At 57.9% G+C, this 66242-nt stretch overlaps 5 protein-coding genes and 5 pseudogenes across 9 annotated transcripts in view; 3 read left to right on the top strand and 7 right to left on the bottom strand.

Moving 5' to 3' along the window:
- Positions 1–2623, bottom strand: part of UBL5 (ubiquitin like 5) — a 2795-nt gene extending 172 nt beyond the window's left edge. The window contains exons 1-5 of one of the 2 annotated variants that reach the window (XM_029585683.1): positions 2492–2623; positions 1582–1656; positions 953–1036; positions 414–451; positions 1–110 (exon numbers count right to left, since the gene is read on the bottom strand). The exon at positions 1–110 is cut by the window's left edge and continues 172 nt beyond it. In XM_029585683.1, coding sequence (XP_029441543.1) covers positions 67–110; positions 414–451; positions 953–1036; positions 1582–1637 — 222 coding nt within the window. In that variant the 5' untranslated portion in view covers positions 1638–1656; positions 2492–2623 and the 3' untranslated portion in view covers positions 1–66. Of the gene's footprint in view, positions 111–413; positions 452–952; positions 1037–1581; positions 1657–2338; positions 2454–2491 lie in introns of those variants that run through there. The other variant, XM_029585684.1, reaches the window with a different exon arrangement.
- A 48-nt stretch (positions 2624–2671) lies between these two features.
- Positions 2672–6787, top strand: FBXL12 (F-box and leucine rich repeat protein 12). The gene is made up of 3 exons (XM_029585677.1): positions 2672–2827; positions 4819–4891; positions 5362–6787. The coding sequence occupies exons 1-3, from the start codon at positions 2697–2699 to the stop codon at positions 6184–6186; spliced, it is 1029 nt and encodes a 342-aa protein (XP_029441537.1). The 5' UTR covers positions 2672–2696; the 3' UTR covers positions 6187–6787.
- Positions 6788–11263: 4476 nt separating this feature from the next.
- LOC115081168 (hepatic lectin-like) lies at positions 11264–20259 on the top strand. 3 transcript variants are annotated; one of them, XM_029585678.1, is made up of 8 exons: positions 11265–11582; positions 12615–12722; positions 13058–13132; positions 13613–13675; positions 14236–14295; positions 14642–14793; positions 16004–16116; positions 19140–20259. In XM_029585678.1, the coding sequence occupies exons 1-8, from the start codon at positions 11522–11524 to the stop codon at positions 19312–19314; spliced, it is 807 nt and encodes a 268-aa protein (XP_029441538.1). In that variant the 5' UTR covers positions 11265–11521; the 3' UTR covers positions 19315–20259. The 3 variants fall into 3 exon arrangements, with proteins under 3 accessions (XP_029441540.1, XP_029441538.1, XP_029441539.1); XM_029585680.1 differs by lacking the exon at positions 12615–12722 and having other exon boundaries at positions 11264–11582; XM_029585679.1 differs by lacking the exon at positions 13613–13675 and having other exon boundaries at positions 11266–11582.
- A 10285-nt stretch (positions 20260–30544) lies between these two features.
- Positions 30545–32800, top strand: LOC115081169 (ferritin heavy chain B-like). 2 transcript variants are annotated; one of them, XM_029585682.1, is made up of 4 exons: positions 30545–30785; positions 31899–32045; positions 32220–32334; positions 32471–32800. In XM_029585682.1, the coding sequence occupies exons 1-4, from the start codon at positions 30684–30686 to the stop codon at positions 32656–32658; spliced, it is 552 nt and encodes a 183-aa protein (XP_029441542.1). In that variant the 5' UTR covers positions 30545–30683; the 3' UTR covers positions 32659–32800. The 2 variants fall into 2 exon arrangements, with proteins under 2 accessions (XP_029441542.1, XP_029441541.1); XM_029585681.1 differs by having other exon boundaries at positions 30547–30785; positions 32220–32346; positions 32503–32724.
- Positions 32801–34256: 1456 nt separating this feature from the next.
- LOC115080395 (ferritin light chain, oocyte isoform-like) lies at positions 34257–36047 on the bottom strand. The gene is made up of 4 exons (XM_029584538.1): positions 36032–36047; positions 34727–34809; positions 34624–34628; positions 34257–34401 (listed from the first exon to the last, which is right to left on the bottom strand). Exons 1-4 carry the CDS (start codon positions 36045–36047, stop codon positions 34257–34259), a joined length of 249 nt encoding a protein of 82 aa, XP_029440398.1.
- A 6674-nt stretch (positions 36048–42721) lies between these two features.
- Positions 42722–42792, bottom strand: LOC115081244 (annotated as a pseudogene).
- Positions 42793–45544: 2752 nt separating this feature from the next.
- Positions 45545–45615, bottom strand: LOC115081237 (annotated as a pseudogene).
- Positions 45616–49444: 3829 nt separating this feature from the next.
- Positions 49445–49515, bottom strand: LOC115081235 (annotated as a pseudogene).
- Positions 49516–60628: 11113 nt separating this feature from the next.
- Positions 60629–60699, bottom strand: LOC115081256 (annotated as a pseudogene).
- A 4867-nt stretch (positions 60700–65566) lies between these two features.
- Positions 65567–65637, bottom strand: LOC115081255 (annotated as a pseudogene).
- Positions 65638–66242: the final 605 nt, after the last annotated feature.

Raw genomic sequence — 66242 nt, 5'->3', positions numbered from 1 at the left:
TTCTACTACTTTTTCACAGAGTAACTGAAAAAGGTGGGAGGTTTGAGAACGTGGCGGGACGCCAGATTACTGGTAATAAAGCTCCAGGTTCATGCCGTCGTGGATCTCGTCTGCAAGGAAGGAGTTAAGGGTCGTTTCACATCTGATCCACCACCGTCTGCTGCTATTCCCATCGGAACCAGCAAGCTGCAAAGCTTTCATGTTGGGCCAAGCCACGGGGGAGTCCAAGGAGAGAGCCCGCTTCACACAGCCCCGAGCAGGGGGACCAGTTAGTCAATTAAAAGTTAAACCAAAAGGTTTTAGGCAGGGGAGAGACACACACAGACCCATATCCTACCTAATCAGGAACTGCTCCTTTTCCCACACCCCCAGCGACAGCTCTTACACAACATTTTCACACCTTAAAAGGATACAGTCACATAGAGACACGTGGTCCTTAAAGATTGTGTACCTGTAACCAAAAGAAATAAGGAAAAAGTAAAAAATGAGACCGGTTCTATTCTCCTTCCTTCCGAAGCTAGATAGAGAGGGTTCAATTTCTCCCTAAATTTTCCCCACCTCCTCCAAACCCAATCCATAGTCTGTCCCTCTGACACAGATTCATGGGATGCAAGCAGAGTCACTTTATCCACCCCCACCCCCCAATTGATGGCATGCAACTTTTACAAAGTCAAATTATCTCCCCATGAATCCAATTTAAAAAAATAAAAAGCTTTTGTCATATTCTGATCAACAAATTAATCACACCAAAAATGGATGACAGTTAACAAGAAAGTGTGTGCTTTGTGCTAGGCCATTCTCTCACTTTTCCTACTTCAATACAAACACTCCTATTAAACCTGTCTATTCAAAACCCACCCATCTGAGTGTTCAATGAATTGTTTGTGGGGATCCAGGAAAAAGGCCTGAAAACCCCTGAAACTTTTTCCACCCTGCACACACACACACTCACCATTTCTTCAGGACAATTTTGTCCCAGCGGGTGCCTGTCTGAGCGGCGATCAGCTTCTTCAAGTCACCTATTGTGTCCTCCGAGCTGCAAAGAGCATCTTGTTAAGGGAAAGATCCTTAAGAAACAAAGAATGAGCACTTGTACTCTTGTTTTACAGTGGGATATCCACAGTCTAATGATCAGTACAGTAGCACTTTCAATTTACTGGACCCATCAACTCCGAGGAATTAAAAAAAAATAAAGCCTCCTCTGGAATGAAATGATAAATCAGAGCAAACACATAAAACCATTAATCCCTTTTTTAGCAGCCAACCTAACAAAAAATATTTCTGCTAGGTCAGATTACAATATATACTTTTTTTTAAAGACCCAGGGCTTTGAGGCTGCAGCACATGGCTTCTGGAGCTGCCCAGAGCACAGACCTTAGGAGAAGTGCTGAAAAAAAAAATGCAGAGCTCAAGGTCCTGTGCATATAATACTGTCTCAGCTTCCTGAACATCTGCTCCACTGGCTCCCTGTAATGTGTGTTCTAAACAGATCCATACAGCAATGGATCTGAGGGTTTTTAATACAAATGCCACACCTTTCTTACCAATGAGCAGGAGTGCCACCAAGGGAGTAAAGGATACTTGCATTTCACTCGGACCTTCTTACCCAAACGGTCGTTACACACCACTTCAATCATGGCTGCGGAGAGAAGAGAGCTGAAATAAAAAAAAAAAAAGTAACAAGAATACACATCCAGCCCAGTGATAGCAGCACAGTCGGTTATGTAGAGGAAGTACAGAAACACAAATTATTATAAAGAAAGACTCAGATGGTCCTCCCAGTCTGCCCAGCCAGGTGTCCAGTGCTGCACCTTCTGTTTTGGGTTGTAACTGCTACTCCGCAGCAGAGTCACTACCGGTTACCTTGGTTCATCATTCCCCTCCTTTGATCCCTAGGCATCCCACGCCCCTTTTGAGTTAAATTTACTGTCTTTCCCCCTCACCACCTCTTCCGGGAGGGCAGTCCGGGCATCCACCACCCTTCTCGGTGAAGAAGTATTTCCCGATCTTCCCCCATGGAATTTCGTTTCCTGAACCCTTGCACCGGAAAAGGTTTGACTCCCAGGCCTCATTACCTTGCAGGTACAGTATTTAAGAGTCCGTATCCTGCCTCTCCTCCAGGGCCTACTTATTTACGTCCATCACTCTCAACCCGTAGGGCTTTCCACGCAGACCCCACACCACTGGGGCTCATGATCGCTTCCACCTTCTGGGTGGGGGGGACGGACCTCGACAAGGACCTATGCAGGGGCACCGTCGCCTCCTCCTGCCTCTCTCCCCCCCTCTGGCCAGCACCTTTCCCGGACCTTTTCCACTAATTAATGAGAAACCCGCTTACACTGCGAGGTTAAGAATTAGGCCAAACAAAGGAACATCAACGGAAAGAGGCAACGCGTTAACAGTTACCGCATCCACCCAAACAACGAACGCTACTACCGCGCACAAGAGGAAACAGCTCCACGGCGATAAACGCAGCGCCCCGCACACTCACCTCCGCCGAGAACGGACCCAGCGCTCGCCACTTCCGCTCGGCAGCCTCGCGATGACGTCACGTCCGGCGGTCGGCCAATCGAGTGCGGCTCCGGAGCTTGACCCGCGCGCCACAATGTGAGAGGCGGGGCCTGGCGAGCGTCGCCTCGTCACGTGCAGGGGGCGGCTTCCTGGTCTCGCCGGCCGCGCTGCTTGCTGGCGAGACTATGGCGGCGGCGGCGGCGGCGGAGTCGCCGCTGATCTACCCCGAGGCAGCGGGGCTCTCCTGCTTCCCGGACAGCGTGCTGCTGCACATCCTCTCCTTCCTGCCCGTCAAGGACCTCGTGCGGAGCAGACGGTGAGGGGCGCCCTCGCTGCTCTTACTCCTCCTTCTCCTCCCACTTCCGGACCTGTGTTTTCGCTTTATTTCCGGCCGATACAGATATTAAGTCGGACGGTGTGCAGAAAAGCAGTTTTTTTCTGCTTTTCTGTACACTTTCCCGGTGCCTGCCTTAATTTGCCCCTTTGGGCAGGCATTAATTTCTGAAAGTAAAATCAGGCCGATACAGTACAGTGCGCTTCACCGTAGCGCACAAACGCGCGTCCAAACCCCCCCCCTACCCCCGTAACTTATAGCGCCAGCAACATGCAAATGCATGTTGCTGGCGCTATAAGTTACTCCTGCGTGATTCTGTGCGGCCAAGCTGCACATTTTACTTTCAGAAATGAGTGCCTGCCCTCTCGGGGATATTAAGTCGAAGGCCCCAAAAGTAAAAAATAATTAATTAAAAAAAAATTTAAAATCAGCTCGTGGGTTGAAAACTGGACCTTCAATTTTGCCGGCGTCCGGTTTCCGAACCCGTGGCTGTCAGCGGGTTTGAGAACCGATGCCGGCAAAATTGAGCATCAGCTGTCAAACTCACTGACAGCCGCTGCTCCTGTCAAAAAAAAAAAAAAAATCCAGTGACTTTTACTTTATTGGCCCGATTTTACTTTCTGTATCGCGCCAGAATAACTAATAGGGCCATCAACATGCATTTGCATGTTAATGGCCCTACTGTATAAGGGGTAAATCTAGCGAGAGGTGAAGAGCAGATCTTCATCAGAGCCCCGTGCAGAAGTTACACTCGCACATATTGCCGATACAGTACAGTGCGCTGTGCTGTATTCATGCTTTATGTGTATCAGTGTGATGCCTGCATGGGGCTCTGATGAAGATCTGCTCTTCACCTCTCTGTGCTGTATTCATGCTTTACGTGTATCAGTGTGACACCTGCATGGGGCTCTGATGAAGATCCGCTCTGCAGCTGTCTGTGCTGTATTCATGCTTTACGTGTATCAGGGTGATGCCTGCATGGGGCTCTGATGAGGATCTGCTCTTCAGCTGTCTGTGCTGTATTCATGCTTTATGTGTATCAGTGTGATGCCTGCATGGGGCTCTGATGAAGATCTGCTCTTCACCTCTCTGTGCTGTATTCATGCTTTATGTGTATCGGTGTAGAAGTGGGAGCTCTGATACACAGAGTTGTAAGTGCAAAGAATGACAGGTTCTTATGCGCAGAGCCTGGCCAGCTCTGTTTCACTGAACAGAAAGACATTGATGGACAGAACATACAGGTATAAAAAATTCATAGAACATCTGAGACACTGAGCAAGCCTGGAGGAAAATGTGCCTTGAGCTGGTAGCCAGGAGGGAGGGGCTAAATAGATAATGTCTGCTCTGCAGCTCTCTGTGCCGTGTTCATGCATTAAACAGCAGAGCAATCCCGCTTTTCTTCACTAGCGTGGCTGCTCTCCTTCCTCTCTCTTCCTGAGTGCCTCCTGTCTAGCTGCATTCCCTCACACCCCCCCCCCCCCCCCCCCCCGCTCGCCACAGAAAGAGATAAGTAAAAAGTATTTGTTTTCAAAGCTGTGAACGGGCGTAAATACCCGTGCAAAAGCTGCTGTGAGGGGCCAGTCCTCCTAAAAGTGTCCCCCGTCCCCCTCATCCTGCTTCTGGGTGCCCGAGACTGTGCACCCGTTAGGCCCCCGCTTGGAGTAAGTGTATCTTTCTGCCAGATAATTTGTGCACCTGCTCTTCCAGTTATCCAAGGATTTTTTTTTGCTTGGAAATTCCTAGATAAAGCCTGCGTATGGAGCATACGCGTGCAGCCTTTACCCCCGCTATGCAGGCTGCGTGAAAAACGTAATCGCACGAGATTCTTCTGTCGGTTTTAGCTGCGCCTAAGCTCCTTTGCTTCACGAGAGCTCCGTATGAAGGATCCTAAGGCTTTTTGGGCCCCCGTTCCTGGCCCTGGAGGCTTGTGGATGATGTTTTGTTTTTAATTACATGGTATCCTGTTTCCCCAGAGTCTCGACGCGCTGGAGGAGGCTGGTGTTAGACAAAACCCTGTGGAAGGACGTCGACTTAACACCTTACAAGGTAATGAAGTCTGTGTAATTGTACAAAAATATCAGAGGGCCTTGATGGTAGAGGGGATATGGGGGTGATAAAGTGACTCACCTCGAAGTCACACAGAGAGAATCAGTGACAGAGCCGGGGATTAGAGCTCAGGCACAGGGGGATAAAGTGACTCCCCCTGAGGTCACACACAGAGGGGAAAGTGACAGAGCCGGGGATTAGAGCTGAGGCACAGGGGGATAAAGTGACTCACCCTGAGGTCACACACAGAGAGTCAGTGACAGAGCCAGGGATTGGAGCTCAGGTACAGGGGGATAAAGTGACTCGCCCTGAGGTCTGTGGCAGAGATGAGGATTAGGGCAGAGCCACAGGGTCGGGGCACCCCTTGTATTGCATGAGTTCATCTCTGGTTTGTGTTGGGCCATCCTGAGGCGGGCGCTGCCCTGATGATTTTTTTTTTTTTTTGTCGCCTCTCGTGTTTTTCCATGCAGATAAATTCCAAAATCCTGTGGCATCTCCTCCGTCGCTACATGAGCGGCAGCCTGAGGTCCCTGAGAGTCAGGGGCTGCCTGCACTCTGCCAAGAAGCCGGACCTGCTGACGCCGGCCCTGTCGCACGCGCTGGGCCAGCGCTGCCCGGGCCTGCGCTGCCTGAAGCTGCGGGAGGCGGACCTGCGCAGGCTGAGCTACGCCGACCTCCCCCCCTCCCTGAAGAGGCTGGAGCTGCACCACTGCGAGATCTGCCTGGCCTGGTTCTGCATGCCGGCCGGCCCCGCCGCGTCCCTCCCCCAGCTGGAGCACCTGGTCCTCTACCACGTGCCCGCCCTGACCAACGGCGACCTGGAGGAGGTCTGCATGTGCAACCAGCTGAGGACGCTGGTCCTGTCGGGGACCTACCGGCTGACCGACCACGGGGTGCGGCTGGCCCTCCACTACCTGGGGAGGGTGGAGCGCCTGACGCTGCAGAGCTGCAACCTGACGGAGGGGGCGCTGCGCGTCCTGGCCAGCCACGCCGGGGCGCTGCGGCACCTGGACCTCGTGGGCTTCCACCTGCTGACCGACGTCGGCCTTTCCTACCTGACCCCGCTGAAGACCCTGGAGAGCCTGGGCCTGGAGCAGTGCTGCCAGCTCTCCTCGCAGGGCGTGGCGGCCGCCTGCGCGGCCCTGCCCGGCCTCAGGCGCCTCAACCTGGACGGGATCCGCTTCAGGGACCAGGGGATTTCTAAGATTCGGGACAGCCTACCGGACTGTGTCGTTACGAACGCCGTACTGGACTCTCCGGCCCGGCCACTGACTCTGTGTGTGACCTCGGGGTGAGTCACTTTATCCCCCTGTGCCTCAGTTCTAATCCCCGGCTCTGGCCCTGATTCTCTCCATGTGACTTCGGGGTGAGTTGCTTTATCCCCCCTGTACCTCAGTTCTAATCCCCGGCTCTGTCACTGACTCTCTGTGTGTGACCTCAGGGTGAGTCACTTTATCCCCCTGTGCCTCAGTTCTAATCCCCGGCTCTGGCCCTGATTCTCTCCATGTGACTTCGGGGTGAGTTGCTTTATCCCCCCTGTACCTCAGTTCTAATCCCCGGCTCCGTCCCTGATTCTCTCAGGTGACCGACCCCCCCCCCCCCCCCCCTTGAGTTGCTTTGTCTCTCCCTGTGCCTCGGTGACTCCCATTTTAATTGCTTTTCATTAGCAGTGGATCGGTGACTGTGGATGGGAGACGATGCAGCCTCACACAGGGGGTACACGTGAATGACTTTTAAAACTCGGGGGGGGGGGGGGGTGGCCGGCCCGGCGACGAGCGCTGTGGCGAATGCCCGGGTGGGACGGACCCGGCTTTGATCTTCCGTCCCCTGGGCTGGCCGGGGCTGGGGACGCTGCAGAGCTGGCGTTGATGACCCGGGGGGGGGGGGGGGGTGTGCGTGTTGGCCAGGTTCTGGGGGGGGAGGGGAGTCCCGTCCGAGGACTCTTGCTGCCATTTAATCGGCTGATTTGGGAAGGGAATTTTTTTTTTTTTTTTTGCACAGGTTGTGAAGATGTAGAGATGTGATTTTTTTTTTTTTTACGAATAAAACCTTTTTTTTTTTGTCTTAAGCGAACGAGTCGTGGTTGTGATCCCTGTGAGTTTTACTCGGGCATGGCGGGGTGGGAAAGGAGGGAGGTGTTTCCTGCGGAGGGAGAGGGGCCTGGATCCCATCCCCCCACCCACCGCGCTCGCTGTGGCTCGGAGCAGGTGATCCGGGGGTTTGCCGGCACCCTGACAGCCCATGGCCCGTCCCGACTCCCCCTATCTCTGCTGCTCTTCCCAAAAAAAAAAAAAACCCAGCTTCTCGCGCGCAGAGCTCTGGACGATCCATTTGAGATTTCAGCCGGACTGTGGGGTTACCCTTATTGGTTTGTGACGAAACAACGCAATGATCAAATAGATTATAATAATAATAATACGGTGCATCAGAAATGCAGGACACGTCCCTAAAATATCAGCACAATTAATGCATTAACCCCGTGGTAACTTTCTAAGAGAGGGATTGCAGGTTCGTTTTTTGCTGCCCACTGTGCTGGGAGAGCTCGTGGCGGGGATCGGCGGACGGTGAACGCCCTTAAGCGAAACCCGCTCCTGACCTTGCGATGCCGCTCCCTGCCGCTGGGGTTGAGGGTATGGGGGGGGGGGTGGATCTGTTTCGTGCCATCGGTAGAACGGCAGTGAAGTCGCTTCCCCCCCCCCCCGTTCCCTAGCCACGTCGTTGGGCTTTCAGCTCGATGGCGGCCTGGGCCCATGAGGCCTCCGTTCGCAGCTCGCCACGCACCTTCCCCTCTGTATCCCCACGGCAAAACGTGAGGCGGGGGGGGGGGGGAGGGGGCACGCGTAGGGCACGAGCCGGGTCCACAACAAAAAACCCACAGCGTTCCTGAAAAAGGAAGTAAAACACTGACAAAAAGGGAGAAATGAAAGTTGGGCCAGGCCCGAAGGAAGGGTTTTACGCTGACTCGACGAGATCGGCTTGTTCGGCGGAATCCGAGGCGCGGCTCCCTCTCGCGGTTCTTCCTGACATCCCCGCCCCCTGGTGGAACACAAGTGACGCGACGGGACGCCGTCCAGCCGTCGACCATAGAGTTCTGCCTGCCCCCGATGCCTGCGCCACTCTAGCTAATGGTTCTCTCCCAGCCGTCGGCTGTACGTGCTTGACCACCTGCACGATATCGTCTGTCTGTGCTGTATTCATGCTTTATGTGTATCAGTGTGATGCCTGCATGGGGCTATGATGAAGATCTGCTCTTCAGCTGTCTGTGCTGTATTCATGCTTTATGTGTATCAGTGTGATGCCTGCATGGGGCTATGATGAAGATCTGCTCTTCAGCTGTCTGTGCTGTATTCATGCTTTATGTGTATCAGTGTGATGCCTGCATGGGGCTCTGATGAAGATCTGCTCTTCAGCTGTCTGTGCTGTATTCATGCTTTATGTGTATCGGTGTGAAGCCTGCATGGGGCTCTGATGAAGATCTGCCCTTCAGCTGTCTGTGCTGTATTCATGCTTTATGTGTATCAGTGTGATGCCTGCATGGGGCTATGATGAAGATCTGCTCTTCAGCTGTCTGTGCTGTATTCATGCTTTACGTGCATCAGTGTGATGCCTGCATGGGGCTCTGATGAAGATCTGCCCTTCAGCTGTCTGTGCTGTATTCATGCTTTATGTGTATCAGTGTGACCCTGCATGGGGCTCTGATGAAGATCTGCTCTTCAGCTGTCCGTGCTGTATTCTTGCTCTGAGGAAGACCTGTATTCATGATTACTGCTATAGCGTGCACTAAGATGAAAATAAAAACGAATATTTTTCAGCTGCACTTACCTAAGATTTGTTCCAGTCTTTGCCCCGTGGCTGTGTGGCAAGGACGCCCTGAAACCTCCTGAAAGCTTGAGTTGGACAGGAAAGTTAACGGAGGGAGGGGAAGATGACAGGCGTGCACACACAGTGCTGGACCTCAGAAGACGTTTTCCCTTTGGATCCCGGAATTATGGAAGTTGGGTTTGCATTGACTTCATTGTGTGTCCCCTGGTCTTTGTACTCTTTGAAAGAGTAAATAAGTGATTAACGTTTACTCGTTCCATTCCCCTCATTATTTTATAGCCCTCTATAGCCTTCAGCCATTCCTCATAGGGGAGCTGTTCCATCCCCTTTATCATCTTGGTCTGTACCTTTTTCTAATTCTGCTCTATCTTTCTTGAGATGTGGTGACCAGAACTGCACACAGTACTCAGGATGAGGTTGCACCATGGAGCGATACAGAGGCAGTGTGATATTCTCTGTTTTATTCTCCATTCCCTGCCTAATAATCCCGTGCATTCTGTTTGCTTTCTTGGCTGCTGCTGCACACAGGACTCAGGATGAGGATGCACCATGGAGGGATACAGAGGCAGTGTGATATTCTCTGTTTTATTCTCCATTCCCTTCCTAATAATCCCCAGCTTTCTGTTTGCTTTCTTGGCTGCTGCTGCACACAGGACTCAGGATGAGGATGCACCATGGAGGGATACAGAGGCAGTGTGATATTCTCTGTTTTATTCTCCATTCCCTTCCTAATAATCCCCAGCTTTCTGTTTGCTTTCTTGGCTGCTGCTGCACACTGAGCAGAAGATTTCAACGTATTATCAATGATAACTTCCAGATCCTTTTCCTGAGTGCTGACTCCTAATGTGGAAGCTTGCGTTGTGTAACTTTAATTTGGGTTTCTCTTCCCTAAGTGCATCACTTTTTTTTTTTTTTTCACATTAAATATCATCTGCCCAGTCTTGCAATTTTTCATGTTCCTTGTGTGATTTTAAAACTTTAAATAATTTTATAGCATCAGCAAAATTAAATGACCCAGGCCAACAGAATACATCAACATTTGAAATTCGGGTCATCTCATAAGAGAAAAACAAAATTTGCAGCTGAGCCAACCTGGGAAAACTCTTTTGTGCCTAAGACGCCTTCCTGTGCTTGAAAAGCCTTGCAATATCAGCAGCCGATGACCTCGATGTGCCGTCTCTTTGTGCGCTTTCGGTAAGCTTGCAAGATTTGCGGTTTATCTGCGTAATGGAGGAGGAATCCCGCTCTCTGTCTGTTCTGAGCGGCGGACTCGGTTCACGGACCTTGCGCGCTCGCTCTCTCAGCCTCCAACTTTCCGGTCACCGCCGCGATCGCAAGAGCGAGCTTGGCGTCGGTCTGCGTTTTCAGCTGTTCCTGCCTAAAGAAGACAGGACAGATCCCCTGAAGGTCCGAGTTTCCCTCCATAGGGTGCAACAGTCTCTTTACGGCCTGGGGGTACTGATGACACAGACAGAAGGGGAAAAGCCCAGGATGGCTTCTACAGCCTGGTCCATAAGCAAAGCTCGTCGGGCAGCACTGTCTGAAGTTTCAAGGAGCTTCATCGCCCAGTAAAAATGTTGCTAGCAGTAAATTATTCATGGGTCATCATAAGGCTTGGGGATAACTGTACGGAGCGGTAGCGGCTACCCTTAAGAGAAAGACGAGCATGACCTGCATGGCGCCACAGATACTATAATAATAAGTTTTGCTGGGCAGACTGGATGGACCATTTGGTCCTTTTCTGCCGTCATTACTGGGTTACTAAATGTTACTATGGACTTGTGACTGCAGTAAGTTAACTCTCATCCTCTAGCACTGAAATCCAACTTCTTTGCCTCATCCATGCACTTTCCGATGTCGTTGTAAATATCTCCTGCTCTGGGGAAATATCTCATTCTGCTCCGGCAGATTTGATTTGTATCAAGAAAGTCGGTAGATAAAAGCCTTTAATAAATAAATAAAAGAGGATTTGCATTCAGACAACAACCAACAAGGACTGAACTTCACAATCTGGGTAAACAAATAAGTGTGGGGGTAGCTTGCTTATTATGGCAGTTACTACCAATTAAGCCTGATACATCAGTTTGAATGCATGTACAGCGCTGCTCTCTGCTTCTACGGCAGGGAGAGATGTGGAAAAGAGGATTTACATTCAGACAACATCCAACAAGGCATTGATCTGTGCAGTCTGGGTAAAGAAGCATAGGGGTAACTTGCTTGATGCGGCGGTTACTACCCTTAACCATTAAGCCTTATGCTCACCTTTGATGCAGCTCCAACATTACTCTCTGCATCAATGACAGGGGATGGCAGGAAATTTGAATCAAACAGTTACCAACAAGGGCCCTGAATTTGGTGGTAGATGAAACAGATAAGTATGGGAAAATAAGAGTCGAAGCTTGCTGGGCAGACAGGCTGGGCCGATTGGTCTTTTTCTGCCGTCATTTCTATGTTTCTATGAAAAGATCAGAATATTAAGTGTTTTTTAAATATATAAATAAGCCAAGGCAGAGTTTTGAAAAGCACTGCCTTCCGGATGGCAAAAAAAAAAAAAAAAAAAAACCCTTTTCTGATGAATCTGTGGCTCATCCCCGGTTTTATTTCCGATGTGAAACTGCTGCATTACTTCTCATTTTCGACCCAATGTCCTGCCCACTGCCCCTCTCCGACACACCCACTCCAAAACCCAGCAGATCTATAACTTACAGAGGGACCCCCCCGTGGTAGCCCACAAAAGCAACCACAACACACAGACCGGCACGGGCTTTCCAGGATAAGGGTCCACTTCATCACACAGAGCTGGAGAGGATGGATTCTGACATCGTGGTGGGGCACAGGAGGCTGGAGGACGAGCTGATGATCCACACAGGTGGGAACCCTCTCCGGGCTGCAGGCAGTGGGGGCAGAAAGAGCCCAGTCCCGCTCCTCTCCGCACAGCTAAAACCATCGGGGGGGGGGGGGGGGGCGGTGCGGCAACCCAACCATCAACCCTAAAACAGTGGGAAATGAATTCCAGTGCAGAACTGCACAATCCAGAGAGCTCTCTCTTCCCAAATACCTTAACTCACCATCTCCAGAGAGTTAGGGCAGCTCCAACAGGCAGATTGCAAGAATTAGAGAGGTTGAAAGGGCGGAAAATACCAAAGAAAATTCCAGCAAAATGCAGAGAGCGCAGGGGCTGGAAATACCAGAGGAGACTCCTGAGAAATGCAGAGAGCGCAGGGGCTGGAAATACCAGAGGAGACTCCTGAGAAATGCAGAGAGCGCCGGGGCTGAAAATACCAGAGGAGACTCCTGAGAAATGCAGAGAGCGCAGGGGCTGGAAATACCAGAGGAGACTCCTGAGAAATGCAGAGAGCGCAGGGGCTGAAAATACCAGAGGACACTCCTGAGAAATTCAGAGAGCGCAGGGGCTGGAAATACCAGAGGAGACTCTTGAGAAATTCAGAGAGCGCAGGGGCTGAAAATACCAGAGGAGACTCCTGAGAAATGCAGAGAGCGCAGGGGCTGAAAATACCAGAGGAGACTCCTGAGTCATGCAGAGAGCGCAGGGGCTGGAAATACCAGAGGAGACTCCTGAGTCATGCAGAGAGCGCAGGGGCTGGAAATACCAGAGGAGACTCCTGAGTCGTGCAGAGAGCGCAGGGGCTGGAAATACCAGAGGAGACTCCTGAGTCATGCAGAGAGCGCAGGGGCTGGAAATACAAGACGTGGCTCTCAGCTTTTCCTCACAGGTTTAGGATCCTGGGACCTTTAGTACAGGGGCTCTGGTGTTGTAAGAGGGGAGGTGTGTTGAGGAGATATTGAAAGTTTTCTCTGCCTCCCTGATGACCAGAGGAGGGAGGTGTGACTGTAAGTTTTGGGGGTTCACAATGTAACCTGGGGTCTGGTTTCTCTGCAGAACGGGGCCGTCCTCCGAGCAAGGTGCGATCTCTGTATCTCATGTACGCGCTCCTGGCGGTCGCCTTCCTTTTCATCCTGATTCTGTTTGTGGTCTCCTTCTCCAGAGGTTTGAACTTAATGCTCCTCTCTCTCTGCACCCCGCATTTTAAATTTTTGGGGTACATTTTCTGGACACAGCGCCTCTCTCTTTACTTGCAAGCTGGCTCTCATCAGGGATCCTATCTGCACAGCCGCTCTCCTCGCTCCTTCCACCTCTTATCTCTTTGATTTTTACCCGTCAAGCAGCACCCCAGTTCTTGCTTGCCACCTGTCTCTCATCAGGAACCTTCCCTTCCCCTGCACATTTTTTTTTTTCCCACAGATCCCCTGTCCCTCTGCTTCGGTTTCACCTGGCACAGGGCAAACGTAGAGAACATTGTTACTTCTTCTTCTCTCCTGCAGCCCCCAAGGAGTCCCCAGCCATCACCGTCCGGGCCAACGAGAGCACCCCGGAACTGATGGCCCTGCAGAGCAAAGGTGAGAGTCCCCCCCCGCGTGACGCCGGGGCATCTGCTGAAAAGGGTTGACGGCGTGCCCAGGGCTGAGCTGGCGCGGGGCACCGCGGAGTCCCCTGCCCCCCCCCCCCCCCGAGGAGCTTACAGGCTGACGAAAGGCATCGTCCTGCAGCCCAGTGAACCGGGACGCGGGCGGGGGGGGGGGGGGGGGGGGGGAGCTACGGGAGCCGAAATCCCCCGAATCGGAGGGGCTCTGCCGTCTCGCGGCGCGCGCTCCTGGGGAGGCCGTGAAGCGGTAAGCGTGGAAGGCAGGGCGCGTGAAGCACGGTCCGTGCAGCCGGATTGCTGAGACCCGTAAATACTCTGGATACATTCAGAGGCAGGCGGTGGAGCCTTCGTCCCGAGGCCAGGATGGGCCCTGGATGTCCTGAGGACGCGTGGGCCCTGGATGTCCTGAGGACGCGTGGGTCCCTACTAGTAAAAACTCCTTTTCTGATTTCAGTTCAGGCTATGTCTTCTGATAACCACGACCTGGAAGACCACATCAGCCAAGTCAGAAGCCAAGGTGTGTGTGTGTGTGTGTGTGTGTGTGTGTGTGCGCGTCTCTCCGTCTGCCCCCAGACTGAAGGCCCTCCAGTAATAAGCGGCTCTCTTTTACCTTACGGGACTGAATTTGCTAACTGCTGAGGCTTGGGGGTAGCTCTGGGATGAATTTGGACAGGTTGAGGCTGAGTTAGTTGGGGGGGGGGGGGGGCTCTGGATGGCATCGGGTTAGGATCGGATTCAGGGAGGACTGAGTTGGTTGCACACGTCAAGATATGGGGGGTTTAGAGGTGAATTAGGCTGGAACCGGGGCTGAGATTTAAGGTTTGACTGAGGTGAAACTTTGGGTTAAGGTTAGATACGGTGGGGCTGACCCTCGCCCGAGTGAGTCCACCTGCCTTCCCCCCCCCCGTGCTCAGAATCGGGCTGCAGGGTCTCCGGGTCCGGCCATCGTCACCAGGGGAATTGCGTTCTGCGCCTTCCCCGAATGCTCCAGCCTGCCGGGACCCTGAAGCTGATGAAACAGGTCCCCTAGGCGGCACCGCCGCTGGCTTTACATATTTGCCCTCTCTTCCCTTTCAGTGGCCATGCTTTCTTCGCAGTTTGTGGAAATGAAGGGCATCTTGCAGAAGAACGCGAAGGGTAGGTGTCACGGTTTGCGTTTCCCTCCCGGCGCCTGCGTCCCATCTCCCTCCGATGCCGCCCTCCTGAGAGCTGGCAGGGAAGGGGAAGGAGGGAGGACAGAGGAGAGGTGGGCATGAGGGAGATAAGAGGCCCCCATCCTAAGATCCACTTCTTCCTAACCCTATATCCTGGCAAACTACCTCCCCTCTCTACCTGTGCGTTAATTACGTGCAGCCTCCCTCGAGTCTAAAGATCCAAAGGCTTACAAATCGATAAGTCAGGAGCTGCATCGGTGAGCTGGGAGGCGGCGCAGAGGCAGCGCTTCCAGGGCACCACCCCGGTCACTTTTCCGTTACCCCTGCAGAATCCCTCTGCGGCTACCTCTCCACAGACTGGGAGGCGTTCGGCGGTCACTGCTACTTCTTTTACCAGTCAGAGCTGAACTGGATGGACGCCAAGGCGATGTGCGAAGCCCTGAACTCCACCCTGGCCGTGATCAACAGCGCCCAGGAGCAGGTGACGCTTCCTATCACCAACTCATATCCAAATCGCTGCTCGTGCCGGCGGCGGCTGCAGTGCCGCAGAAATAAGCAACTTCCCTGTACGTGCCCCAATCAGTCCAGACCGTGGGTTGAGCCTCCTTGTCCAGCAGGTGGAGACAGACCAAAACTGAAAGGGTGTCCTATATCAGGACAGAGCCTACCCTGCAGCCCTTCAGTATTTGTCTGTCTCCAGCAGATGCCAGGCAGACTAAGCAATAAGAGAGTCAGTGACAGAGCCGGGGATTAGAGCTGAGGCACAGGGGGATAAAGTGACTCACCCTGAGGTCACACACAGAGAGTCAGTGACAGAGCCGGGGATTAGAGCTGAGGCACAGGGGGATAAAGTGACTCCCCCTGAGGTCACACACAGAGAGTCAGTGACAGAGCCGGGGATTAGAGCTGAGGCACAGGGGGATAAAGTGACTCCCCCTGAGGTCACACACAGAGAGTCAGTGACAGAGCCAGGGATTAGAGCTGAGACACAGGGAGATAAAGTGACTCCCCCTGAGGTCACACACAGAGAGTCAGTGACAGAGCCGAGGATTAGAGCTGAGACACAGGGGGATAAAGTGACTCACCCTGAGGTCACACACAGTGAGTCAGTGACAGAGCCAGGGATTAGAGCTGAGGCACAGGGGGATAAAGTGACTCACCCTGAGGTCACACATGCAGAGAGTCAGTGACAGAGCCGGGGATTAGAGCTGAGGCACAGGGGGATAAAGTGACTCACCCTGAGGTCACACACAGAGAGTCAGTGACAGAGCCGGGGATTAGAGCTGAGGCACAGGGGGATAAAGTGACTCACTCTGAGGTCACACACAGAGAGTCAGTGACAGAGGCGAGGACTAGAGCTGAGGTACAGGGGGATAAAGTGACTCCCCCTGAGGTCACACACAGAGAGTCAGTGACAGAGCCGGGGATTAGAGCTGAGGCACAGGGGGATAAAGTGACTCCCCCTGAGGTCACACACAGAGAGTCAGTGACAGAGCCGGGGATTAGAGCTGAGGCACAGGGGGATAAAGTGACTCACTCTGAGGTCACACACAGAGAGTCAGTGACAGAGGCGAGGACTAGAGCTGAGGTACAGAGGGATACAGTAAGGCTCTGGAGGAAGGTCAGATCCTGGGGTCACTGCCAGATCTCATCTCTCTTCACCTGGAATCTGTTTTTCTGTTCTTTTGCAGTATTTTATATCAAGCAGATGTAAAAATGAGCGATACTGGATCGGGCTTCATGATGTCAACAAAGAAGGAGATTGGGAATGGATCGATGGAACAGACTACAACACTTCCTACAAGTAAGATTAGAAGGAAAATTACCTGCAGGATGAGATGGGTTCGCAATCAAATGATAAAAACCTGCCCTAGGCTTTGGCCCGACTCATTAGTTTAAAACAAACGGAACGGATGAGGTGTGTTTCATTCGCGCGGTTGGAGAGGCCTCCCGATTCGATCCGTTGCCCCCAAATGAAACGAATTGGCTTTATTCGTTGCATTTTGTGCTTTTGTTTTAAACGAATGCACATCCCTAATGGGTGCAAGGATACAGACAATGCCGGCTCTAGGACTGTAGGATCTGAGAGGATGGGGGCAGAGATACAGAGCCTGTCATCTCTTGGACTGGAGGGCTCAGGGGATGGGTGCAGGGATACAGAGCCTGTCAACTCTAGGACTGGAGGGATCAGGGGATGGGAGCAGGGATACAGAGCCTGTCACCTCTAGGATTGGAGGGATCAGGGGACGGGAGCAGGGATACAGAGCCTGTCACCTCTAGGACTGGAGGGCTCAGGGGACGGGAGCAGGGATACAGAGCCTGTCACCTCTAGGACTGGAGGGATCAGGGGACGGGAGCAGGGATACAGAGCCTGTCATCTCTAGGACTGGAGGGGTCAGGGGACGGGAGCAGGGATACAGAGCCTGTCGCCTCTAGGACTGGAGGGATCAGGGGATGGGAGCAGGGATACAGAGCCTGTCGCCTCTAGGACTGGAGGGATCAGGGGATGGGAGCAGGGATACAGAGCCCTGTCACCTCTAGGACTGGAGGGATCAGGGGATGGGAGCAGGGATACAGAGCCTGTCACCTCTAGGACTGGAGGGATCAGGGGATGGGAGCAGGGATACAGAGCCCTGTCACCTCTAGGACTGGAGGGATCAGGGGATGGGAGCAGGGATACAGAGCCTGTCATCTCTAGGACTGGAGGGATCAGGGGATGGGAGCAGGGATACAGAGCCTGTCGCCTCTAGGACTGGAGGGATCAGGGGATGGGAGCAGGGATACAGAGCCTTTCGCCTCTAGGACTGGAGGGATCAGGGACGGGAGCAGGGATACAGAGCCTGTCACCTCTAGGACTAGAGGGATCAGGGGATGGGAGCAGGGATACAGAGCCTGTCACCTCTAGGGCTGGAGGGATCAGGGGATGGGAGCAGGGATACAGAGCCTGTCACCTCTAGGACTGGAGGGATCAGGGGATGTGAGCAGGGATACAGAGCCCGTCGCCTCTAGGACTGGAGGGATCAGGGGATGGGAGCAGGGATACAGAGCCTGTCACATCTAGGACTGGAGGGATCAGGGGATGGGAGCAGGGATACAGAGCCCGTCACCTCTAGGACTGGAGGGATCAGGGGACGGGAGCAGGGATACAGAGTCTGTCACCTCTAGGACTGGAGGGATCAGGGGATGGGAGCAGGGATACAGGCCTGTCGCCTCTAGGACTGGAGGGATCAGGGGATGGGAGCAGGGATACAGAGCCTGTCACCTCTAGGACTGGAGGGATCAGGGGATGGGAGCAGGGACACGGAGCCCGTCACATCTAGGACTGGAGGGATCAGGGGATGGGGGCAGGGATACAGAGCCTGTCACCTCTAGGACAGGAGGGATCAGGGGATGGGAGCAGGGATACAGAGCCTGTCACCTCTAGGACTGGAGGGATCAGGGGATGGGTGCAGGGATACAGAGCCTGTCGCCTCTAGGACTGGAGGGATCAGGGGACGGGAGCAGGGATACAGAGCCCGTCGCCTCTAGGACTGGAGGGATCAGGGGACGGGAGCAGGGATACAGAGCCCGTCGCCTCTAGGACTGGAGGGATCAGGGGACGGGAGCAGGGATACAGAGCCCGTCGCCTCTAGGACTGGAGGGAGCAGGGGACGGGAGCAGGGATACAGAGCCCGTCGCCTCTAGGACTGGAGGGATCACGGGACGGGAGCAGGGATACAGAGCCCGTCGCCTCTAGGACTGGAGGGATCAGGGGACGGGAGCAGGGATACAGAGCCCGTCGCCTCTAGGACTGGAGGGATCAGGGGACGGGAGCAGGGATACAGAGCCCGTCGCCTCTAGGACTGGAGGGAGCAGGGGACGGGAGCAGGGATACAGAGCCCGTCGCCTCTAGGACTGGAGGGATCAGGGGACGGGAGCAGGGATACAGAGCCCGTCGCCTCTAGGACTGGAGGGATCAGGGGACGGGAGCAGGGATACAGAGCCCGTCGCCTCTAGGACTGGAGGGATCAGGGGACGGGCGCAGGGATACAGAGCCCGTCGCCTCTAGGACTGGAGGGATCAGGAGACGGGAGCAGGGATACAGAGCCCGTCACCTCTAGGACTGGAGGGATCAGGGGATGGGAGCAGGGATACAGAGCTCGTCACCTCTAGGACTGGAGGGAGCAGGGGACGGGTGCAGGGATACAGAGCCTGTCACCTCTAGGACTGGAGGGATCAGGGGATGGGAGCAGGGATACAGAGCCTGTCACCTCTAGGACTGGAGGGAGCAGGGGACGGGAGCAGGGATACAGAGCCTGTCACCTCTAGGACTGGAGGGATCAGGGGATGGGAGCAGGGATACAGAGCCTGTCACCTCTAGGACTGGAGGGAGCAGGGGACGGGAGCAGGGATACAGAGCCTGTCACCTCTAGGACTGGAGGGATCAGCGGATGGGAGCAGGGATACAGAGCCTGTCACCTCTAGGACTGGAGGGATCAGGGGACGGGAGCAGGGATACAGAGCCTGTCACCTCTAGGACTGGAGGGATCAGGGGACGGGAGCAGGGATACAGAGCCCATCACCTCTAGGACTGGAGCGATCAGGGGATGGGAGCAGGGATACAGAGCCTGTCACCTCTAGGACTGGAGGGAGTAGGGGATGGGAGCAGGGATACAGAGCCCGTCAGCTCTGTGAGGATTAAGGCTGGGGCTCTATGACTTGGTCAGGTTTGGTTGGGGTTACATTTGGGGACAGAGTTGGGGTTCTTACGGGTTGGAGTAGGGGTTCGGCTTAGCTCGGATCCCGGTTAGGATCAGGGTCGTTCCAACATTGTCCTTGCTTTGGCAGGTTCTGGCAGGAGAACGAACCCAACGACTACCATTGTAACGAGGACTGCGTGCACGTCTGGCTGAAGGGCGAGTGGAACGACGTCCACTGCACCGACGAATGCTACGCCATCTGTGAAACTGCGGTCCCTGTCTCCCTGACGCCAGCCGCGTCGGAGCAGGCGGGCGTGCACTGAGCCGGAGCCCGTCGGGGCCGAAGAACGCCGCCCGCCTGCCCTTCCGCACGCGTTTAAATCCCGGGACGCCGCTAGATTTCAGCGGTTACGACAAAGCTGCACGCCCTGCGAGCCCGCGCTGCCCGCGCTCCGGGTGTGGCCGTGTGGCGACGGCACCACGGCCGCCGGGGGAGGGGATTTATAAAAAGTCAATGAATAATAATAAAATTGCTTCGCGCAGAATTTGCCGGAGCATCCATGGCTCCGATTCCCGGGGGTGGCCATCCCCGTCAGGTGGGTCCCTTGACGCAGTGACACACACCCCCCCCCCCCCCCCCCCCCGCCCAGGACCTGAAGGTTGCTTCTCAGACCCTGGAGGGAGCAGGGAGGAGGTCGCGCCGGTTGTGGAGAGAGGGGGGGGGGGGGGGGTCGGCTGGGGCTCAGGGCCCTCGCGAGTCCCCACTTCTCTGTGCCGTCCCCCGCTCCTCCACCCTGCCCTCGGAGTGCCGCTTCCTCCCCCCTAGGGGGCAGACCAACCGTTCCATCCTCCGTTCCCTAAAACTTTTAAGGATTCGAGGGTATTTCGTGGGGGGGGGGGGGGGAGAACGTTAAAAAAATAAATTTAAAACTTGGCTATTCAAACAGGTATTTACCTCCCCCCCCCCCCCGTCCTCCCCCCTCTTTCCATCCCTCCCTCCTTCCCCCCCCCCCCCCACAAGTTCTATCTATTTATGCCTCAAGTTCATTTATAAACCCCTTGCCTTGGTCCGCTCGATCCTCTTTATTTTCTGTCCTGTTTCCCCCCCTTGTTCCTTCACCTCCCTGTTGAATGTAACTTTTTATTTTCCCTTCCAATGTTATTTTCCCCCTTCCTTGTAAACCCATGTGATTATGCAAATGAATGTCCTGTATATAGAGGTTCTAAATAAATAAATAAATAAGCCCCAGCTCTCTTGTTTGCCCGGATCCGATTCTGGATTTCCTTACTCGGCTTCCTAAACTCAAGCTTGAGGTGACTTTACCTTCAGAATACTCAGTGAGTACCAGGTCCCCGTCCCGGGGAGCTTACAGCCTAAGCTTGTACCCGGAGCGGTGGAGACCGACGTGACTTGCACAGGGGCTCAAGGAGCGGCAGCTCCCCACACACACACACCTGCCCCTCTCTCTCTCTCCCCCCCCCTGTCTAGGTGCATCTGTCTCTCTTTGAGATGTGGGGCCATGTAGTGCTTCAGGCCCTCCTCACGCTTTCTGCTCTCTTACCTCCTTGAAAATGCTTCCCATGTCTACAGCCACAACTGGAAAGGGCAGATAGACAGGGGAGATCAGCCCTGGCAGGGGAGAGGGTGCGGGTGCTTTTTAAGCTCATTCAAACCAGGGAGGAGGGGGCAGGAGACTGCTCCAGCCGTACTGCCAGGGAAACGTTTTTAAGCATGAAGCCGGCTGGGGGGGGGGGGGGGGGGGCGCTGCCTAGCCTGGCTTTAAACTGTCAGCTCTTGAGGGCAGGGACCTATCCTACCATTCCTGAATCCTTTCTCGCTGTTGTAACAGAGCAGGGGTGGAATCTGTACGGCTTAGGGGGCCTCGCCTGTAGCGGGGGCTGCACCGATGCGGAAGGGCCCCTGCGTCCTGGCACGAGGGCTCGTTCTCCTTCTGGCCACAAGATGTCGCTCTGCTGCATGTGGCAGGGTTTTCCACAGTAGACCTGGCGGGTGAACGCCGCTGGCCCTCCCGGTCCGTCCGGTCGCCCTATGCCTGTGCCACTGGTAGTTAAGGAGGTGGCAGAGCGACGTAGAAGGATAAAACGCTCCATCTCGCCCGGCCAGCAGGTTGCGTTGGGTCGGGTAAAGAGGGTGAAAAGAAAGGATTGGATTTGCCTGCCTGACCTGGGGAAGGCGCAGGACGCGAGGTTAAGCCGTGCAGCTGTTCCTTTCCAAGGCGCCAGCTTGCTCCGAGTCCCGGAGGGGCTGCCTGCAGGGAGGAGGCCCTGGAGAGAAGGAAGGAAGGCCCGGTGCCGTGGTCGACGGCCTGCAGAGCCCGAGAAGTATCGGGCGGTGCTCGGGTTATTTTGGAAACGAGGTTCCGGGGATGGGGGCAGGCCTGCTGCTGTGGCCTGACGGCCCACGCTATTGAAAATGAGGTTGCTATTCGCCAACATTGACATTTTTGGATTTAAAAATTCGGTTTTGGCATAATAAGCCTAATTGATTCAGAAAGAGTGCCCCTTACACACAGGGGGGGGGGGGGGGAGAGACTGCACTCTGGTTACAGTAATTGGATTACTGTGGTTATTCAGTTCCCGAAATTGAACCTGGTAGGAACCGCAGCGCTACGATGAATTCTCCTTGTCTCACTTCTGATACTGCTTCAAGTAGCAGTTCCGCGTCATCTGCTTCCGTCTTCTGAGATATAATCCTCACACCTCTCCTGTTTCTTTTTAGACAGGGCTAATGGATTATTAATTAGAAACCTCACTTCATTAAGGGCTGCAGACACTGAGGGATACACCCTAGGTAGCGGAAGATGCATTTTGTTTGGTTGGTAAAGCTAGGACAGTAGCTAGTGCTTCGGGACCAAGTGGTCAAGAGCAGAGGCATTTGAGGACTCCCACAAGCCCCCCGCCAGCTGGCCGCCGTCTCCAGCCCCAGGACCTTCACAGCCTTGAGCTAGCACAGAACCATGGCTGTCTAAGCTCCAGCAAGGAGCCTCGAACACTAGGCCTTGCACCTAAAACTGGAGAGCTAAGTGTGCGCACACGCACCAAATGCAGACACAAACGTATGCAGACACATATCAGACAGAGAGAGAAAAGACTAGAGGTGTGCATCCGTTTTCCACGGATTTGTAATCCGCAACTTATTTTTTGCTATCTGTTAAATACGTGGGGAGGCGAAACGCATCGCGACTCCCCACGTATTAAAAAGATTTCTGTTTTATTCAGCCTCCTAAATAAAAATTTAAACCCCCCACCCTCCTGACCCCTCCCAAGACTTACCAAAACTCCCTGGTGGTCCAGCGGGGAGTCAGGAAGCCATCCCTGCACTCGTTTGCGGTTTCATTACAGCGCCGATAGCCTGTGTCACAGGGGCTACCGGTGCCATTGGTCAGTCCCTGTCACATGGTCACCGGCGCCATCTTGTGCTCCTACCATGTGACAGGGGCTGACCAATGGCACCGGTAGCCCCTGTGACATAGTATGGGCAAAGGCTATCGGCGCCATTTGAGTCCTGGCATCGGACGGCAGGTCGCTCCGGGACCCCCGTTTGACCCACAAGAACTTTTGGCCAGCTTGGGGGGGCCTCCTGACCCCCACAAGGGGTTAGGGACAGGGCCATTTTTTATTTGCCTGTTCCAATGTTGCCTTCACTTGTCAGGTTTTGGATGCAAGGCGAACCCAACGACGCTCATGCTAAAGAGGACTGCGCCCACATTTCGACAAGGGGCGAGTGGAACGACATTTCCTGCAGCGAGCTCTGTTATGCCATCTGCGAAAAGGCGGCCCTTTGACCCCCGCTGAGTCTGAAGGAGCGCAACCTACGGTGGCCGAGACGCCCCCTGCCATGGCTAAAGACTGTCGCCTTTCCTCGCTGCGGCTCCTGCAGGCGGATGAATCGGAGGGCGCTGAAAGATTTCTGAGTGATGATAAGGTTGTGCCGCTGCTCGCTGACTCTGCGCCATGCCCGCATCCCTCCCTCCCCGCGCTCCGGTGCGGTGGCAGCCCCGCGGCCTCTGGTGAATTTGGGAAAGGGAATGAATAATAAAATCAGCTCGTACTGAATCGCCGGCGGGCCGATGGCTCTGATTCACGGGGTGCCCTCGGCTCGGGCCATCCCCCTTGGGGAGCGGTCACTTGACAAGGTGACCCCCGGGAGGGAAAGGGTGAGGGAGGGAGGCTCCGAGTGAGAGAGGGAAGGGAAGAGGGTGAGGGTTGAGTGACTGAGTGAGAAAGGGGTTGAATGATAGGGAGGGGGTGAGTGAGGGGGGGGGGGAGAAAGGGTGCATGGGGGTGAGTGTGTGTATAGGAGAGGGAAAGGGTGGCTGGAAATGACAGGTTTCCAGGTATGGAGGGGGAATTTTTGGGATAACGGCATTAGTTTGAATTATTGGCTGTTTGATATGCCTGCTGTTTTGAAATATTTGATTGAATTTTGGGAATCATTTAAATATGTTTTTTTTTATCTTCTTCTTCTTAATTATTAGATGTTGTTCTGTTTCTGGTCTGATTGGAAATAATCTTTTCGTTAGTATGGTTTGCTCGCTGTTGTGACTGATGATTTATATTTCTTGATTTTGTTATGAGGAATGGAGAATATTTCTAGTTGTGCGTTATGGCAATGCATCTGAGTCTGGTTTTTTAGTGCCTTCCAGTTCAGTTCAGTTTTGGGTTTTGTTTTGTTTTTTTGTCTGCTCCTTTCTATCACTATTTTCTGGTCTTTTTTTGTTTGTTTGTTTTCTTATTTGTTGAGGGTCTGTCTGTGTCTGTGACCGAGGTGAGACAGCCTGCCAGCCGGGAAAACGTGGGTTGAAAGTCCTGCTGATTTCGGTAGAGGCTGGGGATCCAGTGATGGAGGGCGCTCCTCCCACTCCCACCCTGGCCCTCGTGGTGGACGATAACTCGTAATGTGCCCCCCCCCCCCTCAGGTTCCCTCACTGCACGACTCCATGGCAGGGCTGGGGACTATGGGCTCTCTCCTGCCCCCCCTCCACAACCTCACCCGCTCTCTGCCCTGCCCATCCCCTATGACAGTGGTCCCCAACCTTTTTTGTACCAGGGACCGGCTTCAAGCAAGACCATTTTTCCATGGCCCGGCAGGGCGGGACAGGGGCGGGGTTATGGAGGGGGTTGGATTTTAGTGCACACTTATCATTTAATTATGACATTGATAATGTGAATGTGACTCAACTCACCAAAGGTTCTCACATGCATGGCACACTGACCCATGATCGTCACGGGGCTAGATGTAAAAGTACAGTTTGCATCCACGGGAACCCCCCTGACCCACAATAATGGATGTAAAGCAGAATTATGACGTTCCCCATTCAACTCACCCTACAAAAAAGATATTCTGGTTCTGGTGACATCTCAGTAACAGCAACTCAAACTCCTTCTACTTCCAGGCTCAATAGCCCTACTTATGAAAAGACAGCAGTTTACCACCAATGCATGTCCTCTTGAGAAAACACAACAAATAAGACCGATACAAACGCTTACATGCTAGCAAAATACCTCATCTCGGTAACAGACACAGAACCGACCTAACATACTCCCAGGATCTGTAGTAATGCACATAAACTAATCCGCACACAGTTACACCTGTATTATGGAATACACTCAAACAGGAGCAACCCTATCTATGAAAAGGCAACACTACAAATATTAAATCAGGTCCTAAAAACAGAACTAGCAAGCAGCTATAGATCCCCACACAGAAATAATTGTAAAACTATACTAATAAGCAGAATAAATGTTTCAAAACAGCTATGAACAGAATAACATCCAACAATTAAAAACTCATAAAAACTATTAAATATTCTCCAAACACCAATAAAATATTTCAAAAAAGCAGACATCACACAATTAAAATGGCAGTCAAGAAAAATAAACTTAAAAAGCCACCTTTACTTACCCCCTCCAGCAGCTCTCCTACTCCCCTTCCCTGCAGGCCGTGGCACACACCAGAAGCAGCAGTAGAAGCTAAGCTCTATACTTATGGTCCTCTTCCTTAGTGCCCATGTCTCTCACACACACATCATACCAGTCATGCCCCCATGACCAGTTTCTGTCTCTCACACACCAATCATCTCCCAAACAGTCTTTGGCACACACACACACCAGTCACCTGCCTGAATAGTTTCTCTCATTTATTTATTTATTTAAAGGCTTTTATATACCGGAGTTCATGCACTTGTGCATACCACTTCGGTTTACACAGAACAAGGAACAGAAAATTACATCAAACAGATTGAACAATTAAACAAATATACAATTACATGCCATACACACACACACAGGCTTCCCACTCCCGTGTTCTACTTACATATATGGGCTTCTCACTCTCATAATCACTTTCTCTGTCTCTCTCTCTCTCACTCACACACACACACACACACACTCACTCACTCACCAGTCTCTCACTCCCATGCTTGTTCTCTCCACATGCACAGACTTCTCATTCCCATAATCACTTTCTCTCTCTCACACACACACACTCACCAGTCTCTCACTCCCATGTTCTCTTTCAGATATACAGGCTTCTCCCTCCCATGCTGTGTCTCACACACACCCAGGTTTCTCACTCCCATGCTCACTCTCTTCACATGCACGGGCTTCTCATTCCCACAATCACTTTCTCTCTGTTACACACACACACCAGTCTCTCTCATTTCCATGCTCACTCTCCACATGCACAGGCTTCTCATTCCCTGAATCACATTCTCTCACATTCACACACACCAGTCTTTTTCTCTCACACACACCGTCACCTTACCAAGCAGTCTCTCTCTCTCATGCATGCACACTCACCCAGGTTTCTCACTCCCATGCTTTCTTTCACACACATCCCCCCCCCCCCAACACCAGGCTTCTTACTCCCATGCTTTCCCACATACCCAGATTTCTCAGTTCCATGCTTTCTTTCACACACATCCCCCCCCCCCCCCCCCAAACACCAGGCTTCTTACTCCCATGCTTTCCCACATACCCAGATTTCTCACTTCCATGCTTTCTTTCACACACATCCCCCCCCCCCCCCCAACACCAGGCTTCTTACTCCCATGCTTTCCCACATTTTATTTTTATTTTATTTATTTATTTGTGTTTTTCTATACCGGCATTCACGGAAATTCACATACCCAGATTTCACACTTCCATGCTTATTTTATTTATTCACATACCCAGATTTCTCACTTCCATGCTTTCTTTCACACCCCCCCCCCCCAAACACCAGGCTTCTTACTCCCATGCTTTCCCACATACCCAGATTTCTCACTCCCATGCTTTCTTTCACACACATCCCCCCCAACACCAGGCTTCTTACTCCCATGCTTTCCCACATACCCAGATTTCTCACTCCCATGCTTTCTTTCACACACATCCCCCCCAACACCAGGCTTCTTACTCCCATGCTTTCCCACATACCCAGATTTCTCACTCCCATGCTTTCTTCACACACATCCCCCCCCCCCCAACACCAGGCTTCTTACTCCCATGCTTTCCCACATACCCAGATTTCTCACTCCCATGCTTTCTTTCACACACATCCCCCCCAACACCAGGCTTCTTACTCCCATGCTTTCCCACATACCCAGATTTCTCACTCCCATGCTTTCTTTCACACACATCCCCCCCCAACACCAGGCTTCTTACTCCCATGCTTTCCCACATACCCAGATTTCTTCTCACTCCCATGCTTTCTTTCACACACATCCCCCCCAACACCAGGCTTCTTACTCCCATGCTTTCCCACATACCAGATTTCTCACTCCCATGCTTTCTTTCACACACATCCCCCCCAACACCAGGCTTCTTACTCCCATGCTTTCTCACATACCTAGATTTCTCACTCCCATGCTTTCTTTCACACACATCCCCCCCCCCCCCAACACCAGGCTTCTTACTCCCATGCTTTCCCACATACCCAGATTTCTCAGTTCCATGCTTTCTTTCACACACATCCCCCCCCCCCCCAACACCAGGCTTCTTACTCCCATGCTTTCCCACATACCCAGATTTCTCACTCCCATGCTTTCTTTCACACACATCCCCCCCCAACACCAGGCTTCTTACTCCCATGCTTTCCCACATACACAGATTTCTCACTTCCATGCTTTCTTTCACACACATCCCCCCCCCAACACCAGGCTTCTTACTCCCATGCTTTCCCACATACCCAGATTTCTCACTCCCATGCTTTCTTTCACACACATCCCCCCCCCCCCAACACCAGGCTTCTTACTCCCATGCTTTCCCACATACCCAGATTTCTCACTCCCATGCTTTCTTTCACACACATCCCCCCCCCCCCAACACCAGGCTTCTTACTCCCATGCTTTCCCACATACCCGATTTCTCACTTCCATGCTTCTTTCACCACATCCCCCCCCCCAACACCAGGCTTCTTACTCCCATGCTTTCCCACTACCCAGATTTTCTCACTCCCATGCTTTCTTCACACACATCCCCCCCCCCAACACCAGGCTTCTACTCCATGCTTTCCCACATACCCATTTCTCACTCCCATGCTTTCTTTCACACATCCCCCCCAACACCAGGCTTCTTACTCCCCATGCTTTCCCACATACCCAGATTTCTCACTCCCATGCTTTCTTTCACACACACATCCCCCCAACACCAGGCTCTTACTCCATGCTTTCCCATACCCAGATTTCTCACTCCCATGCTTTCTTTCACACACATCCCCCCCAACACCACGGCTTCTTACTCCCATGCTTTCTCACATACTAGATTTCTCACTCCCATGCTTTCTTTCACACCATCCCCCCCCCCCCCAACACCAGGCTTCTTACTCCCATGCTTTCCCACATACCCAGATTTCTCAGTTCCATGCTTTCTTTCACACACATCCCCCCCCCCCAACACCAGGCTTCTTACTCCCATGCTTTCCCACATACCCAGATTTCTCACTTCCATGCTTTCTTTCACACACATCCCCCCCCCCCCACACCAGGCTTCTTACTCCCAATGCTTTCCCACATACCCAGATTTCTCACTTCCATGCTTTCTTTCACACACATCCCCCCCCCCCAACACCAGGCTTCTTACTCCCATGCTTTCCCACATACCCAGATTTCTCACTTCCATGCTTTCTTTCACACACATCCCCCCCCCCCCCAACACCAGGCTTCTTACTCCCATGCTTTCCCACATACCCAGATTTCTCACTCCCATGCTTTCTTTCACACACATCCCCCCCAACACCAGGCTTCTTACTCCCATGCTTTCCCACATACCCAGATTTCTCACTCCATGCTTTCTTTCACACACATCCCCCCCCAACAACCAGGCTTCTTACTCCCATGCTTTCTCACATACCCAGATTTCTCACTTCCATGCTTTCTTTCACACACACCCCCCCCCCCCCCAACACCAGGCTTCTTACTCCCATGCTTTCCCACATACCCAGATTTCTCACTTCCATGCTTTCTTTCACACACATCCCCCCCCCCCCCAACACCAGGCTTCTTACTCCCATGCTTTCCCACATACCCAGATTTCTCACTCCCATGCTTTCTTTCACACACATCCCCCCAAACCCAAGGCTTCTTACTCCCATGCTTTCCCACATACCCAGATTTCTCACTCCCATGCTTTCTTTCACACACATCCCCCCCCAACACCAGGCTTCTTACTCCCATGCTTTCTCACATACCCAGATTTCTCACTTCCATGCCTTTTCTCTCTTTCACACACACACATCAGTCACCTCCCTGACTAATGTCTCACACTCTCCCATACACATCAGTCATCTCCCTGAGCAGTCACTTTCATTGTCTCTCACATACACACACACATCAGCTCTCTGCCCAGTCAATCACACACAGGCTGGCCGGCTGCTTCTCTCTCTTTCTCTCACTCACTTCCTCTTCTCCCCCCCCCCCCGGAGCACAAATGGGAGCTGCAGCAGCCCCCGCTGGCCAAGAAAGAAGAATCCCATCGGCCGCGGGAGGCTCCTGCTGCTGTCTCCTTTCTCCATTACCGGCTGCTTCTATTGCTCGGGGACCGATGCTGCAGCCGCTGCTGCTACTTTTCCACGCGGCTCGGCTCTCTTTCTCCTTCCCGCGCACCACTTCCTGTTCCGGGTCACGCGGGGGGGGGGGCAGGCGCGGGAAGAAGAAAAGGCCCAGCCGCGGGTGCCAGAGCTTCTTCTAGCACCGCTGCCGTTCCCACTGGGCTTGCACGTGCTGACAGCCCGGCGGCAACGGCAGCGGGAGCGCGCGACGCACCTGCCGGTGCTTGGCGGCGCCGCGGACCGGTGGTTGGGGACCCCTGCCCTCTGATACCCAGGAGGATGTCTCGCACCCCCTCCCTTTAGGCACCTGCAGTCCTCTCCTCCGCCCACCCCCCACCTTACCTGAACCTGCTCAGCCTTCGGAGCTACAACTCCCAGCCCTCCCCAGTCTCTCAATCTGCCCCTTCCAGTATAAAGTGCGGTGCTCCCAGCTCCTGCCGCCCAGAGCTCTGCTCTTAGTCTGGGAGTGGTGGGCTGGAGGCCAGAAGCGGGCATGCACAAGGCAGGGGCTGTATGGGTGCACGGCTCTGTGTCTATAGTGGGGGTGTGAAGGGAGGGCCTGGCGTGCCATTCTGTCACGAAGCTCTGTTTTGAGTACATTCTAGGTCTGTTGTGCCCCCTGGGGCTCTCTCTCCCAGCTCCTCCAGGGCTTCCATCCTGCTGAGTCATGCTGGGCTTGCACTGGCCCTCCTGTGCCTCCTACTTTTCTGCTGCATCACCGTGATTGACTACCTCGTGATCTGCTCACTGTCCCGGAGGGAGCCTCAGCCCTTCCTGAGGCGAAACCCTGTGCACATGGAGGACTCCTGGGCTGGGGCTGATGGTGGTTTGGGGGATTGTCACCCCAGGCAGGTACAAAGGCTCCTCGCTGGTGGGGGAGTGAGGGCTAGCTGTCAGCTGTGCCTGGCCAGCCAGTGGCCATCAGACTTGGGTTTGAGGCCCTGGCACTCCTGCTTCTGATATTTTCCTCTCTGCAGGGTAAGCGCTCCCCCACCCCTCTGGGCCCCTGGAAGGGGCTCTGCCTCCCCTCCTGCAGCACACACAGAGCTGCCACTATTATTATTATTATTTGTCATTTCGTATTTATTTAAACAGTTATGAGGGGGGTACTTTGCTATCACGTGTAAAACTGTAATGCCAGGAAAATGGAGCTGCTGAGGCGACCTCCCAGTGCATTGTGGGACATGTGGTTCCGGCTAGCAGAATGCACCACGCGCCATCCCTTGCAGGCCGGCTGCGCCCCTCAGACTTTCACCCCATTCCTGCCGGGGGGTGGGGAGGCAATGCCACGGCGAGGGGATGGGGAAAGGCCTGGGATCCGGGCGGGCTGGGAAGACTCCGCGCACCTCCTGCGGGAGGAGAGGCGGATGGACGGAAGAGCCCGAGGTGATCTCATCCAGCGGGGGAGGGGGGGGTGTGTGTGAGGGAAGGGCGTGGAGGGCTCTGCGATTGGTGGGCGCCCTGGCCCCGCCCCTCCTCCCGGGCTATATAAGCGCGGGCTCCAGCGTTCGACTCCCAGATCCCGGCTCCGAGCTGCGTTCTTGCTTCAACAGTGATTGAACGGAACCGTCTCCGAGTCCTTCCTCCCGCTGCTCTCCGCTCTCTGTCCTCTTTTTCCGCCACCCGAGCCAGCGAAACGCCGTCATGGAGTCCCAGGTGCGCCAGAACTTCCACCGTGAGTGCGAGGCAGCCATCAACCGCATGGTGAACATGGAGCTCTACGCCTCCTACACCTACCTCTCCATGGTGAGTGCCCCGGGGGCTAGGGGGCTCCTCTCCTCCTTCTCCATGGGGACTGCTCCTCCGTTCCTATCTCCCGGCTCCACTTCCGAATACCCGGGGGCGAGGGTCGTCTTCCTATCGCTCCCTCTCCATGGTGAGTTTCTCGGGGGCTCGTCTCCTCCCTCTCCATGGGGACTGCTCCTCCGTTCCTATCTCCCGCCTCACTGAACGAATATCCGGGGGTGAGGGTCGTCTTCCTATCGCTCCCTCTCCATGGTGAGTGATTGCCCCTACCCTAGGTGTTAAGCTATTTTCCTTCTGTTTCTTAAACCTAGTGCGCTTCACCCTCTACCTCCCTCCTGCAGCGGGGGGTAGGTGTGTCTCCTCTGTCTCATCTACCTCTCTCCCCCCCCCCCCCCTTCCCATCTGCCTCATCTACCTCTTCCAGGTGAGTGCTCCTCCTACCTCTTCCCCCCCCTTCCCATTTGCACCCCTCCCATGCTGTGTATCTGGGAGGGTGACAGGGAGGATGCTCCCTTCCTATTTCTGAAACCATAATGTCTGCTACTAGGCTTAGACCCCTAAGCTGGTTTGGCTCTGGTTTAACTGAGCATCGAAGGGTGGAGGATCTGTCCCTGGGCCCTCCTCTGAGCTGGAAGAGGTGGAGTGGGTCTCTAATGATCCAGCTTTAGAGGGATGTCAAGTCCCCTGTTGTCTCTGCCCTTCTTTTCCTGGTCCCATTACGGGGGCGGGAATGTGGCATGTAAAGGGTTAAACAGCTCTGGCCTTAACCCGGTTCCCCCCTCCCCCCTCCCTCCCTCCCTCCCTGTCATTCAAGCTGCTGTTTACTGGAGTCTGCTCTCACCTCCTCCCCTTACCTGTCTGAGCCTGTTGGAGAGTCTCCAAGAAGGTGGGGCTGCCCACAGGTCAGGAGAGGGCCCTGTGCTACTGGTTATTCTGGTCTGTAAGGAGGTGGGTGTCCCCCCTGGGCTCAGGAAGAAGGGGAGGGAGGTGCTGTAAACACTTAACGTCAAAAGTCCTGCTCTCTCTCTCTCTCTCTCTCTCTCTCTCCTGACCTTGAGTAACTCTCACCTCCCCAGGGTTCAGGCACTAACTACCTCTCTCTCTTCTCTCCAGTCCTATTACTTTGAACGGGATGACGTGGCCCTGCACCATGTGGCCGAGTTCTTCAAGGAGCAGAGCCACGAGGAGCGGGAGCACGCGGAGAAATTCCTCAAGTACCAGAACAAGCGAGGGGGCCGCGCCGTGCTGCAGGACATCAAGGTGGGCAATGGCTGTAACTTTAAAAAGGGGGTGGGGGAAGGCTGCAAGGCCTGTATGCATTGCATGTATCTGAAGGGTGATCCCTGGCAACTCCTACCCTTGGTGTCCCCACTGTCCTGTGCATCTGGGGGGATTAGCCCCCAGCCTCATGGCTCCCCTCTTTCTGTCTGGCAGAAGCCGGAGCGTGACGAGTGGGGTAACACCCTGGAGGCCATGCAAGCTGCCCTTCAGCTGGAGAAGACTGTGAACCAGGCCCTGCTGGACCTGCACAAGCTGGCTTCCGACAAGGGTGGATCCCCAAGTGAGTATCGAAGGTGTACCAGCTGCTTCCTGCATTAACCTGAGGAGGGGGGGGGGGGGGCAATGCGGGATGACTGAGATTTCAGGTGGTAATGAGGTCCTTCCCCCTTCACGTAGCTGCCGAGCAAGTCTTAACCCTTCTCTCCCGCCCCCGCAGCTCTGCGACTTCCTGGAGAACGAGTACCTGGAGGAGCAGGTGAAGGCCATCAAGAAGCTGGGAGACTACATCACCAACCTGAAGCGCCTGGGGGTGCCCCAGAACGGCATGGGCGAGTACCTGTTTGACAAGCACAGCATGGAGAAGAGCAGCTAAAGCCGGCCTGCCTGGTTCTGGAGGGGGGTGGATATCCCCCCCCCCCCCCCCCCCCCCCCCACAGCCTCCAGCTGAGAGATCTGTGGTGCAGGCTTGTTTGTCAAACATGATTTTTCCAATAAAGCCGTGTTGAGCATTAAAACTCGTTGTGTCCTCTTTAGCTCATCCGAAAGCTGCTCTAAGGTTAGGCTGTCCCCTTCCCTGGGGGAGGGTACAAAATGGCTTCTCATCTCCCTCCTGGGGGTAGGGGAGCTGCAGTCTTGCTAACATTTCCACCCCCCCCCCCCCCCTCCTCAGCTTAGGAGGCTCTTACCCATCCCTCCTCCTGGCCACAAGGGGCTGATCACAATAGGAGTAGGGCCTGCACCCCCTCTGCACAGAGTTGTGCTAAAACACTTAAATGTGACGGCCTTCAGGGTCTCCTGCTAGGCTTCCACTTCACTTGTGCATGGGTGCTGAGTATCAGGTACCCTCCAGGCCTCTGGTGAATAACTGTCCTAAACTACCAGGTCTCTTCTCCAAGCTGGCACTTGTTCTCCTGCTCTACTTTTTTTTTTTTTTTTTTTTTGAGGGGGACAGTGCACACAAGTGCATCAATCCCCCCCCCCCCCCTCGACTGACCCACTACTAAGGCACATGCAGCTTCCATGCCCCAGTTTCTCATCATGGGGGGAAGTGCTGGCAACTTGTACTCCTACATCTGAAATAAGATTGGCAGGGATGCAGCTCATTACCTGGGCAGAGTCTTGGGGGGGTGTTTCTGAAAGGGAGCAGGTCAGACAGCAGCAGAGCTGTTTCATATCTTGAGGGGGGGGGGTGTTTGTCACAAACTATGGTCTGCACCTGCCCACGGTCCCTGCTGATACTGGCAAATAGGAACCAGTGGTGGCTGAACCTCACTTTAGCAGTTTATTTCTGGCCAGGCAGGGAGGTCTCTGTGTGGGCTCAAGAGGAGAAGCAGGGCTCTGCTTTGCAGCCCCCATCCAGGATTATCTACTGTGGTTAGATTGTAAACCGATGTGATGGTCCTTTCCAAACAGCAATATAGAAAAATGAAATAAATTCTGATTCCCCCCTTCCACTGAAACTCGGCTTTTTTTGGCTTTAGTATCTCTGTCTTTCATGCTATGGTGCTGTGATGTTTATTGTATCACTGGTACACTGTATCCCAGTTCTATAATGTTACCTTGTGTCTTTGTCATCCATCCTGTTAGAATCTCACTGTATCCCAGTTCTGTTACCTTGTGTCATTGTCACCTGTCCTGTTAGAATCTTACTGTATCCCAGTTCTATAATGTTACCTTGTGTCATTGTCACCTGTCTTGTTAGAATCTCACTGTATTCCAATTCTCTGCATTCTCCTGAAAGGTGAGAAGGGGAGCTGTTAGATTAAATTACAGGGTAGCGTCAGTTTACCTATAAACACCTCTGCTCTATTTTGGTAGGGAAGGTCATCACCTCACCTAGAGCCATTGCCCATGCTTTTCCTCCTACCCCAAAGGATCAGACAGACAAAATGTTTCCAGAATGTCTTTTATTGTAATTCAGTAACAGAACCTTACCCCCACGATGCAGGGGCACACTTATACCCTCCCCCTCTAGTTGCTGTCCTCATCCAGTGTCAGCTTGTCAAACAGGAACTGTCCCATGCCCACTTCTGCCACCTTCAGCCTGGCCAGGCTGGCGCTGTGGTCTCCCAGCTTCACCTCTTCCTCCAGTATGTGGGACTCTAGGAAGACACATCTGTCCAGAATTACAGATCATGAAATGAGATGCAAAGTCACCTGGATAGCATCGGAGGCTGTAACTAGGTTCTCCAGTCACCCACCCCTACAGCAGGGAGAAGCTCCCATATATTCTCCATTTCTCTTTAACATAGAAACAGCATTCAAGTCCAATTAAATGGCCCCAGATCTCTATATGAACTGAGCACATGACTAAATGTTAGAGCTCAGGCCTTCCCACCCCTCCTGTGCTTAGACAGACGGACCAGGGCTATTGTGTGCCCAGTGGTGTCAGCTGCATTTGTCCCTTGCTCAAGTAGCTAGCACCAAAAAAAGCAACTTACATGGGGATCAGCTTGGTCCATGGTGATCTTGTGCAGGTCCAGCTGAGCTTGGTGCAAGGTCATCTCCAGCTTCAGGGCATACCCTGTGGCCCGGGTCCCATTCCCCTGGGCATCTGATTCAGGTTTCTGCTACATACTACAGCATTTTTGTAAGCACCAGCACCATCCCTAGAGGAGCAAGTGCTGCTGTCCAGGGCTAGGGAAGATGATCTATGAAGTTGGCCAAAAGCCAAGACAAGCAGGGGTCCTGGATGGATGCAGCATATTAATAATATTTCCCCAACTCTAGTAGCACTGTTAGTACTGGGGGAGAGAAGGTCCAAAACAGTCCCCAGGAGCAGGATCAATTCTTAACCTGAGCAAAAGTGAGCACAGGCACTGGATTTGTCATCCCAAATCCTGCCCTGAGAGGATGAGGGAGCAGGACCTGTCCCAACCCCCCCCCCCCTCACACACACACACCGCTGCTGGAAGAACTCTGAGAGCTTAAGCCAGGGGCCACATCATCCCGGTCAAAGGGATACCCCTGCAAGAGATCAGAGACCAGCAGCAAGTCAGCAGCCTCCCGGCAGAGCACTAAGACCCCATCCTATACCCCAAGAGCAGCAGCAGGGGCCCAGCCCCCCAGGAACCACACCCCTACCCTCTGTATCCCATGCATACAAGACTTTCAGGTCTAATAGCAATGCAGGGGGGGGGGAGCATAGCAGTCCCACTGTTTCCAAGTCACCCCCAGAAAGATGGAGTAGAACCCCTGCCCCACTCTTCTAACAGCCATGCTGGGAGTGGGGGGAGCCCTGAGTGGGATTTAGTAAATAATAGGCCCCCCCCAAAAGAAAAGAAATCCACCCTTTGTTTGAGCCCCCCCCCCCCCCCATTCATACTGAGACATTTAATAGCTGGGCTAAGAATCCAGCAACACTTCCCCAGGGACAGAACGAATCCTGGGGGGGAGGGGGGGGGCATAAAAATTGCCAGAACTATTGCTGCAGGCTGAAATGGGAGGTAATGAGGAGGTGTAGAGATATGCAAGGGGCCCCTCCCATCCCCACCTTCATTAGAAGGGGGGTGTCAGTTTTAATTACCTCATCCTCCCCACCCCCAGCGAAACTGAGCTAAACCCTATTTGCAGCTAAACAGGACGACATCCACTTCCTCCCATACTGCAGCCTTGAGGAGAGGGTAGAGACAACAGCCCCCAGCGCTCCCCCACCCACCACAGGTTACACAAATGGTGAGCATAAGGGGATGAGAAACTCGTGAGCTTGGAAGAGGAGAGAGGTTCCCGTGGGGCCTGAACCTCACGATCTCCAACCCCCATTCTCACCGGATATTTATTTGTAATAAATGTAAGACTGGCACGCAAATAAAGTTATTTGAATCTGACTTTCAAAAAAACACAGCCTGAGCTTTCTGCTCCTTTTCCCCTCTGCAGTACCTAGAGCTGTAAGTATGTGACTGGCAAGCAGCAAATGGGAGCAAGGAGTCAGAGACACTCTTGAGGAGACTCCGTGCCCAGGGGGTGTCTCTGCTCTGTATCTCCCTGTTGTGTGAGAGAGAGTGTGTGTGTGTGTGTGGTCTCTCTCTGCTCTGTATCTCCCTGCTGTTAGAGTGAGAGAGAGAGAGTGTGTGTATGTGTGTATGCATCTCTCTCTCTGCTCTATCTCCCTGCTGTGAGAGAGAGAGAGTGTCTCTCTCTCTGCTCTGTATCGCCCTGCTGGTACTGTGTGTTTGTCTCTCTCTGTTGTGAGAGAGAGAGAGAGAGTGTGTGTTTTGTATATGTATGCGTCTCTCTCTCTCTGCTCTGTATCTCCCTGTTGTGTGTGAGAAAGTATGTGTCTCTCTCTGCTCTGTATCTCCCTGCTGTGAGAGAGAGAGTGGGTGTGTGTCTCTCTCTCTGCTCTGTATCTCCCTGCTGGTACTGTGTGTGTGTCTCTGCCCTGTGACTCCCTGCGGGTGCTTTGTTTGCATGCATTGGGGGGGGGGGGCACTTTTCCCTGACCCCCCTCTCTCCAGCTCACATTGGCACGATTGCTATGCTGTTTACAATTTCCCTTCCTGCAGGGTGGCAGCGGAGCAGTAACCCCAGGCTGTGGGCAGGCGGTCTGAGGTTGTGGCTCTGCTGGACATTGCCCGATGTCCACATGTGACTTTACTTCCACCGCAGTATAGTGAGGGGGCGTGGGAACAGCTTTATTTTGAGGTTCACTTTGCTTCTGCCCTTCTCCTCCTCCTCCTCCTAGGTGGATTTTTTTTTTTTTTTTTTTGCTGTGTCATGGAAGAGGAGGGAGTGGAGGCCTGGATCAGAACAGCTCTCGGGCCTTGTGTTTCTTGAAGGGCCGTGAGTCAGCACATTGGGAGAACCCGTGCAAGGGCGCTCGGTGCCCATAGGCAAACCTTCCATCTTGCCTCTCCTCTCCCTCCCCCCCCCCCCCCTCCTACTGATGGCATCCCCTCACCCCTTTCTTTTAACCTCTGCCCAGCATCACCCTTTCTCTCTGATTCCTGTCCATAGTGCCAGCATCTCTCCTCTCCTCCACTGCATTGTCCCTTCCCTCTCTCTCTTTCACCACCCCTTCACACCCTCCATTCTTCTGCTGCTGGCAGGTTGGGCTCCCACTGCTGGGATTTTGCCACTCTCAAAATCTTAGCCCTTAAGGTGAGCGCCTAATTCACCTAATGGAAGCACCAGCCCTGGTTTTGGGGGTCCCTTCAGGGGCTACCGGGGCTGAGGGCGAATCCTCGTTTAGGTTTTTTTGTGGGTTTGAGGTGCCAGAAGGGAGGGCTCAGGGGAGGAAGGTCGCCAGGACTCAGAGGTGGAGCGTTAGGGTCCGATACGGATCTCCTGCCCGGGGTACAGATACCAGAGCATTAATAAGAGAAAGGGACCGACAGCTGGCGTGCGCAGTCCCTCCCACAGGCCTGACAGTAAACCTTACTGCTGGGGAAGGACGGGTCTCTGGTCCCTGCCGAGTCACTGAGCAGGTGAGGCTCGCAGCCTTGAACTGCTGCTACGAAAGGGGAGGGGACAGCTCACGTTACCGAGTCACTGGAAACCCAAACCTGCCAAGGTGACACCGTGGGTGAGGGACTGTGAATGAGGGGGGTGGGGGGGCTGGGGAGAGCCAGTTGTATATCCTCTGCCCAGGTGGTGGCTGCTGCACGACAGCCCTGCCCCAGCCACAGTCAGACCGGTCTGGGGGAGATCAGCTCTTCCCCCCCCCTCGGCAGGAGGAGAAGTCCCTGTCCCAAGGAGCTGACTCTGCTAGTGATCCAGCCAGGATCTGTATCCGCTGTCCGGGTACACTCGTGGAGTCAGGGCTGGTTTTCCTACCCCCCCCCCCCCCCAACCCGGGAAGTAAATACCATTGTATTAGACCCAGGGCCTGGCTTGACCCAGGGGTCACCCTTCCAGGAAGCAGTTTTTGCTATCTGTTTGGGTTTAGCGGGAGCCTGGTTCCTGATCTGTTTTGTACAGAAGGAGCTGAGCCACGCCAGCAGGCGGGTTCCCGTCACTAGAGAGCAGATCTGGGACTGTAGTGTTACAGGCTGCACGGTGAGGGAGAGGGCAGTCAGGGAGCAGGAGGGTACGTTCAGGTGGGAATAAACTCAGAAATCAGGAGGCCCAAAGTACCTCAGTGCCCACCCCCCTCCTCACCCAACCATTCTAACTCCCCTCCCAGACACACACCCCCACTCCCTCCCTCAGGGACACTCTCCCTCCTCCATGGACCAGCCTTTCTGGAAAGCAGAAGTGGAGTTGTCTTGAGAGTCACAAGGCTGCAGAGGGGGGGGGGGGGGGGGGAGTGGCGGGGATTGACTGCTGACACCATCTTTTCCAGGCCCAAGGTGCTGATTCAAACAAAAACAAAGCTGTGCTTCCTCCCCATGGAAAGAGTTTATCTGCTGCTCTGTGTACAAGGTCAGCAATAAAGAGGAGGGGAGAGCCCGTGGCTGGCTCCCGAGGGAGGGAGTACCGCTCCTCCTCGCCTGCTTCTGATGCTTGACTCAGGGTCTCCTGGGGAAGCTTACTAAGCCCCTTTGCTCTCCTGTACTGATTGGGGGGGGGGAGGAGCTCCTGGGGAAGAGTGCTAAGCCCCTCTGTGCCTGCTTCTGAAAGGAGTCCAAAGGGATGTGGGTAGCTGCTAAGGGGGGGGGGGGGGTGCTAAGACCTTCTGCTCCCCACTTTGATGGGAGACCCAGGGCACAGCTGGAGGAGACTCATAAGCCACTCCCCCCCCCCCCCCCCCACCCAATGCCATGATCAGTCTTAGGGTGGAGCTGTGGGGCACTTCCAAGAATCATCTCTGAGGGATCATCCCACCCCCAAGATTTTTAAGGTTCTTTTCTTCGAAATCTTTTCTGACTGGAGTAACAAGAAATGTGAATCCGTACATAACTGATCCTTTCCGCTGCTTGAACATTGAAGTTCAGAGAAAGAAATGGCAGGATAGGTGTACAAAATGTTGGAGACACTTAGACAATGTTAGGTCTACAGCAAACGTCCTTCTTTGTTAATACATTGTGGGTGGCTTCAGCCGACTTGTCAAACAGTGAGTCCCAGAATGCAGTGTGTGAGGTCACAGGTCAGGGGGGGGGAGGGTTGTCATGGCTGGCTGATGCCTCCCAACTACTAGAAATGCTCTCCCCCTGCTACTAACCTTATTTAGGAGTGGGGGTGGGCATCTCAGCACCCATTCCCTTCAGCATTCCCTGCTGGAATCTGAGGCTGGGGGCATTGGGAGCTGTGCAGGGGGACTTAGGGAGCTGTGTGAAGTTCCAATAGGAGGAAGGCAAGGCCCGTAACACCCACCTCCAGGATACACAGTGAGATTCTAACAGGACGGGTGACAATGACACAAGGTAACATTACAGAACATGGATACAGTGAGATTCTAACAGGACAGGTGACAATGACACAAGGTAACATTATAGAACGGGGATACAGTGAGATTCTAACAGGACAGGTGACAATGACACAAGGTAACATTACAGAACATGGATACAGTGAGATTGTAAAAGGACAAGTGACAATGACACAACATAACATAGAACGGGGATACAGTGAGATTCTAACAGGACAGGTGACAATGACACAAGGTAACATTATAGAACGGGGAAACAGTGAGATTCTAACAGGACAGGTGACAATGACACAAGGTAACATTATAGAACTGGGATACAGTGAGATTGTAAAAGGACGAGTGACAATGACACAACATAACATAGAACGGGGATACAGTGAGATTCTAACAGGACAGGTGACAATGACACAAGGTAACATTATAGAACTGGGATACAGTGAGATTGTAAAAGGACGAGTGACAATGACACAACATAACATAGAACGGGGATACAGTGAGATTCTAACAGGACAGGTGACAATGACACAAGGTAACATTATAGAACGGGGATACAGTGAGATTCTAACAGGACAGGTGACAATGACACAAGGTAACATTATAGAACTGGGAAACAGTGAGATTCTAACAGGACAGGTTGACAATGACTGAAGGTAAAATTATAGAAATGGGATACAGTGAGATTGTAATAAGACGAGTGACAATGACACAAGGTAACATTATAGAACTGGGAAACAGTGAGATTCTAACAGGACAGGTTGACAATGACACAAGGTACAATTATAGAAATGGGATACAGTGAGATTGTAATAAGACGACTGACAATGACACAACATAACATAGAACGGGGATACAGTGAGATTCTAACAGGACAGGTGACAATGACACAAGGTAACATTATAGAACTGGGATACAGTGAGATTCTAATAGGATGGGTGACAATGACATAAGGTAAAGGTTGTGCTGAAAGGGGCCGAAAACCCCAGGAAAAGAAGTCCGAACCCGAGTCACCTCCTGGAGTCTGGGGAAGAGAGACACGGACCCAGCATTCTGTCATCAAATCAGAGATTTCTCGTACTGCCTAGTTCATGGATGCATCAGAGCGTTTCCTTTGGAAGAAATCACAGAAGATCTCAGCATTGTTAAAGCTTTCATCATTTGCATCCAGCGTGAACCCGAGTCACCACCCGAAATCCGGGGAAGGGAATCTGCTGCTCCGCCAGCCACTGTTGTGCTGGAAAAGGCTGCAGACCCTGGAAATTAAGTCCGAACCCGAGTCAACGCCCGGAGTCCAGGAGAGGGGACACCCCAGGAATGGAAGTCCAAATCCGAGTCACCGCCCGGTGTCCAGGGGAGGGGGCACCCCAGGAGAGGCAGTCCGAACCCGAGTCACCGCCCGGAGTCCGGGGAAGGGAGTCTGCCGCTCCGCCAGCCGCGGTTGTGCTGGAAGGGGCCGCAGACCCCAGGGAAATGCAGTTCCAACCCGAGTCACCGCCCGGAGAAGGGAGAATGCAACTCCGCTAGCCACAATTCTGCTGAAAGTAGCCACTAGAGTGGCTTTTGAGCCTCAGAGAGGCAGTGATTGAAGCTCTTTTAGGAGGAGGGGCGCGGGACCCGCTGACCCCAAGAAATGCAGTCCCAACCCGAGTCACCGCCCGGAGAAGGGAAAATGCAGCTCCGCCAGCCGTAGTTCCACTAGCGTGGCTTTTGAGGCTCAGAGAGGCAGTGATTGAAGCTCTTTTACGAGCAGGGGCGTGGCAGACTCCTTTCCCGGGCTCCGGGCGAATCTGCGGCCCCTTCCAGCACAACCGCGGCTGGCGGAGCGGCAGACTCCCTTCTCTGGACTCCGGTCGGTGACTCGGGTTCGGACTTCGTTTCCAGCACAAACCGCCACAGACTCCTTGAAAGGCAGTCCCAAGCCGAGTCACCGCCCGGAGAAGGGAGTCTGTCACTCCTCTAGCCACAGTTCTACTGAAAGTAGCCACTAGAGCGGCTTTTGAGCCTCATAGAGGCAGTGATTGAAGCTCTTCTAGAAGGAGGCCGGGATCTCCTGACCCCAGGAAAGGGAGTCCCAACCCGAGTCACCGCCCGGAGAAGAGAGAATGCAGCTCCGCTAGCCACAGTTCTGCTGAAAGTAGCCATTAGAATGGCTTTTGAGCCTCAGAGAGGCAGCGATTGAAGCTCTTTGAGGAGGCAGTCCGAACCCGAGTCACCGCCCGGAGTCCGGGGAAGGGAGTCTGCCGCTCCGCCAGCCGCGGTTGTGCTGGAAGGGGCCGCAGACCCTGGAAACGAAGTCCGAACCCGAGTCACCGCCCGGAGTCCGGGGAAGGGAGTCTGCCGCGCCGCCAGCCGCGGTTGTGCTGGAAGGGGCCGCAGACCCTGGAAAAGAAATCCGAAGCCGAGTCACTGCCCGGAGTCCGGGGAAGGGAGTCTGCCGCTCTGCCAGCCTCGTTTGTGCTGAAAGTAGCCACTAGAGCGGCTTTTGAGCCTCGGAGAGGCAGTGATTGAAGCTCTTTGAGGAGGAGGGGCGCGGGACCTGCTCACCGCAGGAGAGGCAGTCCGAACCCGAGTCACCGCCCGGAGTCCGGGGAAGGCAGTCTGCCGCTCCGCCAGCTGCGGTTGTGCTGGAAGGGGCCGCAGACCCCGGAAACGAAGTCCGAACCCGAGTCACCACCCGGAGTTCGGGGAAGGGAGTCTGACGCTCCGCCAGCCGCGGTTGTGCTGGAAGGGGCCGCAGACCCAGGAAACGAAGTCCGAACCCGAGTCACCGCCCGGAGTCCGGGGAAGGCAGTCTGCCGCTCCGCCAGCCGTGGTTGTGCTGGAAGGGGCCGCAGACCCCGGAAACGAAGTCCGAACCCGAGTCACCGCCCGGAGTCCGGGGAAGGGAGTCTGCCGCTCTGCCAGCCGCGGTTGTGCTGGAAGAGGCCACAGACTCCTGGAAAGTCAGACCGAACCCGAGTCACCGCCCGGAGTTCGGGGAAGGGAGTCGGTTCTGGTGGTAGGAGCCTCTAGAGTGGCTTTGAGCATGAGAGAGGTATCACCTCAGCAACTGAAACAAGGCAGTCCGAACCCGAGTCACGGACCCAGCATTCTGTCATCAAACCAGAGATTTCTCGTACTGCCTAGTTCATGGATGCATCAGAGCGTTTCCTTTGAAGAAATCACAGAAGATCTCAGCATTTTTAAAACTTTCATCATTTGCATCCTGCGCGAACCCGAGTCACCGCCCGGAGTCCGGGGAAGGGAGTCTGCGACTCCGCCAGCCACGGTTGTGCTGGAAGGGGCCGCAGACCCTGGAAACGAAGTCCGAAACCGAGTCACCGCCCGGAGTCCGGGGAAGGGAGTCTGCCGCCCCGCCAGCCACGGTTGTGCTGGAAGGGGCCGCAGACCCCTGGAAATGAAGTCCGAACCCGAGTCACCCCCCGGAGTCCGGGGAAGGGAGTTTGCTGCTCTGCCAGCCGCGGTTGTGCTGGAAGGGGCCGCAGACCCCGGAAACGAAGTCCGAACCCGAGTCACCGCCCGGAGTCCGTGGAAGGGAGTCTGCTGCTCCGCCAGCCGCGGTTGTGCTGGAAGGGGCCGCAGACCCCTGGAAACGAAGTCCGAACCCGAGTCACCGCCCGGAGTCCGGGGAAGGGAGTTTGCCGCTCCACCAGCCACGGTTGTGCTGGAAGGGGCCGCAGACCCCGGAAACGAAGTCCGAACCCGAGTCACCGCCCGGAGTCCGGGGAAGGGAGTCTGCCGCTCCGCCAGCCACGGTTGTGCTGGAAGGGGCCGCAGACCCCGGAAATGAAGTCCGAACCCGAGTCACCGCCCGGAGTCCGTGGAAGGGAGTCTGCCGCTCCGCCAGCCGCGGTTGTGCTGGAAGGGGCCGCAGACCCCTGGAAACGAAGTCCAAACCCGAGTCACCGCCCGGAGTCCGGGGAAGGGAGTCTGCCACTCCGCCAGCCGCGGTTGTGCTGGAAGGGGCCGCAGACCCCTGGAAACGAAGTCCAAACCCGAGTCACCGCCCGGAGTCCGGGAAGGGAGTCTGCCACTCCGCCAGCCGCGGTTGTGCTGGAAGGGGCCGCAGACCCCTGGAAACGAAGTCCGAACCCGAGTCACCGCCCGGAGTCCGGGAAGGGAGTCTGCCGCTCCGCCAGCCGCGGTTGTGCTGGAAGGGGCCGCAGACCCCGGAAACGAAGTCCGAACCCGAGTCACCGCCCGGAGTCCGGGGAAGGGAGTCTGCGGCTCCGCCAGCCGCGGTTGTGCTGGAAGGGGCCGCAGACCCCAGGGAAATGCAGTTCCAACCCGAGTCACCGCCCGGAGAAGGGAGAATGCAACTCCGCTAGCCACAGTTCTGCTGAAAGTAGCCACTAGAGTGGCTTTTGAGCCTCAGAGAGGCAGTGATTGAAGCTCTTTTAGGAGGAGGGGCGCGGGACCCGCTGACCCCAAGAAATGCAGTCCCAACCCGAGTCACCGCCCGAAGAAGGGAAAATGCAGCTCCGCCAGCCGTAGTTCCACTAGCGTGGCTTTTGAGGCTCAGAGAGGCAGCGATTGAAGCTCTTTTACGAGCAGGGGCGTGGCAGACTCCTTTCCCGGGCTCCGGGCGACTCTGCGGCCCCTTCCAGCACAACCGCGGCTGGTGGAGCGGCAGACTCCCTTCTCTGGACTCCGGGCGGTGACTCGGGTTCGGACTTCGTTTCCAGGGTCTGCGGCCCCTTCCAGCACAACCGCCGCAGACTCCTTGAAAGGCAGTCCCAAGCCGAGTCACCGCCTGGAGAAGGGAGTCTGTCACTCCTCTAGCCACAGTTCTACTGAAAGTAGCCACAAGAGCGGCTTTTGAGCCTCAGAGAGGCAGTGATTGAAGCTCTTTTAGAAGGAGGCCGGGATCTCCTGACCCCAGGAAAGGGAGTCCCAACCCGAGTCACCGCCCGGAGAAGGGAGAATGCAGCTCCGCTAGCCACAGTTCTGCTGAAAGTAGCCATTAGAATGGCTTTTGAGCCTCAGAGAGGCAGCGATTGAAGCTCTTTGAGGAGGCAGTCCGAACCCGAGTCACCGCCCGGAGTCCGGGGAAGGGAGTCTGCCGCTCCGCCAGCCAAGGTTGTGCTGGAAGGGGCCGCAGACCCTGGAAACGAAGTCCGAACCCGAGTCACCGCCCGGAGTCCGGGGAAGGGAGTCTGCCGCGCCGCCAGCCGCGGTTGTGCTGGAAGGGGCCGCAGACCCTGGAAAAGAAATCCGAACCCGAGTCACTGCCCGGAGTCCGGGGAAGGGAGTCTGCCGCTCTGCGAGCCTCGTTTGTGCTGAAAATAGCCACTAGAGCGGCTTTTGAGCCTCGGAGAGGCAGTGATTGAAGCTCTTTGAGGAGGAGGGGCGCGGGACCTGCTCACCGCAGGAGAGGCAGTCCGAACCCGAGTCACCGCCCGGAGTCCGGGGAAGGCAGTCTGCCGCTCCGCCAGCCGCGGTTGTGCTGGAAGGGGCCGCAGACCCCGGAAACGAAGTCCGAACCCGAGTCACCGCCCGGAGTCCGGGGAAGGGAGTCTGCCGCTCCGCCAGCCGCGGCTGTGCTGGAAGGGGCCGCAGACCCCGGAAACGAAGTCCGAACCCGAGTCACCGCCCGGAGTCCGGGGAAGGCAGTCTGCCGCTCCGCCAGCCGCGGTTGTGCAGGAAGGGGCCGCAGACCCCGGAAACGAAGTCCGAACCCGAGTCACCGCCCGGAGTCCGGGGAAGGGAGTCTGCCGCTCCGCCAGCCACGGTTGTGCTGGAAGAGGCCACAGACTCCTGGAAAGTCAGACCGAACCCGAGTCACCGCCCGGAGTTCGGGGAAGGGAGTCGGTTCTGGTGGTAGGAGCCTCTAGAGTGGCTTTTGAGCATGAGAGAGGTATCACCTCAGCAACTGAAAAAAGGCAGTCCGAACCCGAGTCACGGACCCAGCATTCTGTCATCAAACCAGAGATTTCTCGTACTGCCTAGTTCATGGATGCATCAGAGTGTTTCCTTTGAAGAAATCACAGAAGATCTCAGCATTTTTAAAACTTTCATCATTTGCATCCTGCGCGAACCCGAGTCACCGCCCGGAGTCCGGGGAAGGGAGTCTGCGACTCCGCCAGCTACGGTTGTGCTGGAAGGGGCCGCAGACCCTGGAAACGAAGTCCGAACCCGAGTCACCGCCCGGAGTCCGGGTAAGGGAGTCTGCCGCTCCGCCAGCCGCGGTTGTGCTGGAAGGGGCCGCAGACCCCGGAAACGAAGTCCAAACCCGAGTCACCGCCCGGAGTCCGGGGAAGGGAGTTTGCCGCACCACCAGCCACGGTTGTGCTGGAAGGGGCCGCAGACCCTGGAAACGAAGTCCGAACCCGAGTCACCGCCCGGAGTCCGGGGAAGGGAGTCTGCCGCTCCGCCAGCCACGGTTGTGCTGGAAGGGGCCGCAGACCCCGGAAATGAAGTCCGAACCCGAGTCACCGCCCGGAGTCCGGGGAAGGGAGTCTGCCGCTCCGCCAGCCGCGGTTGTGCTGGAAGGGGCCGCAGACCCCGGAAACGAAGTCCGAACCCGAGACACCGCCCGGAGTCCAGGGAAGGGAGTCTGCCGCTCCGCCAGCCGCGGTTGTGCTGGAAGGGGCCGCAGACCCCTGGAAACGAAGTCCAAACCCAAGTCACCGCCCGGAGTCCGGGGAAGGGAGTCTGCCACTCCGCCAGCCGCGGCTGTGCTGGAAGGGGCCGCAGACCCCTGGAAACGAAGTCCGAACCCGAGTCACCGCCCGGAGTCCGGGGAAGGGAGTTTGCCGCTCCACCAGCCACGGTTGTGCTGGAAGGGGCCGCAGACCCCTGGAAACGAAGTCCGAACCCGAGTCACCGCCCGGAGTCCAGGGAAGGGAGTTTGCCGCTCCACCAGCCACGGTTGTGCTGGAAGGGGCCGCAGACCCCTGGAAACGAAGTCCGAACCCGAGTCACCGCCCGGAGTCCGGGGAAGGGAGTCTGCCACTCCGCCAGCCGCGGTTGTGCTGGAAGGGGCCGCAGACCCCTGGAAACGAAGTCCGAACCCGAGTCACCGCCCGGAGTCCATGGAAGGGAGTTTGCCGCTCCACCAGCCACGGTTGTGCTGGAAGGGGCCGCAGACCCTGGAAACGAAGTCCGAACCCGAGTCACCGCCCGGAGTCCGGGGAAGGGAGTCTGGCACTCCGCCAGCCGCGGTTGTGCTGGAAGGGGCCGCAGACCCCTGGAAACGAAGTCCGAACCCGAATCACCGCCCGGAGTCCAGGGAAGGGAGTTTGCCGCTCCACCAGCCACGGTTGTGCTGGAAGGGGCCGCAGACCCCTGGAAACGAAGTCCGAACCCGAGTCACCGCCCGGAGTCCAGGGAAGGGAGTTTGCCGCTCCACCAGCCACGGTTGTGCTGGAAGGGGCCGCAGACCCCTGGAAACGAAGTCCGAACCCGAGTCACCGCCCGGAGTCCGGGGAAGGGAGTCTGCCACTCCGCCAGCCGCGGTTGTGCTGGAAGGGGCCGCAGACCCCTGGAAACGAAGTCCGAACCCGAGTCACCGCCCGGAGTCCATGGAAGGGAGTTTGCCGCTCCACCAGCCACGGTTGTGCTGGAAGGGGCCGCAGACCCTGGAAACGAAGTCCGAACCCGAGTCACCGCCCGGAGTCCGGGGAAGGGAGTCTGCCGCTCCGCCAGCCGCGGTTTGTGCTGGAAGGGGCCGCAGACCCTGGAAACGAAGTCCGAACCCGAGTCACCGCCCGGAGTCCGGGGAGGGGAGTCTGCCCTCCACCAGCCGCGGTTGTGCTGGAAGGGGCCGCAGACCCCTGGAAACGAAGTCCGAACCCGAGTCACCGCCCGGAGTCCGGGGAAGGGAGTTTGCCGCTCCGCCAGACGCGGTTGTGCTGGAAGGGGCAGCAGACCCCGGAAACGAAGTCCGAACCCGAGTCACCGCCCGGAGTCCGGGGAAGGGAGTCTGAGGCTCCGCCAGCCGCGGTTGTGCTGGAAGGGGCCGCAGACCCCGGAAACGAAGTCCGAACCCGAGTCACCGCCCGGAGTCCGGGGAAGGGAGTCTGCCGCTCTGCCAGCCGCGGTTGTGCTGGAAGGGGCCGCAGACCCCGGAAACGAAGTCCGAACCCGAGTCACCGCCCGGAGTCCGGGGAAGGGAGTCTGAGGCTCCGCCAGCCGCGGTTGTGCTGGAAGGGGCCGCAGACCCCAGGGAAATGCAGTTCCAACCCGAGTCCACCCGCCCGGAGAAGGGAGAAATGCAACTCCGCTAGCCACAGTTCTGCTGAAAGTAGCCACTAGAGTGGCTTTGAGCCTCAGAGAGGCAGTGATTGAAGCTCTTTTAGGAGGAGGGGCGCGGGACCCCGCTGACCCCAAGAAATGCAGTCCCAACCCGAGTCACCGCCCGAAGAAGGGAAAATGCAGCTCCGCCAGCCGTAGTTCCACTAGCGTGGCTTTTGAGGCTCAGAGAGGCAGCGATTGAAGCTCTTTTACGAGCAGGGGCGTGGCAGACTCCTTTCCCGGGCTCCGGGCGACTCTGCGGCCCCTTCCAGCACAACCGCGGCTGGTGGAGCGGCAGACTCCCTTCTCTGGACTCCGGGCGGTGACTCGGGTTCGGACTTCGTTTCCAGGGTCTGCGGCCCCTTCCAGCACAACCGCCGCAGACTCCTTGAAAGGCAGTCCCAAGCCGAGTCACCGCCTGGAGAAGGAGTCTGTCACTCCTCTAGCCACAGTTCTACTGAAAGTAGCCACAAGAGCGGCTTTTGAGCCTCAGAGAGGCAGTGATTGAAGCTCTTTTAGAAGGAGGCCGGGATCTCCTGACCCCAGGAAAGGGAGTCCCAACCCGAGTCACCGCCCGGAGAAGGGAGAATGCAGCTCCGCTAGCCACAGTTCTGCTGAAAGTAGCCATTAGAATGGCTTTTGAGCCTCAGAGAGGCAGCGATTGAAGCTCTTTGAGGAGGCAGTCCGAACCCGAGTCACCGCCCGGAGTCCGGGGAAGGGAGTCTGCCGCTCCACCAGCCACGGTTGTGCTGGAAGGGGCCGCAGACCCTGGAAACGAAGTCCGAACCCGAGTCACCGCCCGGAGTCCGGGGGAAGGGAGTCTGCCGCGCCGCCAGCCGCGGTTGTGCTGGAAGGGGCCGCAGACCCTGGAAAAGAAATCCGAACCCGAGTCACTGCCCGGAGTCCGGGGAAGGGAGTCTGCCGCTCTGCGAGCCTCGTTTGTGCTGAAAATAGCCACTAGAGCGGCTTTTGAGCCTCGGAGAGGCAGTGATTGAAGCTCTTTGAGGAGGAGGGGCGCGGGACCTGCTCACCGCAGGAGAGGCAGTCCGAACCCGAGTCACCGCCCGGAGTCCGGGGAAGGCAGTCTGCCGCTCCGCCAGCCGCGGTTGTGCTGGAAGGGGCCGCAGACCCCGGAAACGAAGTCCGAACCCGAGTCACCGCCCGGAGTCCGGGGAAGGGAGTCTGCCGCTCCGCCAGCCGCGGTTGTGCTGGAAGGGGCCGCAGACCCCGGAAACGAAGTCCGAACCCGAGTCACCGCCCGGAGTCCGGGGAAGGCAGTCTGCCGCTCCGCCAGCCGCGGTTGTGCTGGAAGGGGCCGCAGACCTCGGAAACGAAGTCCGAACCCGAGTCACCGCCCGGAGTCCGGGGAAGGGAGTCTGCCGCTCCGCCAGCCACGGTTGTGCTGGAAGAGGCCACAGACTCCTGGAAAGTCAGACCGAACCCGAGTCACCGCCCGGAGTTCGGGGAAGGGAGTCGGTTCTGGTGGTAGGAGCCTCTAGAGTGGCTTTTGAGCATGAGAGAGGTATCACCTCAGCAACTGAAAAAAGGCAGTCCGAACCCGAGTCACGGACCCAGCATTCTGTCATCAAACCAGAGATTTCTCGTACTGCCTAGTTCATGGATGCATCAGAGTGTTTCCTTTGAAGAAATCACAGAAGATCTCAGCATTTTTAAAACTTTCATCATTTGCATCCTGCGCGAACCCGAGTCACCGCCCGGAGTCCGGGGAAGGGAGTCTGCGACTCCGCCAGCCACGGTTGTGCTGGAAGGGGCCGCAGACCCTGGAAACGAAGTCCGAACCCGAGTCACCGCCCGGAGTCCGGGTAAGGGAGTCTGCCGCTCCGCCAGCCGCGGTTGTGCTGGAAGGGGCCGCAGACCACGGAAACGAAGTCCAAACCCGAGTCACCGCCCGGAGTCCGGGGAAGGGAGTTTGCCGCTCCACCAGCCACGGTTGTGCTGGAAGGGGCCGCAGACCCTGGAAACGAAGTCCGAACCCGAGTCACCGCCCGGAGTCCGGGGAAGGGAGTCTGCCGCTCCGCCAGCCACGGTTGTGCTGGAAGGGGCCGCAGACCCCGGAAATGAAGTCCGAACCCGAGTCACCGCCCGGAGTCCGTGGAAGGGAGTCTGCCGCTCCGCCAGCCGCGGTTGTGCTGGAAGGGGCCGCAGACCCCGGAAACGAAGTCCGAACCCGAGACACCGCCCGGAGTCCAGGGAAGGGAGTCTGCCGCTCCGCCAGCCGCGGTTGTGCTGGAAGGGGCCGCAGACCCCTGGAAACGAAGTCCAAACCCGAGTCACCGCCCAGAGTCCGGGGAAGGGAGTCTGCCACTCCGCCAGCCGCGGTTGTGCTGGAAGGGGCCGCAGACCCCTGGAAACGAAGTCCGAACCCGAGTCACCGCCCGGAGTCCAGGGAAGGGAGTTTGCCACTCCACCAGCCACGGTTGTGCTGGAAGGGGCCGCAGACCCCTGGAAACGAAGTCCGAACCCGAGTCACCGCCCGGAGTCCAGGGAAGGGAGTTTGCCGCTCCACCAGCCACGGTTGTGCTGGAAGGGGCCGCAGACCCCTGGAAACGAAGTCCGAACCCGAGTCACCGCCCGGAGTCCGGGGAAGGGAGTCTGCCACTCCGCCAGCCGCGGTTGTGCTGGAAGGGGCCGCAGACCCCTGGAAACGAAGTCCGAACCCGAGTCACCGCCCGGAGTCCATGGAAGGGAGTTTGCCGCTCCACCAGCCACGGTTGTGCTGGAAGGGGCCGCAGACCCTGGAAACGAAGTCCGAACCCGAGTCACCGCCCGGAGTCCGGGGAAGGGAGTCTGCCACTCCGCCAGCCGCGGTTGTGCTGGAAGGGGCCGCAGACCCCTGGAAACGAAGTCCGAACCCGAGTCACCGCCCGGAGTCCAGGGAAGGGAGTTTGCCGCTCCACCAGCCACGGTTGTGCTGGAAGGGGCCGCAGACCCCTGGAAACGAAGTCCGAACCCGCGTCACCGCCCGGAGTCCAGGGAAGGGAGGTTGCCGCTCCACCAGCCACGGTTGTGCTGGAAGGGGCCGCAGACCCCTGGAAACGAAGTCCGAACCCGAGTCACCGCCCGGAGTCCGGGGAAGGGAGTCTGCCGCTCCGCCAGCCACGGTTGTGCTGGAAGGGGCCGCAGACCCCTGGAAACGAAGTCCGAACCCGAGTCACCGCCCGGAGTCCGGGGAAGGGAGTCTGCCACTCCGCCAGCCGCGGTTGTGCTGGAAGGGGCCGCAGACCCCTGGAAACGAAGTCCGAACCCGAGTCACCGCCCGGAGTCCATGGAAGGGAGTTTGCCGCTCCACCAGCCACGGTTGTGCTGGAAGGGGCCGCAGACCCTGGAAACAAAGTCCGAACCCGAGTCACCGCCCGGAGTCCGGGGAAGGGAGTCTGCCGCTCCGCCAGCCGCGGTTGTGCTGGAAGGGGCCGCAGACCCCTGGAAACGAAGTCCGAACCCGAGTCACCGCCCGGAGTCCAGGGAAGGGAGTTTGCCGCTCCACCAGCCACGGTTGTGCTGGAAGGGGCCGCAGACCCTGGAAACGAAGTCCGAACCAGAGTCACCGCCCGGAGTCCGGGGAAGGGAGTCTGCCGCTCCGCCAGCCACGGTTGTGCTGGAAGGGGCCGCAGACCCTGGAAACGAAGTCCGAACCCGAGTCACCGCCCGGAGTCCGGGGAGGGGAGTCTGCCACTCCACCAGCCGCGGTTGTGCTGGAAGGGGCCGCAGACCCCTGGAAACGAAGTCCGAACCCGAGTCACCGCCCGGAGTCCGGGGAAGGGAGTTTGCCGCTCCGCCAAACGCGGTTGTGCTGGAAGGGGCAGCAGACCCCGGAAACGAAGTCCGAACCCGAGTCACCGCCCGGAGTCCGTGGAAGGGAGTCTGCTGCTCCGCCAGCCACGGTTGTGCTGGAAGGGGCCGCAGACCCCGGAAACGAAGTCCGAACCCGAGTCACCGCCCGGAGTCCGTGGAAGGGAGTCTGCCGCTCCGCCAGCTGCGGTTGTGCTGGAAAGGGCTGCAGACCCTGGAAACGAAGTCCAAACCCGAGTCACCGCCCGGAGTCTGGGGAAGGGAGTTTGCCACTCCACCAGCCACGGTTGTGCTGGAAGGGGCCGCAGACCCCTGGAAACGAAGTCCGAACCCGAGTCGCCGCCCGGAGTCCAGGGAAGGGAGTTTGCCGCTCCACCAGCCACGGTTGTGCTGGAAGGGGCCGCAGACCCCTGGAAACGAAGTCCGAACCCGAGTCACCGCCCGGAGTCCGGGGAAGGGAGTCTGCCACTCCGCCAGCCGCGGTTGTGCTGGAAGGGGCCGCAGACCCCTGGAAACGAAGTCCGAACCCGAGTCACCGCCCGGAGTCCATGGAAGGGAGTTTGCCGCTCCACCAGCCACGGTTGTGCTGGAAGGGGCCGCAGACCCTGGAAACGAAGTCCGAACCCGAGTCACCGCCCGGAGTCCGGGGAAGGGAGTCTGCCACTCCGCCAGCCGCGGTTGTGCTGGAAGGGGCCGCAGACCCCTGGAAACGAAGTCCGAACCCGAGTCACCGCCCGGAGTCCAGGGAAGGGAGTTTGCCGCTCCACCAGCCACGGTTGTGCTGGAAGGGGCCGCAGACCCCTGGAAACGAAGTCCGAACCCGAGTCACCGCCCGGAGTCCAGGGAAGGGAGTTTGCCGCTCCACCAGCCACGGTTGTGCTGGAAGGGGCCGCAGACCCCTGGAAACGAAGTCCGAACCCGAGTCACCGCCCGGAGTCCGGGGAAGGGAGTCTGCCACTCCGCCAGCCGCGGTTGTGCTGGAAGGGGCCGCAGACCCCTGGAAACGAAGTCCGAACCCGAGTCACCGCCCGGAGTCCATGGAAGGGAGTTTGCCGCTCCACCAGCCACGGTTGTGCTGGAAGGGGCCGCAGACCCTGGAAACAAAGTCCGAACCCGAGTCACCGCCCGGAGACCGGGGAAGGGAGTCTGCCGCTCCGCCAGCCGCGGTTGTGCTGGAAGGGGCCGCAGACCCCTGGAAACGAAGTCCGAACCCGAGTCACCGCCCGGAGTCCAGGGAAGGGAGTTTGCCGCTCCACCAGCCACGGTTGTGCTGGAAGGGGCCGCAGACCCTGGAAACGAAGTCCGAACCCGAGTCACCGCCCGGAGTCCGGGGAAGGGGGTCTGCCGCTCCGCCAGCCACGGTTGTGCTGGAAGGGGCCGCAGACCCTGGAAACGAAGTCCGAACCCGAGTCACCGCCCGGAGTCCGGGGAGGGGAGTCTGCCACTCCACCAGCCGCGGTTGTGCTGGAAGGGGCCGCAGACCCCTGGAAACGAAGTCCGAACCCGAGTCACCGCCCGGAGTCCGGGGAAGGGAGTTTGCCGCTCCGCCAGACGCGGTTGTGCTGGAAGGGGCAGCAGACCCCGGAAACGAAGTCCGAACCCGAGTCACCGCCCGGAGTCCGTGGAAGGGAGTCTGCTGCTCCACCAGCCACGGTTGTGCTGGAAGGGGCCGCAGACCCTGGAAATGAAGTCCGAACCAGAGTCACCGCCCGGAGTCCGGGGAAGGGAGTCTGCCGCTCCGCCAGCCACGGTTGTGCTGGAAGGGGCCGCAGACCCTGGAAACGAAGTCCGAACCCGAGTCACCGCCCGGAGTCCGGGGAGGGGAGTCTGCCACTCCACCAGCCGCGGTTGTGCTGGAAGGGGCCGCAGACCCCTGGAAACGAAGTCCGAACCCGAGTCACCGCCCGGAGTCCGGGGAAGGGAGTTTGCCGCTCCGCCAAACGCGGTTGTGCTGGAAGGGGCAGCAGACCCCGGAAACGAAGTCCGAACCCGAGTCACCGCCCGGAGTCCGTGGAAGGGAGTCTGCTGCTCCGCCAGCCACGGTTGTGCTGGAAGGGGCCGCAGACCCCGGAAACGAAGTTCGAACCCGAGTCACCGCCCGGAGTCCGTGGAAGGGAGTCTGCCGCTCCGCCAGCTGCGGTTGTGCTGGAAAGGGCTGCAGACCCTGGAAACGAAGTCCAAACCCGAGTCACCGCCCGGAGTCTGGGGAAGGGAGTTTGCCACTCCACCAGCCACGGTTGTGCTGGAAGGGGCCGCAGACCCCTGGAAACGAAGTCCGAACCCGAGTCACCGCCCGGAGTCCAGGGAAGGGAGTTTGCCGCTCCACCAGCCACGGTTGTGCTGGAAGGGGCCGCAGACCCCTGGAAACGAAGTCCGAACCCGAGTCACCGCCCGGAGTCCATGGAAGGGAGTTTGCCGCTCCACCAGCCACGGTTGTGCTGGAAGGGGCCGCAGACCCTGGAAACGAAGTCCGAACCCGAGTCACCGCCCGGAGTCCGGGGAAGGGAGTCTGCCACTCCGCCAGCCGCGGTTGTGCTGGAAGGGGCCGCAGACCCCTGGAAACGAAGTCCGAACCCGAGTCACCGCCCGGAGTCCAGGGAAGGGAGTTTGCCGCTCCACCAGCCACGGTTGTGCTGGAAGGGGCCGCAGACCCCTGGAAACGAAGTCCGAACCCGAGTCACCGCCCGGAGTCCAGGGAAGGGAGTTTGCCGCTCCACCAGCCACGGTTGTGCTGGAAGGGGCCGCAGACCCCTGGAAACGAAGTCCGAACCCGAGTCACCGCCCGGAGTCCGGGGAAGGGAGTCTGCCACTCCGCCAGCCACGGTTGTGCTGGAAGGGGCCGCAGACCCCTGGAAACGAAGTCCGAACCCGAGTCACCGCCCGGAGTCCGGGGAAGGGAGTCTGCCACTCCGCCAGCCGCGGTTGTGCTGGAAGGGGCCGCAGACCCCTGGAAACGAAGTCCGAACCCGAGTCACCGCCCGGAGTCCATGGAAGGGAGTTTGCCGCTCCACCAGCCACGGTTGTGCTGGAAGGGGCCGCAGACCCTGGAAACAAAGTCCGAACCCGAGTCACCGCCCGGAGTCCGGGGAAGGGAGTCTGCCGCTCCGCCAGCCGCGGTTGTGCTGGAAGGGGCCGCAGACCCCTGGAAACGAAGTCCGAACCCGAGTCACCGCCCGGAGTCCAGGGAAGGGAGTTTGCCGCTCCACCAGCCACGGTTGTGCTGGAAGGGGCCGCAGACCCTGGAAACGAAGTCCGAACCAGAGTCACCGCCCGGAGTCCGGGGAAGGGAGTCTGCCGCTCCGCCAGCCACGGTTGTGCTGGAAGGGGCCGCAGACCCTGGAAACGAAGTCCGAACCCGAGTCACCGCCCGGAGTCCGGGGAGGGGAGTCTGCCACTCCACCAGCCGCGGTTGTGCTGGAAGGGGCCGCAGACCCCTGGAAACGAAGTCCGAACCCGAGTCACCGCCCGGAGTCCGGGGAAGGGAGTTTGCCGCTCCGCCAAACGCGGTTGTGCTGGAAGGGGCAGCAGACCCCGGAAACGAAGTCCGAACCCGAGTCACCGCCCGGAGTCCGTGGAAGGGAGTCTGCTGCTCCGCCAGCCACGGTTGTGCTGGAAGGGGCCGCAGACCCCGGAAACGAAGTTCGAACCCGAGTCACCGCCCGGAGTCCGTGGAAGGGAGTCTGCCGCTCCGCCAGCTGCGGTTGTGCTGGAAAGGGCTGCAGACCCTGGAAACGAAGTCCAAACCCGAGTCACCGCCCGGAGTCTGGGGAAGGGAGTTTGCCACTCCACCAGCCACGGTTGTGCTGGAAGGGGCCGCAGACCCCTGGAAACGAAGTCCGAACCCGAGTCACCGCCCGGAGTCCAGGGAAGGGAGTTTGCCGCTCCACCAGCCACGGTTGTGCTGGAAGGGGCCGCAGACCCTGGAAACGAAGTCCGAACCCGAGTCACCGCCCGGAGTCCGGGGAGGGGAGTCTGCCACTCCACCAGCCGCGGTTGTGCTGGAAGGGGCCGCAGACCCCTGGAAACGAAGTCCGAACCCGAGTCACCGCCCGGAGTCCGGGGAAGGGAGTTTGCCGCTCCGCCAGACCGCGGTTGTGCTGGAAGGGGCAGCAGACCCCGGAAACGAAGTCCGAACCCGAGTCACCGCCCGGAGTCCGTGGAAGGGAGTCTGCTGCTCCACCAGCCACGGTTGTGCTGGAAGGGGCCGCAGACCCTGGAAACGAAGTCCGAACCAGAGTCACCGCCCGGAGTCCGGGGAAGGGAGTCTGCCGCTCCGCCAGCCACGGTTGTGCTGGAAGGGGCCGCAGACCCTGGAAACGAAGTCCGAACCCGAGTCACCGCCCGGAGTCCAGGGAGGGGAGTCTGCCACTCCACCAGCCGCGGTTGTGCTGGAAGGGGCCGCAGACCCCTGGAAACGAAGTCCGAACCCGAGTCACCGCCCGGAGTCCGGGGAAGGGAGTTTGCCGCTCCGCCAGCCGCGGTTGTGCTGGAAGGGGCCGCAGACCCCTGGAAACGAAGTCCAAACCCGAGTCACCGCCCAGAGTCCGGGGAAGGGAGTCTGCCACTCCGCCAGCCGCGGTTGTGCTGGAAGGGGCCGCAGACCCCTGGAAACGAAGTCCGAACCCGAGTCACCGCCCGGAGTCCAGGGGAAGGGAGTTTGCCACTCCACCAGCCACGGTTGTGCTGGAAGGGGCCGCAGACCCCTGGAAACGAAGTCCGAACCCGAGTCACCGCCCGGAGTCCAGGGAAGGGAGTTTGCCGCTCCACCAGCCACGGTTGTGCTGGAAGGGGCCGCAGACCCCTGGAAACGAAGTCCGAACCCGAGTCACCGCCCGGAGTCCGGGGAAGGGAGTCTGCCACTCCGCCAGCCGCGGTTGTGCTGGAAGGGGCCGCAGACCCCTGGAAACGAAGTCCGAACCCGAGTCACCGCCCGGAGTCCAGGGAAGGGAGTCTGCCACTCCGCCAGCCGCGGTTGTGCTGGAAGGGGCCGCAGACCCCTGGAAACGAAGTCCGAACCCGAGTCACCGCCCGGAGTCCATGGAAGGGAGTTTGCCGCTCCACCAGCCACGGTTGTGCTGGAAGGGGCCGCAGACCCTGGAAACGAAGTCCGAACCCGAGTCACCGCCCGGAGTCCGGGGAAGGGAGTCTGCCACTCCGCCAGCCGCGGTTGTGCTGGAAGGGGCCGCAGACCCCTGGAAACGAAGTCCGAACCCGAGTCACCGCCCGGAGTCCAGGGAAGGGAGTTTGCCGCTCCACCAGCCACGGTTGTGCTGGAAGGGGCCGCAGACCCCTGGAAACGAAGTCCGAACCCGAGTCACCGCCCGGAGTCCAGGGAAGGGAGTTTGCCGCTCCACCAGCCACGGTTGTGCTGGAAGGGGCCGCAGACCCCTGGAAACGAAGTCCGAACCCGAGTCACCGCCCGGAGTCCGGGGAAGGGAGTCTGCCACTCCGCCAGCCGCGGTTGTGCTGGAAGGGGCCGCAGACCCCTGGAAACGAAGTCCGAACCCGAGTCACCGCCCGGAGTCCATGGAAGGGAGTTTGCCGCTCCACCAGCCACGGTTGTGCTGGAAGGGGCCGCAGACCCTGGAAACAAAGTCCGAACCCGAGTCACCGCCCGGAGTCCGGGGAAGGGAGTCTGCCGCTCCGCCAGCCGCGGTTGTGCTGGAAGGGGCCGCAGACCCCTGGAAACGAAGTCCGAACCCGAGTCACCGCCCGGAGTCCAGGGAAGGGAGTTTGCCGCTCCACCAGCCACGGTTGTGCTGGAAGGGGCCGCAGACCCTGGAAACGAAGTCCGAACCAGAGTCACCGCCCGGAGTCCGGGGAAGGGGGTCTGCCGCTCCGCCAGCCACGGTTGTGCTGGAAGGGGCCGCAGACCCTGGAAACGAAGTCCGAACCCGAGTCAACCGCCCGGAGTCCGGGGAGGGGAGTCTGCCACTCCACCAGCCGCGGTTGTGCTGGAAGGGGCCGCAGACCCCTGGAAACGAAGTCCGAACCCGAGTCACCGCCCGGAGTCCGGGGAAGGGAGTTTGCCGCTCCGCCAGACGCGGTTGTGCTGGAAGGGGCAGCAGACCCCGGAAACGAAGTCCGAACCCGAGTCACCGCCCGGAGTCCGTGGAAGGGAGTCTGCTGCTCCGCCAGCCACGGTTGTGCTGGAAGGGGCCGCAGACGCCGGAAACGAAGTCCGAACCCGAGTCACCGCCCGGAGTCCGTGGAAGGGAGTCTGCCGCTCCGCCAGCTGCGGTTGTGCTGGAAAGGGCTGCAGACCCTGGAAACGAAGTCCAAACCCGAGTCACCGCCCGGAGTCTGGGGAAGGGAGTCTGCCACTCCACCAGCCGCGGTTGTGCTGGAAGAGGCCACAGACTCCTGGAAAGTCAGACCGAACCCGAGTCACCGCACGGAGTTCGGGGAAGGGAGTCTGTTCTGGTGGTAGGAGCCTCTAGAGTGGCTTTTGAGCATGAGAGAGGTATCACCTCAGCAACTGAAACAAGGCAGTCCGAACCCGAGTCACGGACCTAGCATTCTGTCATCAAACCTGAGATTTCTCGTACTGCCTAGTTCATGGATGCATCAGAGCGTTTCCTTTGGAAGAAATCACAGAAGATCTCAGCATTTTTAAAACTTTCATCATTTGCATCCAGCGCGAACCCGAGTCACCGCCCGGAGTCCGGGGAAGGGAGTCTGCCGCTCCGCCAGCCACGGTTGTGCTGGAAGGGGCCGCAGACCCCTGGAAACGAAGTCCGAACCCGAGTCACCGCCCGGAGTCCGGGGAAGGGAGTCTGCCGCTCCGCCAGCCGCGGTTGTGCTGGAAGGGGCCGCAGACCCCGGAAACGAAGTCCGAACCCGAGTCACCGCCCGGAGTCTGGGGAAGGGAGTCTGCCGCTCCGCCAGCCGCGGTTGTGCTGGAAGGGGCCGCAGACCCCGGAAACGAAGTCCGAACCCGAGTCACCGCCCGGAGTCCGGGGAAGGGAGTCTGCCACTCCGCCAGCCGCGGTTGTGCTGGAAGGGGCCGCAGACCCGGAAACGAAGTCCGAACCCGAGTCACCGCCCGGAGTCCGGGGAAGGGAGTCTGCCGCTCCGCCAGCCGCGGTTGTGCTGGAAGGGGCCGCAGACCCCGGAAACGAAGTCCGAACCCGAGTCACCGCCCGGAGTCCGGGGAAGGGAGTCTGCCGCTCCGCCAGCCGCGGTTGTGCTGGAAGGGGCCGCAGACCCCGGAAACGAAGTCCGAACCCGAGTCACCGCCCGGAGTCCGGGGAAGGGAGTCTGAGGCTCCGCCAGCCGCGGTTGTGCTGGAAGGGGCCGCAGACCCCAGGGAAATGCAGTTCCAACCCGAGTCACCGCCCGGAGAAGGGAGAATGCAACTCCGCTAGCCACAGTTCTGCTGAAAGTAGCCACTAGAGTGGCTTTTGAGCCTCAGAGAGGCAGTGATTGAAGCTCTTTTAGGAGGAGGGGCGCGGGACCCGCTGACCCCAAGAAATGCAGTCCCAACCCGAGTCACCGCCCGAAGAAGGGAAAATGCAGCTCCGCCAGCCGTAGTTCCACTAGCGTGGCTTTTGAGGCTCAGAGAGGCAGCGATTGAAGCTCTTTTACGAGCAGGGGCGTGGCAGACTCCTTTCCCGGGCTCCGGGCGACTCTGCGGCCCCTTCCAGCACAACCGCGGCTGGTGGAGCGGCAGACTCCCTTCTCTGGACTCCGGGCGGTGACTCGGGTTCGGACTTCGTTTCCAGGGTCTGCGGCCCCTTCCAGCACAACCGCCGCAGACTCCTTGAAAGGCAGTCCCAAGCCGAGTCACCGCCTGGAGAAGGGAGTCTGTCACTCCTCTAGCCACAGTTCTACTGAAAGTAGCCACAAGAGCGGCTTTTGAGCCTCAGAGAGGCAGTGATTGAAGCTCTTTTAGAAGGAGGCCGGGATCTCCTGACCCCAGGAAAGGGAGTCCCAACCCGAGTCACCGCCCGGAGAAGGGAGAATGCAGCACCGCTAGCCACAGTTCTGCTGAAAGTAGCCATTAGAATGGCTTTTGAGCCTCAGAGAGGCAGCGATTGAAGCTCTTTGAGGAGGCAGTCCGAACCCGAGTCACCGCCCGGAGTCCGGGGAAGGGAGTCTGCCGCTCCGCCAGCCACGGTTGTGCAGGAAGGGGCCGCAGACCCTGGAAACGAAGTCCGAACCCGAGTCACCGCCCGGAGTCCGGGGAAGGGAGTCTGCCGCGCCGCCAGCCGCGGTTGTGCTGGAAGGGGCCGCAGACCCTGGAAAAGAAATCCGAACCCGAGTCACTGCCCGGAGTCCGGGGAAGGGAGTCTGCCGCTCTGCGAGCCTCGTTTGTGCTGAAAATAGCCACTAGAGCGGCTTTTGAGCCTCGGAGAGGCAGTGATTGAAGCTCTTTGAGGAGGAGGGGCGCGGGACCTGCTCACCGCAGGAGAGGCAGTCCGAACCCGAGTCACCGCCCGGAGTCCGGGGAAGGCAGTCTGCCGCTCCGCCAGCCGCGGTTGTGCTGGAAGGGGCCGCAGACCCCGGAAACGAAGTCCGAACCCGAGTCACCGCCCGGAGTTCGGGGAAGGGAGTCTGCCGCTCCGCCAGCCGCGGTTGTGCTGGAAGGGGCCGCAGACCCCGGAAACGAAGTCCGAACCCGAGTCACCGCCCGGAGTCCGGGGAAGGCAGTCTGCCGCTCCGCCAGCCGCGGTTGTGCTGGAAGGGGCCGCAGACCCCGGAAACGAAGTCCGAACCCGAGTCACCGCCCGGAGTCCGGGGAAGGGAGTCTGCCGCTCCGCCAGCCACGGTTGTGCTGGAAGAGGCCACAGACTCCTGGAAAGTCAGACCGAACCCGAGTCACCGCCCGGAGTTCGGGGAAGGGAGTCGGTTCTGGTGGTAGGAGCCTCTAGAGTGGCTTTTGAGCATGAGAGAGGTATCACCTCAGCAACTGAAAAAAGGCAGTCCGAACCCGAGTCACGGACCCAGCATTCTGTCATCAAACCAGAGATTTCTCGTACTGCCTAGTTCATGGATGCATCAGAGTGTTTCCTTTGAAGAAATCACAGAAGATCTCAGCATTTTTAAAACTTTCATCATTTGCATCCTGCGCGAACCCGAGTCACCGCCCGGAGTCCGGGGAAGGGAGTCTGCGACTCCGCCAGCCACGGTTGTGCTGGAAGGGGCCGCAGACCCTGGAAACGAAGTCCGAACCCGAGTCACCGCCCGGAGTCCGGGTAAGGGAGTCTGCCGCTCCGCCAGCCGCGGTTGTGCTGGAAGGGGCCGCAGACCACGGAAACGAAGTCCAAACCCGAGTCACCGCCCGGAGTCCGGGGAAGGGAGTTTGCCGCTCCACCAGCCACGGTTGTGCTGGAAGGGGCCGCAGACCCTGGAAACGAAGTCCGAACCCGAGTCACCGCCCGGAGTCCGGGGAAGGGAGTCTGCCGCTCCGCCAGCCGCGGTTGTGCTGGAAGGGGCCGCAGACCCCGGAAATGAAGTCCGAACCCGAGTCACCGCCCGGAGTCCGTGGAAGGGAGTCTGCCGCTCCGCCAGCCGCGGTTGTGCTGGAAGGGGCCGCAGACCCCTGGAAACGAAGTCCAAACCCGAGTCACCGCCCGGAGTCCGGGGAAGGGAGTCTGCCACTCCGCCAGCCGCGGTTGTGCTGGAAGGGGCCGCAGACCCCTGGAAACGAAGTCCGAACCCGAGTCACCGCCCGGAGTCCAGGGAAGGGAGTTTGCCACTCCACCAGCCACGGTTGTGCTGGAAGGGGCCGCAGACCCCTGGAAACGAAGTCCGAACCCGAGTCACCGCCCGGAGTCCAGGGAAGGGAGTTTGCCGCTCCACCAGCCACGGTTGTGCTGGAAGGGGCCGCAGACCCCTGGAAACGAAGTCCGAACCCGAGTCACCGCCCGGAGTCCGGGGAAGGGAGTCTGCCACTCCGCCAGCCGCGGTTGTGCTGGAAGGGGCCGCAGACCCCTGGAAACGAAGTCCGAACCCGAGTCACCGCCCGGAGTCCATGGAAGGGAGTTTGCCGCTCCACCAGCCACGGTTGTGCTGGAAGGGGCCGCAGACCCTGGAAACGAAGTCCGAACCCGAGTCACCGCCCGGAGTCCGGGGAAGGGAGTCTGCCACTCCGCCAGCCGCGGTTGTGCTGGAAGGGGCCGCAGACCCCTGGAAACGAAGTCCGAACCCGAGTCACCGCCCGGAGTCCAGGGAAGGGAGTTTGCCGCTCCACCAGCCACGGTTGTGCTGGAAGGGGCCGCAGACCCCTGGAAACGAAGTCCGAACCCGAGTCACCGCCCGGAGTCCAGGGAAGGGAGTTTGCCGCTCCACCAGCCACGGTTGTGCTGGAAGGGGCCGCAGACCCCTGGAAACGAAGTCCGAACCCGAGTCACCGCCCGGAGTCCGGGGAAGGGAGTCTGCCACTCCGCCAGCCGCGGTTGTGCTGGAAGGGGCCGCAGACCCCTGGAAACGAAGTCCGAACCCGAGTCACCGCCCGGAGTCCATGGAAGGGAGTTTGCCGCTCCACCAGCCACGGTTGTGCTGGAAGGGGCCGCAGACCCTGGAAACAAAGTCCGAACCCGAGTCACCGCCCGGAGTCCGGGGAAGGGAGTCTGCCGCTCCGCCAGCCGCGGTTGTGCTGGAAGGGGCCGCAGACCCCTGGAAACAAAGTCCGAACCCGAGTCACCGCCCGGAGTCCGGGGAAGGGAGTCTGCCGCTCCACCAGCCACGGTTGTGCTGGAAGGGGCCGCAGACCCTGGAAACGAAGTCCGAACCAGAGTCACCGCCCGGAGTCCGGGGAAGGGAGTCTGCCGCTCCGCCAGCCACGGTTGTGCTGGAAGGGGCCGCAGACCCTGGAAACGAAGTCCGAACCCGAGTCACCGCCCGGAGTCCGGGGAGGGGAGTCTGCCACTCCACCAGCCGCGGTTGTGCTGGAAGGGGCCGCAGACCCCTGGAAACGAAGTCCGAACCCGAGTCACCGCCCGGAGTCCGGGGAAGGGAGTTTGCCGCTCCGCCAGACGCGGTTGTGCTGGAAGGGGCAGCAGACCCCGGAAACGAAGTCCGAACCCGAGTCACCGCCCGGAGTCCGTGGAAGGGAGTCTGCTGCTCCGCCAGCCACGGTTGTGCTGGAAGGGGCCGCAGACGCCGGAAACGAAGTCCGAACCCGAGTCACCGCTCGGAGTCCGTGGAAGGGAGTCTGCCGCTCCGCCAGCTGCGGTTGTGCTGGAAAGGGCTGCAGACCCTGGAAACGAAGTCCAAACCCGAGTCACCGCCCGGAGTCTGGGGAAGGGAGTCTGCCTCTCCGCCAGCCGCGGTTGTGCTGGAAGAGGCCACAGACTCCTGGAAATTCAGACCGAACCCGAGTCACCGCACGGAGTTCGGGGAAGGGAGTCTGTTCTGGTGGTAGGAGCCTCTAGAGTGGCTTTTGAGCATGAGAGAGGTATCACCTCAGCAACTGAAACAAGGCAGTCCGAACCCGAGTCACGGACCTAGCATTCTGTCATCAAACCTGAGATTTCTCGTACTGCCTAGTTCATGGATGCATCAGAGCGTTTCCTTTGGAAGAAATCACAGAAGATCTCAGCATTTTTAAAACTTTCATCATTTGCATCCAGCGCGAACCCGAGTCACCGCCCGGAGTCCGGGGAAGGGAGTCTGCCGCTCCGCCAGCCACGGTTGTGCTGGAAGGGGCCGCAGACCCCTGGAAACGAAGTCCGAACCCGAGTCACCGCCCGGAGTCCGGGGAAGGGAGTCTGCCGCTCCGCCAGCCGCGGTTGTGCTGGAAGGGGCCGCAGACCCCGGAAACGAAGTCCGAACCCGAGTCACCGCCCGGAGTCTGGGGAAGGGAGTCTGCCGCTCCGCCAGCCGCGGTTGTGCTGGAAGGGGCCGCAGACCCCGGAAACGAAGTCCGAACCCGAGTCACCGCCCGGAGTCCGGGGAAGGGAGTCTGACGCTCCACCAGCCGTGGTTGTGCTGGAAGGGGCCGCAGACCCCTGGAAACGAAGTGCGAACCCGAGTCACCGCCCGGAGTCCAGGGAAGGGAGTTTGCCGCTCCACCAGCCACGGTTGTGCTGGAAGGGGCCGCAGACCCTGGAAACGAAGTCCGAACCCGAGTCACCGCCCGGAGTCCGGGGAAGGGAGTCTGCCACTCCGCCAGCCGCGGTTGTGCTGGAAGGGGCCGCAGACCCGGAAACGAAGTCCGAACCCGAGTCACCGCCCGGAGTCCGGGGAAGGGAGTCTGCCGCTCCGCCAGCCGCGGTTGTGCTGGAAGGGGCCGCAGACCCCGGAAACGAAGTCCGAACCCGAGTCACCGCCCGGAGTCCGGGGAAGGGAGTCTGCCGCTCCGCCAGCCGCGGTTGTGCTGGAAGGGGCCGCAGACCCCGGAAACGAAGTCCGAACCCGAGTCACCGCCCGGAGTCCGGGGAAGGGAGTCTGAGGCTCCGCCAGCCGCGGTTGTGCTGGAAGGGGCCGCAGACCCCAGGGAAATGCAGTTCCAACCCGAGTCACCGCCCGGAGAAGGGAGAATGCAACTCCGCTAGCCACAGTTCTGCTGAAAGTAGCCACTAGAGTGGCTTTTGAGCCTCAGAGAGGCAGTGATTGAAGCTCTTTTAGGAGGAGGGGCGCGGGACCCGCTGACCCCAAGAAATGCAGTCCCAACCCGAGTCACCGCCCGAAGAAGGGAAAATGCAGCTCCGCCAGCCGTAGTTCCACTAGCGTGGCTTTTGAGGCTCAGAGAGGCAGCGATTGAAGCTCTTTTACGAGCAGGGGCGTGGCAGACTCCTTTCCCGGGCTCCGGGCGACTCTGCGGCCCCTTCCAGCACAACCGCGGCTGGTGGAGCGGCAGACTCCCTTCTCTGGACTCCGGGCGGTGACTCGGGTTCGGACTTCGTTTCCAGGGTCTGCGGCCCCTTCCAGCACAACCGCCGCAGACTCCTTGAAAGGCAGTCCCAAGCCGAGTCACCGCCTGGAGAAGGGAGTCTGTCACTCCTCTAGCCACAGTTCTACTGAAAGTAGCCACAAGAGCGGCTTTTGAGCCTCAGAGAGGCAGTGATTGAAGCTCTTTTAGAAGGAGGCCGGGATCTCCTGACCCCAGGAAAGGGAGTCCCAACCCGAGTCACCGCCCGGAGAAGGGAGAATGCAGCTCCGCTAGCCACAGTTCTGCTGAAAGTAGCCATTAGAATGGCTTTTGAGCCTCAGAGAGGCAGCGATTGAAGCTCTTTGAGGAGGCAGTCCGAACCCGAGTCACCGCCCGGAGTCCGGGGAAGGGAGTCTGCCGCTCCGCCAGCCAAGGTTGTGCTGGAAGGGGCCGCAGACCCTGGAAACGAAGTCCGAACCCGAGTCACCGCCCGGAGTCCGGGGAAGGGAGTCTGCCGCGCCGCCAGCCGCGGTTGTGCTGGAAGGGGCCGCAGACCCTGGAAAAGAAATCCGAAGCCGAGTCACTGCCCGGAGTCCGGGGAAGGGAGTCTGCCGCTCTGCGAGCCTCGTTTGTGCTGAAAATAGCCACTAGAGCGGCTTTTGAGCCTCGGAGAGGCAGTGATTGAAGCTCTTTGAGGAGGAGGGGCGCGGGACCTGCTCACCGCAGGAGAGGCAATCCGAACCCGAGTCACCGCCCGGAGTCCGGGGAAGGCAGTCTGCTGCTCCGCCAGCCGCGGTTGTGCTGGAAGGGGCCGCAGACCCCGGAAACGAAGTCCGAACCCGAGTCACCGCCCGGAGTTCGGGGAAGGGAGTCTGCCGCTCCGCCAGCCGCGGTTGTGCTGGAAGGGGCCGCAGACCCCGGAAACGAAGTCCGAACCCGAGTCACCGCACGGAGTTCGGGGAAGGGAGTCGGTTCTGGTGGTAGGAGCCTCTAGAGTGGCTTTTGAGCATGAGAGAGGTATCACCTCAGCAACTGAAACAAGGCAGTCCGAACCCGAGTCACGGACCCAGCATTCTGTCATCAAACTAGAGATTTCTCGTACTGCCTAGTTCATGGATGCATCAGAGTGTTTCCTTTGAAGAAATCACAGAAGATCTCAGCATTTTTAAAACTTTCATCATTTGCATCCTGCGCGAACCCGAGTCACCGCCCGGAGTCCGGGGAAGGGAGTCTGCGACTCCGCCAGCCACGGTTGTGCTGGAAGGGGCCGCAGACCCTGGAAACGAAGTCCGAACCCGAGTCACCGCCCGGAGTCCGGGTAAGGGAGTCTGCCGCTCCGCCAGCCGCGGTTGTGCTGGAAGGGCCGCAGACCCCGGAAACGAAGTCCAAAGCCGAGTCACCGCCCGGAGTCCGGGGAAGGGAGTTTGCCGCTCCACCAGCCACGGTTGTGCTGGAAGGGGCCGCAGACCCTGGAAACGAAGTCCGAACCCGAGTCACCGCCCGGAGTCCGGGGAAGGGAGTCTGCCGCTCCGCCAGCCACGGTTGTGCTGGAAGGGGCCGCAGACCCCGGAAATGAAGTCCGAACCCGAGTCACCGCCCGGAGTCCGTGGAAGGGAGTCTGCCGCTCCGCCAGCCGCGGTTGTGCTGGAAGGGGCCGCAGACCCCGGAAACGAAGTCCGAACCCGAGTCACCGCCCGGAGTCCGTGGAAGGGAGTCTGCCGCTCCGCCAGCCGCGGTTGTGCTGGAAGGGGCCGCAGACCCCGGAAACGAAGTCCGAACCCGAGTCACCGCC

The sequence above is a fragment of the Rhinatrema bivittatum genome, chromosome 19 (assembly GCF_901001135.1).
Source record: "Rhinatrema bivittatum chromosome 19, aRhiBiv1.1, whole genome shotgun sequence".
Taxonomy (NCBI): domain Eukaryota; kingdom Metazoa; phylum Chordata; class Amphibia; order Gymnophiona; family Rhinatrematidae; genus Rhinatrema; species Rhinatrema bivittatum.
Note: the sequence above shows the minus strand (reverse complement) of the source record. Positions and strands in the feature narration are given on the sequence as shown.

Coding starts and splice junctions, on each gene's coding strand:
- FBXL12 (XM_029585677.1), top strand. CDS start 2,697: ATGGCGGCGGCGGCGGCGGCGGAGTCGCCGCTGATCTACCCCGAGGCA. Junction 2,828..4,818: donor GACCTCGTGCGGAGCAGACG/GTGAGGGGCGCC, acceptor CTGTTTCCCCAG/AGTCTCGACGCGCTGGAGGA. Junction 4,892..5,361: donor TCGACTTAACACCTTACAAG/GTAATGAAGTCT, acceptor TTTTCCATGCAG/ATAAATTCCAAAATCCTGTG.
- LOC115081168 (XM_029585678.1), top strand. CDS start 11,522: ATGGATTCTGACATCGTGGTGGGGCACAGGAGGCTGGAGGACGAGCTG. Junction 13,676..14,235: donor CAGCCAAGTCAGAAGCCAAG/GTGTGTGTGTGT, acceptor CTTCCCTTTCAG/TGGCCATGCTTTCTTCGCAG. Junction 14,794..16,003: donor TCAACAGCGCCCAGGAGCAG/GTGACGCTTCCT, acceptor GTTCTTTTGCAG/TATTTTATATCAAGCAGATG.
- LOC115081169 (XM_029585682.1), top strand. CDS start 30,684: ATGGAGTCCCAGGTGCGCCAGAACTTCCACCGTGAGTGCGAGGCAGCC. Junction 30,786..31,898: donor CCTACACCTACCTCTCCATG/GTGAGTGCCCCG, acceptor TCTTCTCTCCAG/TCCTATTACTTTGAACGGGA. Junction 32,046..32,219: donor CCGTGCTGCAGGACATCAAG/GTGGGCAATGGC, acceptor TCTGTCTGGCAG/AAGCCGGAGCGTGACGAGTG.